This window comes from Triticum dicoccoides, chromosome 1A (assembly GCF_002162155.2).
Source record: "Triticum dicoccoides isolate Atlit2015 ecotype Zavitan chromosome 1A, WEW_v2.0, whole genome shotgun sequence".
NCBI classification, from domain to species: Eukaryota; Viridiplantae; Streptophyta; class Magnoliopsida; order Poales; family Poaceae; genus Triticum; species Triticum dicoccoides.
The window spans coordinates 581,541,854-581,613,942 of NC_041380.1; the positions used below are offsets into that span (position 1 = coordinate 581,541,854).

Genomic DNA, 72,089 nt, shown 5'->3' on the forward strand with positions numbered 1-72,089 from the left:
CTTTTGGTAAATTCGCCTGTTCGAACAACTATCAGGGTTAAAAATTAATTTTAATAAAAGTGAGCTGTTTTGCTTTGGACGCGCCAGAGAAGAACAAGAAACCTACAAGCAGCTATTTGGCTGTGAAATTGGCACACTACCCTTCACGTACCTAGGGATTCCGATTCATCACCGTAAGCTCACAAATAAAGAATGAAAATGTATCGAGGATCGGTTTGAAAAGAGGCTAAGTTGCTGGAAGGCCAAACTTTTGTCTTATGGAGAAAGATTGGTGCTTATTAATTCTGTACTCACAAGTATGCCCATGTTCCTCCTCTCTTTCTTTGAAGTCCCGGTTGGGGTACGGAAAAGATTGGACTTTTATCGATCTAGATTCTTCTGGCAAATTGATGAGAACAAAAATAAGTATCGTTTGGCAAAGTGGGATGTAATTTGTAGACCAAAGGACCAGGGAGGATTGGGAATTGAAAACTTAGAGGTGAAAAATAGGTGCTTACTAAGCAAATGGCTGTACCGATTATGCACAGAAAGTGATGGAGTTTGGGCTCAGTTATTGCGTAACAAATATCTCTATGCCAAAACACTAGCCCAGGTTACGGCAAAAGCGACTGATTCACCATTCTAGAAAGGGATTATGAGGACGAAAGTGGCGTTCTTTAACAGGGTTAAATTTATCATCGGGAATGGACGGGATACTCGATTTTGGGAGGATACTTGGTTAGGAGATTCGCCCCTGGCCTTACAGTATCCTTCCCTTTACAACATTGCGCAACGGAAAGAGGTTTCCGTTGCTACAGTGCTGGATACTATCCCGCTTAACATACAGTTAAGACGGTCTGTTATTGGCGACCGTTGGACTAGGTGGATACATCTTGTGTAGGTTAATGGAGGTTAACCTTTCGGATGTACCAGACACTTTGCAATGGAAGCTTTCCAGCTCAGGGGTCTTCTCGGTTAAATCCATGTACATGGATTTGATTAATACCGGGACCATCCCAAGGACGGTTCATATTTGGAAAGTTAAGGTGGCCTTGAAGATAAAAGTCTTTATGTGGTTTGTGCATAAGGGTGTCATTCTTACTAAAGATAATTTTTTTAAGCGTAAGTGGGAAGGAAGTAAAAGATGCTACTTTTGTGATCAGGATGAAACAATATGACGTCTATTTATCAAATGTCCACTTGCTAAACTGCTTTGGAGAACTATCCATGTTACATTCAACATCACTCCACCTCGCACGATATCACATTTGTTTGATAACGGGTTGACTGGAGTGGAGCCAAAGTCCGCGACACATATCCGAGTGGGAGCATGCGCATTACTTTGGTCTCTATGGAATTCTCGCAATGACGTTACATTTAACAGACAAACCATTACCAACTTTTTGCAGGTCATCTTCAGAGCGTCTACTTGGATCCGTACGTGGTCATTACTCAGTCGTGCGGACCATAGAGAGCATATGGATATTGGGTGCAGCCGATGGGAGATGGTTGCACGGGATACTTACAACCGGTTTGGATGACAGTCCAATAATAGGATAGACGTTTAGTCTCCTAGTCTTTCTGGCGCCGGTTGTGATGTTCATTTTTGGCCGCTTGTGGCTTTTCCTGGCTTAGTACGACCTTTGTTTATTTTTAAGACCTCCATTTGGAACATTTGAGATACTTTTTAATAAATGGCTGTGTGTATTAAGAGATGCAGAGGCTGGGGGTATACCTCCTTTTCGAAAAAAACAACTTTTGGTAAATATTTTGGAATTTGTCAAGTGGACTCATCATGGGTAAAATGGGGGTCGAGAGATGCTCTAAATTTCGTCTCCTTTAGTCTTATTTCACGATAATTCTGCACCAATGAAATATACAATGTCGATCGACTTTTTATTTCCATCCAACTAATTTTGTCCCTAGAAATAGGTTGCTGCGTCGGAAAAAGTTTGTGGAATAATATGTTTTTCATAGAAGAATACTCTGTTGGTAAAAGCGACCGTGACACACTTTGTACCATTCCTACATTGTCCGTGCATGAAGTAGAAATACACTAGCGCAGAAAAGGAAACACGCAAACACCATGCCCACGTCCCAAATATATCGAGCTGGTGCCACACCACTGACCCAGCCCGCCAATCCACCGATCCGAGGTCACCGCCACGTCATCGATCCCTGGCATCTATCCCCCAGACCGCGATCTTAACCGCACACTCCATCTACATCGAATGGTAGGAAAGCATCTGCTCCCACTTCTTGTCCCCCTTTTAATAACCTCCCCCTTTCGGCAAAACACAACACCAATCACCACCGCTCCTCGACCTTCATTCGCTCCCAGCTCAAACCAAGGAGAGATTGTCAACCATGTCTGGGCTGGCAAGGGCGGCCCCAAGCGCCAATGAAAGGTGCTATTTGACAAGATCCAGGGCATCACTAAGCCGACGATCCAGAGGATTGCTGAGAGGGGTGGCCTGAAGCATATCTCCGTCCTCATCTACTTGGAGAACCACGGCGTGCTCAAGATCTTCCTCGAGAAAGTCATATGGACGCCATCAACTACATTGATCACCCCGCCGCAAGACCGTCACCGCAGTGGAAGTCGTCTACACCCTTAAGCTCCAGGGCCACACCCTCTACGGCTTCGGCGACTAGGATTCCGATGTGTATGTGCCTTGCCGCGCCATTCCTCTGTTGGTCGTTTATTCGGCAGTAGGTTCTTTTTCACCTATTCTGTCGTAGTTTCATGTGAGTCGGTTGTTGTTTCCCATGTTTCCATGCCCCCTTTCTCCCAGGATTTGGCCAGAAGTAGTCGTGCTAGATCCAAAGGAGACTAACATACAGGGAATTGTTGTTGAGCATTGGCTGTCTCACAGCGACAGAAGAAAGATGCCTATCGGTCTATACTTAACAGTAATGAAGCTAGAACAACCATCCATTTCCATGAGAAAATTGCCAAGAGTATACCAACAAGCAAAGAATGTGGAATGTTATTATAAGAATAAATTACATCAATCGAAGTAATCTGCAGATGTAAGATTATGCTCACCAGAAAGTACAAAATACAAATAAAGTGCAAAAGGAGAAGAATTGTGATAATTTTTCCATGTGATAAAACTAACCACAAAAATCAATGGAAACATGAACAATACTCTGAAACATTGGTGATGAATTAGAATATCGTGTACACTAGTGACCCATTGTGTAGGCTACACATTATATATGTTTTGCACACTTCCTCATCTGTAATATCTGATTTGTGTGTATTTAATCACCATTTGTTTGCATTTTTCTGGAAAAGAATGAATCCCACACAAATTTTGGTAAAAAAATTGGAATTTTTCAAGTGGTTTCATCATGGGCAAACAAATGGGGGTTGAGAGATGCTCTAAGTTTCATCTCCTTTAGTCTTGATTTCATGATAATTTTTATTTCCATCCAACTTATTTTGTCCCTAGAAATAGGTTATTGACTCAGAAAAAAAAGTTTGAGGAATAATCTGTTTTTCAAAGAAGTATACTCTTTTGGTAAAAGTGACCTGACACACTTGTACCATTCCTACATTGTCCGTGCATGAAGGAGCAATATACAAGGGCAGAAAAGGAAACACACAAACACCATGCCCATGACCAAAAAATATCGAGCTGATGCCACACCTCTGACCCAGCCTGCTAATCCACCAGTCCGAGGTCGCCGCACGTCATCGATCTATGGCATCTCTCCCTCGGATTGTGATCTTAACAGCACAGTCCATGTGCATTGAATGGTACGAAAGCGGCTCCTCCCACTTCTTGTCCCACTTGCAATCACCTTCCCCCTTTCGGCAAAACACAACACCAATCACCACCGCTCCTCGACCTCCATTCGCTTATAGCTCAAACAAGGGAGGGATTGTCACCATATCTGGGCGTGGCAAGGGAGGCAAGGGGATTGGCAAGGGCGGTATAAAGCGCCACTAGAAGGTGCCGCGCGACAACACCCAGGGCATCACTCGGCGATCTAGAGGTTCGCTCAGAGCGGCGGCTTGAAGCATATATATATCTACGTTCTCATCTACTTGGAGAACCACGGCGTGCTCACGATCTTCCTCGAGAAAGTCAGACGCGAAACCATCACCTACACCGATCATGCCCGCTCCAAGACCGACACCGCCATGGAAGTCCTCTACACCCTTAAGCATCGGGGCCGCACCCTCTACGACTTCGCTGACTAGGGTTCTTATGTGTTTGTGCGCCTGTGCACATCACTCTGGTTGTTGAGAAACCTTAGATGAAACTAGAAGCACACATGCGCCTTGGCGCGCCATTCCTCTGTTGGCCGTTTATTCGGCAGTAGGTTCTTCACCTATTCTGTCGTAGTTTTATGTGAGCTGGTTGTTGTTTCCCCTGTTTCCATGCCCCTTTATCCTGAGATTTTGGCAGAAGTAGTCATGCTGGATCTAAAGGAGACTAACATAAATGGGAATTGCGGTTGAGCATTGGCTGTCTCATGGCGTCAGAAGAAATATGCCTATTGGTCGATGCTTAATAGCAATGAAGCTTGAACAACTATCCATTTCTGTGAGAAAATTTCAAGGAGTATACCAATAAGCAAAGAAATTGGAATGTTATTATCAGAATAAATTACATCAATTCAAGTTATGTGTAGAGGTAAGATTATGCCCACCAGAAAGTACAAAATACAAATAAAGTGCAAAAGGAGAAGAGCTGTGATCATTTTTCCGTGTGATAAAACTAACCACAAAAAGCAATGGAAACACGAACAATACTCTAAAACATTGGTGAGCAATTCGAGTGTCGTGTACACTAGTGATCCATTGTGTAGGCTACACATTATAGATGTTTTGATCACTTACTCATATGTAATATCTGATTTGGCTGTATTTAATCACCATTGGTTTGCATTTTTCATGGAAAAAATGAATTCATCAGAAATTTTGATAAAAAATTGGAATTTGTCAAGTGGTTTCATCATTGGCAAACAAATGGGGTTGAGTTATACTCTAAGTTTCATCTCCTTTAGTTTTGATTTCAAGATAATTCTGCACCAAATGAAATATACAATGTCGGCGACTTTTTATTTCCATCCAACTTATTATGTCCCTAGAAATAGGTTGCTGCGTCGGAATTTTTTTTGTTGAATAATCTATTTTTCATAGAAGTATACTCCTTTGGTAAAAGCAACCGTGACACACTTGTACCATTCCTACATTATTCGGGCATGAAGGAGCAATACACAAGCGCAGAAAAGAAGACACACAAACACCGTGCCTGCAAGCAAAATATATCGAGCTGGAGCTACACCTCTGACCCAGCCCGCCAATCCACCGGTCCGAGGTCGTCGCCATGTCGTCGATCTGTGGCATCTCTCCCTTGGATCATGATCTTAACATCACACTCCATCCGCATCCAATGGTAGAAGCACGCTTCCTCCCGCCTCTTGACCTACTTACAATCACCTTCCACTCTCTGGAGAACGCAAAACCAATCACCACCGCTCCTCGACCTCCATTCGGTCGCAGCTCAAATGAAGGAGAGATTGTCAGCCATGTCTGAGCGCGGCAACGGAGGCACGGGGCTTGGCAAGGGAGGCGCCAAGCACCATTGGAAGGTGCTGCGCGACAACTTCACGTGCATCACTCGGCGATCCAAAGGTTTGCTTGGAGCGTCGGCCTGAAGCATATCTCCATCCTCATCTACTTGGAGAACCTCAGCATGCTAATTCAATAATTTGAAAAATATTCATAATTTCAAATATGTTCACGAGTTCTAAAAAATGTTCATGATTTCAAAAATTGTTCATGATCTCACGAAATTAAGAGTGGCCACTATGTGGTCATGACCATTGGAGATTATGATTTTTTTTCCGTTGCAACGCACGGCCCTTTTTGCTTGTAAAATAATTAAATATGTCCGGGAACTACTACAAATATTAGTCCGTATTAACAAGTAAAACATTTTTGTGTACTTTTAAATTGTTCATAATTTTCAAAAGGATAATTTACTTCAAAATTCATGCAATCGCCATGTTTCGCCGAAAACCCAATTCCCGTACGTCACATGCACGCGCATCTCCTAACACGGGCGGTGTTAGAGCTCTTCATGACTTGGTGGTCACCAATTGGTAACGAAAATCCACCTTCATTCCTCATTTAATTTCTTGGCATGTACTCCCTCCGTTCACAAATAAATATAAGATGCATTGTATATTTTAATATAGATTACATATGGACTGAAATGAAATAAGTGCACCAACACAATAGAGCGTGTCTATACACATCTGATTCAAAGAATTAAAACATCTTTATATTTATGAACGGACCCTGCCTCTGCATCAGGCGATGCACACAACCACTCATTAAACAGAGAAAAAGTGTCAAAGTACAAAAAAGTACATCATGGTAATGCAGAATATATCAAAACCCAGAAGCCTGTGCTCATAGACACGATGGAAATCCACCAATGAAGAAGAAACAAAATAAAAATTAGGCGAGGTACTCCGTACGCTGTTACCAAGTCTTGGTTAAGAAAAGGTCCTGCATGACGCCGATCGCTCTCATGACACCCACAAACTTGTCGCGCGTGGCCCGTTCGTCCTCGGTCCTCTCGGGGATTGGCTTCGGGCAGTCGTCCCCGCATGTCGGCTTGAACTCCGAGCTGAAGGACAGCACCCCCGCCTCGTCGCCAGGCTTAACCGCCTCCACTGGGATCCCCTCAAATGCCTTGGCCACCCTATGAAGGTCTTCGATGCAGTTTGCGAGGCATTTGGCGGGGTGCGGGTCCGTGGTGAGCCTGGCATTGGCGAAGCCGTTGGCCATCTTGGCGAGCTTTGCCGCGACTTGCAGGGACATTAGGGGGACACTGTTCACCTCCGGTGAGCCGGCGGCCATGTTGGCGAGCAGGACGTGTTTGCAAGAGTCTGGCTGTATTGTCTTGGCGCATGTAGCTTGGATGGCCTCGATGGTGGGGGCCGACTGAACAGCCGGGGCGATGGCGAGGCCGAAAGCACCGAGCAGTGCCAGGGCTAGTGCCGGAGCCGGCATGGAAGGCATTGCGATGGGCATGGTGTGAGATGTTTGATGAGCGAGCTAGTCAGGTCTCGGGTGCTTCCTTATATAACCTGCATGCGTGTGTGCATGAGTCTAGTCTTTATTTATTTTTAGTAGAGAAGCAGGGAACTAGAGAGAGAGAGAGAGAGAGAGAGAGAGAGAGCTAATTAACTGGTGGTCACGAATCAACTTGGTCTTCCTATCCACACATGTTTCACTGGTTTGCCCTGGGTTCCGCCGTACCTCTAGTATTTTTCAGGGGATGGACAATCACAAGGGGCAAAGAAACACATATTTACTCTTGTAGTCATGTCATGTGTGTGCCGACCGTATGAAAATTTTCTGAAACGATCAAACTCAGCGTGCAGTCGCCAGATATCAATTTTTTTTTGAAACAGAGACAAAATATTTGCCTAATCAGTTAATTAAGCATAAAAAATTGCCCAGTTAATCAATAAAAAATCATGGAAAAACCGACACAAACCCATCACATGTGAACTACCCATAAAACATGCAACTCCATAAACGCATGATCAGTCCAACAATCAAACCCAACACGCAATGACCACCAACCCTCACATCAGTGGCGGAGCTACAACAGCAAACCTGGGTGGGCCATTACAAAGAAAGCTAACTATTTTTGCTAGCATGGCCCAATTTACCCATCAATCTTCATTAAACTTGCTAGAGGATGTGCAGACTATAGCCTACTTTGCTAACACATAGATCCGCCAGTGCTCCACACTGCTAGTACATCGCAAAGAAAACATGCAAGAAGATGCGGCACGATCAGCCATATATCAAATTTGTTGGGCAAGCTCCCAGTGTGATGTACGTTGGGAAAACATGCAAGAGGATGCGGCCAAATGGACTGGTAAACCATCCCGTGCCCGTGGCCTACACTTTTTAAACCTGCGGTCTCTTTCGACTTGTCTAACTAAAGCTGGTCCAGTCACGAGCCTTAGCCCTAACCATAGCCACAAGTACATCTCATCCATTTAAGGCCTCTGGCTGCACCAATGGCATCCAAGCTGCAGATTTCTTTTCACCACCGTCTCTCTTGTCAGCTGTCAGCAAACACCAATCAATTAATTTCTCTATATTCTTGTTCCCTCAAGGCTCAAGCTCTTTAAATAGCTCCCTACAATCTCCTCTTAAACCATCTCCACACACTCAGGCCACACTATTGGAGAACACACAGGGACAACACACCATAAGTGCAGCGCAATGGCGGCCACCACCATGTCTCTTTCCTCTTGGTCCTTCACCGGCAAGGCCGTCAAGAACTTGCCCTCGTCGGCTTTCATTGGTGAGGCACGTGTGAACATGCGCAAGACCGCCGCGAAAGCCAAACAAGTTTCATCTAGAAGCCCGTGGTACGGCTCTGACCGTGTGCTCTACCTCGGCCCGCTTTCCGGCGAGCCCCCCAACTACTTGACTGGTGAGTTCCCCGGTGACTATGGGTGGGACACTGCCGGTCTCTCGGCTGACCCTGAGACCTTCGCCAAGAACCGGGAGCTTGAGGTGATCCACTGCCGATGGGCCATGCTCGGTGCGCTTGGTTGTGTCTTTCCTGAGTTGCTTGCCCGCAATGGTGTGAAGTTTGGCGAGGCCGTCTGGTTCAAGGCTGGCTCTCAGATCTTCAGCGAGGGTGGCCTCGACTACCTTGGCAACCCCAGCCTCGTCCACGCTCAGAGCATCCTCGCCATCTGGGCTTGTCAAGTTGTGCTCATGGGTGCCGTTGAGGGGTACCGCATTGCTGGTGGTCCGCTCGGCGAGATAGTCGACCCACTCTACCCTGGTGGCAGCTTTGACCCGCTTGGCCTGGCCGACGACCCCGAGGCATTTGCGGAGCTCAAGGTTAAGGAGATCAAGAATGGCCGCCTCGCCATGTTCTCCATGTTTGGCTTCTTTGTGCAGGCCATTGTCACCGGCAAGGGCCCATTGGAGAACCTTGCCGACCACATTGCTGACCCTGTCAACAACAACGCGTGGGCATTCGCCACCAACTTCGCGCCGGGGAAGTAAGACATGAATGATGGTTGGGAGTTGTATGTGAGTGTCAGTTGAATTGTAACACCAACATGTAAAATATGAGAATTGTGTGCAAAGACATTGTTTGATTGGTCCACTCCGGAAGTGCCCCTGCTCCCCGTCTTGTTTTCATAAATCACTAAGCACTCATTGGTAGTTATTCCTAACAGAATATCCATAACTTGTGATGACACATACAATTAGCGTTGGGGAGCCCCTCTACTTGCCTGCTTGCTGACATTGTCGAGTGTCAAGTGGATTGTTTGTGGTGATGTGATTGCTCTTCTCCTCTGGTGGTGTCTTCTTCGGGTGTGGTTCCATGCTGCCGGAGTTTTCCTTCTGCGATTACGGTGGTTGGTGAGCACAGTGAAGCGATCTGGGTGTAGACACGGCTCCTTGTCGTCCTTCGGCTTCGCCAGCGGTGCCGCTATTGTGTTGTAGACTCGGATGTGTGTGACTCTTTATCCAGATGTGGACTTGGTCGCTCATTGCTCTTCGGCTACACCAATAGCCTTGAGGCATCATAGATGGTCTCGTTTTTTTTTTTTTGCACCGGTGGATGGTCTCGGTTGAGTTGGACCTCTTTGTCTGCAGTGGTGGTGTTCTCATGCAGCCTTCCGTTCGCGAGGAAGATGGAAGATGAGGGCATTCCGGTCCTTTTCTTTTCTTTTTCCCTTCTATTGTGTCAGGTGTAATCTATTTCCTCTCATCGCTGTACTCCTCTGTGATTTCCCGGCTTTGCCGGTGCCTTCTTAATGAATGAAAAGTAGCGCTGGTACGTTTCATAAAAAAAAACAATTAGCTATATGGATCCAATTCACCTGCAAAAAAAAGAAGTTATACGGATCCAATTAGCCCAGTTTAAACCTCTAATTTTGCGTCTAACGATCATTCAACACGCTCTCTGTCAGCCTCAGAATCAACCCCAAGCTTTCCATTCTAATCCTCATACACCCTTTCATTTCTGCTTGGCCCAACTCTTCTCATACATCCTTCTGAAAAAAATAAAAAAAATCTCCCATACATTGACTAAAAAGTTACTTTATCTATAGCTTCCAATTTGTTTGATTTGATTTCCTCGGCTATGATTCTCTCTCGTATTATTTCATACCGGTAACTGTAGGCAGGGAAGAAATCCAAAGAGTCCCATTTTTTTTCTCAAATATTGATAACATTGATTTGGCACATCAACTTGAACCACAAACCTTCAAATCCAAAATTATATCATGAATGGGAGGAATGCTTGTTAGTTGGACTATATGGAATGAGATGAACGCGAGGATTTTCTGCAACAAGTTCAAGCCACCCAACCTCCTATTTATCAACATAAAGAGCGAGGCTCAACTTTGGGTCACCGCCGGGGCAAAAAATGTGGGTCTTTTGATGCCGGGAGAGTAATGATCATGATGTAATATTTTTTAATTTCTTTACAATGTGCTGCAAACTCTTGTCCGTTTTCTTCTTAATTAATGGATGAGGCAAAGCTTTTGCCTCCGTTTAAAAAAAATTATATCATGAATGCTGACTGAACTGGACCTCTGGCTACTGTTCATATAAAATTCACCATTTTCATTCCTCGTACATAGATCTGGAAAAAAGTTTATATTTTGTGATAGTTGCAATGTGGTACGATTTCCCTGACGATTCTAATATGTGTTCAGTTCGTGGAGTGATGCAGTCTGAAAGGCCACCTCAATATTTTCCATGTAGCCAGAGTAGCGGACACCAATCAGTTTTCTACTGTGAATTATAGAGGTGCACAGCAACATATTCCGAGCTAACACAGGTAAGAACAAAAGGCTTAGGCCAAGAACAGAGGAATAACTTTTACAGGATACTAAGCACATATGCCGTACGTTGCAATGGGAGAGAGATTTTATGTGTCCATATAAACGTTCATCAACGCGGCACGCCAGAATCCGAAAGGTGCCACCCAACGGCGACATAGAAACGCACGCCAAGGTCAAAATGTATATCAGCAAAAACTACACAATTAATGATTTTGCTTTTCTCTTAATTATTTAGATTATCAGGTAAATGACGACCTCAGAAGCGCCTTCGCTTTCTTGATTGTCTGTGTTTTTGACAGTGATTGTTTTATTACGTATTCATATGAACCGAATTAATAGCACCTAGAGAGAATTTATTTTGTATTAACTTTAATGGACGTGCAAGCATATATGTTTTCATCGTGTGTGTCCTAATCTATGTATATATGTTAGTCTAGCATTGTCTAATTCTTAGGGCATCTCCAACGCTAACCTGTATATACGTGCGGCAAATGTCCGTTTTCCTATCCAGACAGAGATCCGGACACAGATACGGAAGCATGTAATCCAACGCTAGTCGCAAACGTAAGCTCTGTTTCTCATACATTTAATCAAACACCTGTTGTGCAGCGTGCGGCGGAGGCCGGCAAGCTCGGGCCCAGTCACACACGCGCGGCCATGGAGGCAAGCGAGCTCGGGCGCACGACCACGACGACAAGGGTGGCAGGTGCGGCCACGATGTAGGCAGGCGAGCTCGGGCGCATGACCATGACGGCAGGGGCGTTGGGCGTGGCCGCAACGGAGGCAGGCGAGCTTGGGAAGCGGCGACACACGTGCGGCCATGAACAGGGGCATCGGGCGCGGCCACGAGCCCGCCGCGACGACAGGCACATCCTCATGGGCGCGCGGGCACGGGCACCCGGCCACGGGCGACGACCGGGGCGGCTCGCGAGCTCGGGCACACGGCCATGGGCGACGCGACAGCCACCGGCGACGACCGGCGCGACTCGTGAGCTGGGGCGCGCGGTCATGGGGACGTGGATACGTGGTGATTTGTCGTTGGTCAGCGGATGTACAAAGCTCCCCTATTTTTGTTTCAAAAATACCAGAATTCGTACATTCGGAACGCTCCGCGGATGGTCCCCGTTGGATGGCAAAACTGGTCCGGACACCACGGCCCGGGCTTATACGGGAGAAACGCGGGTCCGTTTTGGAGATGCCCTTATCCATCTATGTATGATGTTTGTTGCCTTTTTAGTTTTTCCATTATGAGTTTTTTTCCGAGCATATAGTAAAATTAAACCTTTTTTAGGTGAGTCAAATTGAACCTTAAAAAACAAAAGATAGTTCAAAGAACAGACATGCACATATATGTGGACGTCCTCGTGATGGACTCGGACATTTCATAGGTCAACATGCCGCCGAGTTAGTATGTATGTATGTGTGAGCCTTCCTCCTCAGTGATGTTTTTCGATTGATGATGCATATATGCTGCAGGTCTCGTCTTTTTTTCTGCTTTGGCTTGTTTGATTCATGCAATTTGAGAACGTATTTAAGTTGCTAAGATATGATCTAAAAGACCAGGGTGGGACTATTGATTAAAAAAGGAGTACAAAATTTTATCACATGGAGCCCATAACAGAAACTTAAATTCTGGCCCATGTGACCTACGAAGCTCCAGACCATGTACGACACGGACGACGGCATACGAAACTTCACGGTTGATGTGAACGGAAATTAGGAAGGTAAGAAGCAATATCCCTTTTAGTACCACCTTGAATATGTTTTAAATTTAAATTGAAAGCGTAAAATCATGAGAAAAAGTGTATTATGACGGTGAATCCGACAAAGTCAATCCGTGCTTTATTATTAGGGAAAGATATAGAAATGAAGGTTTCTATCTACTACACTCCTACTCCCTACAATCCTAAATGCAGGCAATTTTGGACATTGGCATGCATGGTCCTTAATGTGACACTTTGACAATCAGATGTTTTAGTCGTGGTTCTTCGTGTGGAGTATTATAGTAGTCATGATAGTTTAGTTGTATCAATTTCATGTTAATTCTGTTAGAACCGTAGTCAATGTGAAAATATATGACTTGCTTAAATTCTGAAGTTACTTACTTTTGGGTTATAAGAGTGTTAGAATCCAGCTAGTAGATTCTAGCCACAACTCATGAATTACAGGTGGATCTCAAGGAAGAAGAAGGGATCAGGGAGCAGAGGAGGAAGAACTACTACAGAGAAGTCGCCAGCCAAGCCGAGGCCGAAGCCTTTCCATCCAAGCCCCCCTCCGTGGGCAGCACTGCTTGTATTTGCAGCACTTGCCTCGTGTAGTTGTGGAGCAGGCCAGGGTCCACAAGTGGCGGCCCATGGACCTGCCCAGCCATGGAAGATAGGGTCGCTGATAATCCATCCCCCATAAAATGCGGCTTGCCCTCAAGCCAAAACCACGCCAACCTATGCTAAAAAAAAACCACGCCAACCTGCCGGGATCCCATGGTACTTGCAATACCTTCAACGAAGTCGATGTAATCATCATCGTGGGCTGACGGGTACCCAGTCGACAAGGGCGTGGAGGTACCGATCTTGGTTAGCACGGACTTGGTCAGAGTAGAACGCGTTGTCGTAGTAGTGATCACAACAGTATGTTGGCGCCTTAGAAGACTGCCCTCCTTCAGTTTCAGCTTGTTTGGAAAAAACCAGAAGAAGTGTTGCTTGCCAGGATCGAATGACAATTGCAAATTCTGCACTCCACTAGTTCGAGTTGTGGAAACTGCGAGAACGTCTTACCCTACCGAGGGCGACAGTTTCGTGTTAAAATAGCCACGAGCTGATCCCTGGGATATGCGTACATGATGGTTGAGATTGCAGGCTTGAGATACAAGAAAGAGAGGTTCGGTTACAAGGATAAGATCAACTCAAACAACTCAAACAACCTATCTATATCTAGCGCAAAGAACCCCATGCAGGACTTGTGCTCCAAGCTGACGCATATAATGTTTAACACCCTCCCTTAATCACAACTGGGACATGTTGAGATTACGCTTGAATTCTTCAAAAGTCTTTGTGGGCAATGCTTTTGTAAACCCATCTGCAACTTGATCTTTAGAGTGGATGAACCAAATATCCAGTTGCTTGTTAGCAACTCTTTCTCTGGCAAAGTGAAAATCAATTTCAACGTGCTTTGTTCTAGCATGAAAAACTGGGTTAGCTGACAAATATGTAGCATCAAGATTGTCACACCACAGACATGGAGCTTGAGTGCATTTAATACCAAGTTCCTTTAGTAAGGACTGAACCCAAATGATTTCTGCAGTTGCATTTGCACACCACGAAATAGTAGCTTGTTTCTTTGCACACCACGAAATAAGATTTTGTCCATAGAACACTGCAAAATCACCTGTTGAGCGTCTGTCATCTAAGCATCCTGCCCAATCAGAATCAGTGAATGCACTAACAAGTTTAGAGGATGACTTGCTAAAAGTGAGACCAGTGTTCAAAGTATTTTTGACATATCTGACAATTCGTTTAGCAGCAGTCCAATGAGCTGTGGTGGGTGTATGAAGAAACTGACATACTTTATTAACAGCAAAGATAGTATCATGTCTTGTAAGGGTCAAGTACTGAAGGTCACCTACCAAACTTCTATAGTTGGTGCTATCCTCTTGATTCAAGGGATCCCCTTTAGCGAGAGGCAGTTTGTCAGAACTGGACAATGGAGTTGGTGATGGTTTACATCCCTACAATCTAGCTCACTTCACAAGATCAGTTGCATAGTTTTCATGAGTAAGATGAAGATCATCACCAAGTTTCTTTACCTCAATACCCAAGAAGTAGTGTAGATCTCCTAGATCTTTGAGAGCAAACTCAACACTCAGATCTTTCAACAATCCCGCCACTGCCTCATTAGATGAACTGATTACAATAATATCATCAACATAGATGAGTAAGAACATGGATGTATTCAACTTGTTGCAAATAAATAATGAGGTGTCAGCCTTGGAGGGAGTAAACCCAAGTGCTTGCAGTTTGTGACTGAGATGTGAGTACCAAGCTCTGGGGGCCTGTTTTAACCCATATATTGCTTTATCAAGTTTGCAGACATGAGAGGGTAACCTTTTGTCCTCAAACCCAAGAGGTTGCTTCATGTAAACATCCTCTTCCAGAACGCCATGGAGGAACTCATTCTGTACATCTAGCTGGCGGAGACTCCATCCCCTGGACATAGCAATAGACAAAACAAGACGAATCATGGCAGCTTTTACTATTGGACTAAATGTATCCTCATAGTCTAGGCCATAACGTTGCTTGAATCCTTTTGCAACGAGTCTGGCTTTGTAATGATCTATAGTTCCATCAGATTTTTGTTTTATCCTGAAGACCCACTTGCAATCAATTAAATTTTTACCTTGCTTTGGGGGAACTAGATGCCATGTTTTGTTTTTTTGAAGAGCCATGAATTCTTCATCCATGGCCTTTTTCCATGTTGCATTCCCTAGTGCTTCTTGGAGTGTAGCAGGTTCACCTGTAGAGCATGCCGAGCCAAAATTTGTGATGGTTTTATAATTGATAGGTTTGATTACACATTGTTGAAGTCGTGTTCGTCACGGCATAGGTGACACAGCAGCAACATCTGGCGCATAGGATCCAGATTCTCCCCCTACAGCGCTAGATCCCGAGGTGGATTGAGCCACGGGAGATGTCGGCGCGCTGGGGTTCTCTGCGGTGGAGAGGGGGCGCAAGGGTGAAGAAGTCGGTGCAGAAGATCAAGGATCGGGTCCTGCCGATGTGACATCATGCCGCAATGATGAGCCAGGGGCCCCAGACCCCGCAGCCGGGTCAGAGCCGGTCGGGCGCCGCGCCTGAGGCCGAGTGTAGCACCTGCTCGCGTCGGTTGGCCACCGAGTCAGAGGTGGACACGTGCCAGACGAGGACTCGCCAAGCGCATGCGGCCCCGTTGGGCGGATCACGGGCGACCGCGCGTCCGCACCTGAGGGGCTGGAGCTGTCGCTGTCACGACCCGCAGGTTCTGACGCGCTGAGACGCACCGGCAGCTCGAATCCCCCAGCAGATTCGCTGCCAGGGTGCTGCATCATCGATCCTGAGGGGGATTTGCTCCCCAAGAGTGGACACATAAAATGTGCCTCATGTTATGCACTGTTTGGCGCATTTTCTTCAGCGTTTTCTTCAGAATTTTCACCTGAATCACCAGAGAGCTCATGCACACGGTTATGAGGGTTAGTCAACAGTGGCTCATTGCAATTATTTACCCCACAATCACCATTGGTAAGATGCAAGGGTAGAAGAAGGATTTCTTGACGAAGAAGTGCTCCGGCATTTGGGTGGAGATCACGAAAAGGAAAATGAGTTTCATCGAAGACTACGTCATGAGATATGCAGACTTGACCGGTGAAAACATCAAGACATTTTACTCCTTTGTGTTGAGCACTATACCCAATGAAAACACATTGTTTTGACCTGAACATGAGCTTACGGTTGTTGTAGGGTCGTAAGTTGGGCCAACACGCGCAACCAAAGGCACGAAGGGAGTTGTACTTCGGTTTGGTGTGAAAGAGTTTTTCAAGGGGAGTTTCATAGTTAAGAACTCGACTAGGTAACATGTTTATGAGATGCACGACAGTAAGAAAGGGCTCATCCCAGAATTTAAGAGGCATAGATGCATGTGCAAGAAGGGCAAGCCCAACTTCAACAATGTGACGGTGCTTGCGTTCAACCGACCCATTTTGTTGGTGGGCGTGTGGGCAAGAGACTTGGTGAGACACGAGAAGTTTTTGTAAGGAGTTTAATTTTTCGTACTACCCTCCCCAGTATGATTGAACTGCAATTATTTTACTATCAAACTTGCGTTCAACTAGTGCTTGGAAGTTTTGAAAAACTTGAAACACATCGGATCTTTTCTTAAGAAGATAGATCCACAAATATTTGCTATATTCATCAATGAAACTGATGTAGTAAGTATGCCTACCAACAGAGGAAGGGGCCGGACCGCACACATCAGAAAAGATAAGTTGCAATGGTTTGGTAGAAATACCTGTAGAAATTGGATAAGGTAATTGATGGCTTTTAGCCTTTTGACATGAATCACAAATTGTTTCATTGTCACGGTCTTCATATGAGAGCTTATTTTTTTCTAAGTCATTTCTCAACTAAAGAAAAAGATGCATGCCCTAAACGATCATGCCACCGGGATGATGAAAGCTTGATAGCACCACAAGCTTGTTTATTTTGCCTCCTAAGTTCAGGAATCAACGGATAGAGCCCTCGAACACATCTACCTCGATACAGGATTTTCCTCGTGACCTGATCCTTGATGAAAAAGAAGAACATGTGAAATTCAATAAAGACATGATTATCAAGGGCTGTACGATGAACAGAAAGTAGATTCATGGAGGCTTTAGGGACATGCAAGATTTTTCGAAGATGAATTTTTCGGTGAGGGGTTTTAATAATCGAATGACCAACGTGACGGATCCCCATACCTTCTCCGTTTGCAGCATGAATTTGGTCGGACCCGCGGTACTTCTCCCTCATGGTGGTTGCTACACAAATGTTGCATCGTGCCATGTCCTCCTCTCCTCGAGCTTCTCCCAGACCAGCCTTAGTGGTCAGATAACCGAGAAGCTCAACCGCAAAAACTATGTGCTCTGGCGGACGCAGATCACGCCACAGCTCCGAGGTGCGGGGTTCTTCAGCTATGTCGATGGAACCACGAAGGAGCCCGCATAGACTGTCACCACCAAGGCAGCAGACGGGAAGGAAGAGACATCGCCGAACCCCCTACATCCCATCTGGGTCAGGGAGGATCAGCAAGTATCGGGCTATCTGCTGAATAACTTGTCGAAGGAATTGCTTGTGCAGGTCACCTCCATTGTCCATGCGCATGATCTCTGGATAGCGCTGGCCAGCATGTTCTCCTTGACATCTCTGTCCCGCATCAACAACATACGCATAGCCCTAGCTAATGCGCAGAAGGGACAACAATCTGTGGCGATGTACTTCACGCAGATGCGTTCGCTGGCGGACGAGCTCACAGCGGCAGGAAAGACGCTGGACGACGACCAGCTGATCTCGCACATCCTTGCTGGCCTCGACATTGAGTATCAGCCGCTGGTATCGGCGCTCGCACCATCCCCGTCATGCTCGATGAGCTTTTTGCTCAGATGAGCAACTTTGACCAGAGGATGGCGCTCTACTAGGGCAACGGCACCGGCTTCAAGTCTTCTGCAAACGGCGTGTCACATGGTCGCGGTGGTGGTGGATCCTCTCGCTACCGTGACCACAAAGCATTTTCCATGAGTACACAACAAATTGCTTCCAGATGATGTCCTATAAGGGCTGCGTGATGCCAGCTGACGAAAGTGAGCTCCAGAACACTCAAGTACAATGGTAATATGAGGAACAATCGCCTAGACTTGTTGGCACTAACTGAGTATTCTAAATCTATTGGTCAAGCTATTTCCAATTGGAATTTTTCAGAATAGTGTAAAGGTGCAGCAAGTAAGTTCTCACAGGTGTACTTTATGTCTTCCAACAAGTAATTCAAACTGGCATCCACAGGTGATGCATCAAGTATCTTCAGTCTCAACTGCATGTGTATCAACCACTGTTCCAAATTTTGAATTGCAGGTACCTCACAAAATAGAGACCTCATCTCAATCGGAGCTTTGAGTGATGACCATGGCTCCTCTGAATAGGAGATAGTAAACTGAATATACATCAACAAGTCCTTGAAATTCGTGCAAATGATGCACTCCCAATTAAGTGCATGGTGTTCCTCTGTTAATGTAAGAACCTCCTGGAGCTTGCTTTGTTCTGAATCAAGGAATGGAGCCTCTCAAGGAGTCCAAGGATGCACATAATTTGCAACTAGAGATCGGGCAAGTTGTTTGCCACTAGTAGAATATTGTATGTGAAAAGACCATGCAATTTTCCACTGGATGGCCTCAAAACAACACTGCATATCCCGTCCATTCTTCAACAACATAGAACTCACACATGGCATTGGATAATTCCAAGAGTTCATACCTTCTGAAAATAAGTCCGCAGTCTGAATTTTTGTGAAATCAGGTCATATTATCAAAACACTCGTTGTACATTGATTAATCCAAGTTTTCAGTTCGAAAGGCACCATCTCGTAATTTCGTCAGTTACTACTCCAGTGCAAGAAGACTTATCATTGGCTGACTCCCAAAACCAGCAAGACATTTTCTTTCCAAGCCAAATAAGTGACCATGCAATCTTCCAGTGGATAAGCTCAAAACCACACCGAATACTATGTACACTGTAGCAGGAGAGAAACCACGTTTGCAAGAAAACGCCATCCAACAATTCCAGCTCAAGAGAACTCCCAACATAAAATATATTGTACCTCTTCAGCACTAGTCGGTCAATCCCTGGTACTGAATCTCTCTAGAATTGTAGTCCAGTGCAATAACTGCCATGTGGTTTGGCTGGTAATATGTGACAACAAAGCATTCCAACTAGTCGAAGTATCGAAGAACCTCTACTTGACTGCAATGCTTCTCCAAAATCTGAACAAGCACATGATGTTTCCACAGAGCTATCATCCAGAACAAGAGACACGGAGGAGAACCACAAAGCAATAATCCACAGTTATAGTTCGGAATCACATGATGGAGCGTCCCCAATAGTGCAAAATATGAATTCTTGCTGTAAATATCATAGAGGAATTGACCAAGCAATTTCCCACCGAAACGACTTACCATCATTTTGGTTGTCCAAGTACGGCACTGCACTTCTGGTACCCCCAATTATTAATGAGAAACCTTCTTCACGAATATCCCGTAGCATGTAACATAATCCAGCCAACAAATATCCAATTGATGGACAAAACTGAAACATTGGTACTCCATATTCAGATTGCACAACCAAGTGAATATGCTGGAACACAAGACTATGTATACTTGAAAGTGGTGGCCAAGATTGCAACTGAATTGTGTCCTTTGGCAAAAGCAACATGTCGGTCACATGTATTTCAACTTCAGAGAACCATCCATTGTCACTAAGCTGCTACATAAGTGGCCAAAAACTGCAGGATACTCTCAAGTGCATAACAGAGTTAAAAAAATCACGGAGAACAAGCCCAATAAGGAGTATCAGTAGATTTTCAACAATTATAATGGAGTGGTCCTGCTCACAAGGATCTGCAGAAGAAACTAAGCCTTCCATTAATTCGGCATTTGATTCTTCCATTGAAGCACAACCATATGCCCAGGCTCATATTTCCAATACTTCCAGGACTCATCAGCAGAAAGTAACTCAAAACTAAAGTTTCCAAACTCCACATGCAAATAATGGTAACCAGATGAACTAGATGTACTCAAGGTAATTCTGGTAGCATGATAATTGAGATTTCCATATGGCTGGCTCAGGAATAGCTTCTCAAATATACCTTGAGGTGGTAGTGGCCAAGGTGGTTCCCAATGAACTGGAGAGCACTGGTTTGTCGACGACACATGGGACGGTACGCTGTCATCACTTTCAGAACACGCAATCAAACCGGTTGTGAGCGAACCATGGAAGGATTGACCATGAGCTTGCCCACAGAGGTCGCGATCTCAGAGAAGACATCAAGGGCCATCAGGAACTGGTCCACCATGAGCAAGGGCACCTCAGCGACCTGGACATGCCAAGTGTCGGCGTCGAGACCCGTAGTCGAACAGGTGTTGTGCGCCACTGAGGAGCAGCCACCAGTAGTGAGCCTAGGAACGATGTCGGCGGTGGTCATCGATGAAGGTACTGCCGTAGACGAAGTGAGCGCTGGCTCCTCAGACGTGTCGCCGCTTGGGCACCCCGTCGAACAGGTAGTGGGCGGAGCACCATGCTCGACCTGGGATACGATATGAAGTTCGCCGCTGGTGGCGGGCGCCTTGTCGGCATCTTGCCGCTCGGGTGCGTCCAGAGAGTCAGCCCACTCTGCGTATGGGGTATCATCGAAGAAGTACGCCGGGGCCACCTCATCGTCATCCGCCATGGTGATGGTGGTGTAGATCGGTGGTACGATCGAGGTCGATGGAGAGGATGCATCACCTCCACAGCATACATCCCTCCCACGACTCGCTCAAAGGTGCACAACATGTCGCCATCGCCGGACCGACAGAATAGCTGGCGATGTACCTCGACGGTCACTTGCTGTAGGATGTTGCTGATTCGGACGTGAAGAACACCCTCGGGGTAGACGAGTTTGTGGCTTGGCATTGTGTTGAACAGTTTGAAGGAGGTAGTTGAGAAGAAATTTGGGGCTAGAATCTGTAGCTCTGAATACCAAATGTTAGGCTCCAGGTAGTAGATTCACTCAATCATCTTAGAAGTATAATTGGGTTTAAATTAAAGATAAGGGGATAGAGATAGAATATGCTTAAACCACGTGTAACTTGTACTTCAAACCTCCATCCCTCATGTACTTTTAAATATATACCCCATATAAGGGTCATATCAACAATAACACAATATTAGTCATCCTACAATTTTCATATGGTATCAGAGCGGTTAGTCTCACGACGCAGATCCTAGGACTTTCCACCACTTCCGCAGCGCGCCGCCTCCGAGGAGATTAATCTCCTCTCCCCGGGGGCGTGGCACCCGATCATGTCAAAGATGAGATCGGTTCCATAGATTAGATCGATCCATAGGTTAGATTACACAAATTTTGAATTTTCAGTAGATTAGTTTCCTTTAGCCACAAATAAACCCATAGCCAGATCAAATCCGGTGGAAAGAAAGACATGCAGATCAGAACATCGACGGTAGCTTCGCCCAAGTGCGTGTAAGTGCAACCGGCAGGCGCCATCCATGCATGCAAGTAGCGGCTCCGCCTTTCCATGCGCCTCCCAGCCGTGCGTATGATTGCATCAACACGAGTTGGGTCATATGGACTCGATCGACTCCAGCCTCTACCGAGCGACTTCCTCAATGTGCATCAAAACCAAGTTGGTGTACACTAGTCGAAGATCTCAAATGGCAGCCACGAGCGATTCTGCATCCAGATCTCAAAGACGGATGCATCCATGGGGACCTGACCTGCAGGTCAACGGATCACACAACATGTCCCGATCACTAGAGGGCATACGTACACAGATCTCCCGACGGTCGACATCAACTCGTATCTTCGTCTACCCGTCTACGGCAGACTCAACGCGCGACCACGTGTTCCAGCAGACGAGATGCAAGCCCAATGGCTGCACCACCCGGCCGCAGCTAGTGCACGCCTCGACCCCAAGAAACAGGGACTTCATGCAGCAGATGGATGTATACTACGAGAAAGCACGGGCCATGCGCACGACAGGCCATGCGCATGATATGTACATGCAAGTCCCAGGGCCATCCTGTATGTGCATGCATACTGTACGGGCGTGGCACGTATCACTAAAGAGCTCGGATGTGGCCTGGGAACGTCAGGTGTGCAGAAGACTATCAGCAGCTAGGTAGTATGGATCAAGATGGAAGATAGTACGAAGCCAATCAATAACAGTCTTCACACAGTGAAGTCAATCAGATCATGCAAGCAGGCAATAACTTCATGAAGACAAACAGTAAGTACAGAGAGTTAAGAGATAGAACCGGTTGCCTGGTGAGGACAGATATTTGTTGGACCAGTTCCAGTTGCTGTGACAACTGTACGTCTGGTTAGGGAGGCTGAGATTCAACTCAGAAGACCACGTCTTCACCTTATTCCCCTTGAGCTAAGGGCACACAGTCCTCGCCCAATCACTCTGGTAAGTCTTCATGGTAGACTTCCAAACCTTCACAGACTTCGTTCACCAGCGATCCACAATGACTCTTGGATGCTCAGAACGCGACGCCTAACCGGCCTGAGGATTCACAGTCCTCAAGTGTAACAAGTCTTCAGATCATGCAGACAGAAAGACTTCAGTGATGCCTAACACTCTTGGACTCTGGGTGTTTAGGGCTTTGTCCTCGCAAGGATTTATCTCTCAAAGGCTTCAGAGGTGGGTTGCTCTCAAACGACAAAAGCCGTGCACTAACTCTGAGCAGCCACCAATTTATGGTGTAGGGGGTGGGCTATTTATAGTCAGGAGGCAACCTGACCTGATTTGTCTGAAATGACCCTGGGTCACTAAGGAACTGACACGTGTCCAACAGTCAGATTTCAAACACACGCATCAGCTTGACTTGGGCTACAAGTAAAGTTGACTTATCCAACTCTGGATAAGATTTGCTCTCATTGTCTTCGCTCGAAGACATAGGATTTGGTTGAGCATCACTTCAGTCACTCTGACTTTGTTCAGTTGGACCCCACTTAATAGTACGGTGGTTCCTATGACTCAACAAAGAAGAAAAGGAAACTATGAAACAACTATGCCTTCGCACTCCATAGTCTTCATACAATGTCTTCTCATGTCATAGTCTTCAATGTGAATCTCTTCATAGACCACCATTGTCTTCAATACCTTCACACATTTTTAGGGGTCATCTCGGGTAGGTAAACCGAATCAATGAGGGACTACTACCTATGTTATCCTGCAATTCTCACAAACACATTAGTCCCTCAACCAAGTTTGTCGTCAATACTCCAAAACCAACTAGGGGTGGCACTAGATGCACTCGCAATCTCCCCCTTTTGGTGATTGATGAAAAAATGGTTGAAGTTTTCAACGGGGATAAAAGTATGTGAAATTGTAGGGGTAAAGGCATTGTCTTCATAAGTAGCAAAAAGGCTCCCCCTGAAGATGTGCATATAAGTAGTTTGCTCTTGAATGCAAATGCACATGGCAGGTTTTAATTGTGGAGATCCTCTTCACTTTATGAAGACAATTCATTATGCAAATAAAGATATAACAAAGATAATGACATGCATAATGAGAAATGGACATCTGCGAAATTATTTCATGCGGAATTTATCATCGCATCACAAAGTGGCAGGCAAAGTGGCAGAGGAACATCAAGTTCTAAGTGTTACAACCCAAAGAAGCAAATGTATAAAAAACGAGAGTTGTAACCACTTAGCAAAAAAAGGTAGCAACCACCCATATGGACCCGCTTGAAGACTATCAACTCATATGCTTCTCCCCCTTTTGTCAGTAAGGACCAAAAAGGTTTGAAGACATAGAGCGTCCACTCGTTCCCATCAGGAGTAGATGAAGGAGCAGGGTCGATGTTGATGTGCGGTGGTGCAGAGGGGCCCGGTGCAGTGTCGAGACGTGGTGAAGCCATGGATGGTGAAGTGGCATTGTCTTCTTCTTCGACGACTCTCGCAACAACAGTTGTAGTCGAAGATGAATACTCCGAATCTTCAATGGGTGGAGTTCGACGCCAGCTTGCATTACGAGGAGGAGTGGAGTCAAATTTGAAACCCTCAGTGAAACCATCTTCACGAAGATCGTCTTCAGAGCAGAGAAGTGTGAGACTCTTCCAGGACCTCCTACAGGCTTCATGAGCAACAAATGTGTTCTTGGTGGCCAAGTTTACGATGTGGTTGACGTCCACCAAGATGCTCTGCATCTGACACTTTAGCCAGTTGTGATGCCTATCTTGTTTCTAATGCAAGGCCACGAGAAGCTCTCGGTCATTGAGCACACGAGATCGCTTCCGAGGCCTTTGAGTAATGATGCTTTCAGTGGCTTCAGTAGCTACATGACGAGGTGTATGTGTATTGCCAGTCAGAGGATAGACACGAGTAGCAGCAAGAACTCCTTCAATTTGTTGCGTGAAGCTTTCATGATCAACGTTATGAAGATAAAGGGGCTCCTTGGCAGGCTCAAGGTAGACGGCTTCGATAGACATATCAACCTCAGACAAGAAGATAAGATGGTTGCGTGCAGAGGGCTGATAGTTGACAAAAGAGTGAAGCCTGATTAAGCGCATCACCCATGGAGCATAAAACTTCAGGCCAAAGAGATCAATTCCTGATGCAACAAGTTGTTTGATGAAGAAATCTGGAGCATTGAAGATGATGCCATTCAGAATATAGAACACCAATGTCTTCATCGTGCCTTCAAGCTTGGCTGCAGGGGAATGTCCTTTGACGGGCCATAGAGTTCGCCTAACAATTTGATAAATTGTCCATGGCAGATACTCAAGGTTGTCGACAAAGAATTCCTTAGGATATTCAGCGTCTTGTGGCAGTGGCTTCATCATGCTAAGCATCTGACTCATGTTTGGCTCAGGCTTCTGAAAGATGCTCTCCAAAGCATTCCTATGTAGTTGACAACTAGGTTCATAGTATTCACCTAGAGTGTCCAGGGGAGTAAGCTCGATGATATCTTGAGCTTTGGCTTCATGGTTCACATCACCTGTCATCCACTCAAGGACCCAAGTCTTCGGATCCCTGTTGTAGCCACGAATGTGAAGAGTAGCATAGAACTGCAGCAGAAGCTCTTTGTTCTAATGCTCTTTATCAGTGACAAACTGCAGAAGGCCAACATCTCTGAAACAGTGTAAGGCTTCTTCCAAATAGGGCGGTCCAGCAATGGCTTCACAATCCAGACGCATGTGAGGAAAGACCCGCTCTTGATTGTATAAGACACAAGAGTAATAACAGAAAGCTCCAGAAGCGATCAGATGAGATCTTGGGCTTCGAGTATGGGTTCTTGGCACTGTCGAAGAATGTGTTGTGTGCCCTGAAGCTGTTGACACTGAACGAGCCTGGTGATGATGCAGCACCGGGAAACCTTGGCAGTCTAGGCTTTGGCTTCTGGACCTGAGGCCTATGCTCCACATGGTATTCATATTGTGGTCCGGAAGCAGTGGGAGGAACCATGATTTGCCATTTCACAATGACCAGCTGTCCATGATCGAAGGCCTGTTCAATTGTGTCAGGCCTAGGAGACGGAACAATGGCTTCAGCATCCACATGGGCTTCAGGTTACACACTAGCTTCGGGTGCAACATTAGCTTCAGGCGCAACATTGTCTTCAGCCATGACAACGTCATTGGCTTCAATAGTGTTGGTTGTGGCTGCCTTAATGTTTCAAACTCCTCTTCAGTAGCAGGAGGGTCGGGCACTGACACGTTCTCCTCAAGAACAGCTTCTTGAGTGTCAGGGGGTGTGGCAACTCTCTCTTCTTCTTGTCTTAGTTCTTGATTTTCTTCGGCTGATGCAGTCGGAATGTCTTCAGCAGCTTTGGCTTGAGACTCAGAGACATTCATAGTAGGACTGGCTTTAGGAAATACTTCACGTGCGACTGAGCTTTGTTGCACTTCTCCTTCTAGAATGCTCGACATGGTGACCGGAGGCCTAGGGCCTTTGCGAAGCCTGCGGAATGCGGGCGACGCCTGTGGTGATGGAGTGGTCTGCACCATGTAGTCGTCATCAAGTACCAGAGTGGTGACTTGAGGGGTTGGAGTTCTGGGGGTTTCATCTTGAATGGGGGTGTCTTGTTGTGGGAGATCAGACCACGATGCATCCTGTGCAATTGGCGTCAAAGGAAGACCAATGCTGATGAGTTCACTGTTCGAAAGAACATGCGATGATACCGGTTGGCGCTCGATCTGAGGAAGGACTTCATCATCTTCTACATTGTCCTCACGACCAATGTCTTCAGTTGTGATGGGGTCAACAGCTGGTACTTCTTTGTCTTTAGGAGCCTCTGTGGTAGCAGGCTCGTGAACTATAAGTTGACGCTCTTGGTTGGAGGAGGCAGGTGATGTCTACTACACAACCTTCTTCTTGTAGATGTTGTTGGGCCTCCAAGTGCAGAGGTTTGTAGGACAGTAGCAAATTTACCTCAAGTGGATGACCTAAGGTTTATCAATCCGTAGGAGGCATAGGATGAAGATGGTCTCTCTCAAGCAACCCTGCAACCAAATAACAAAGAGTCTCTTGTGTCCCCAACACACCCAATACAATGGTAAATTGTATAGGTGCACTAGTTCGGCGAAGAGATGGTGATACAAGTGCAATATGGATAGTAGATAATAGTTCTTGTAATCTGGAAATATAAAAACAGCAACGTAACAAATGATAAAAGTGAGCATAAAACGTATTGCAATGATAGGAAACAAGGCCTAGGGTTCATACTTTCACTAGTGTAAGTTCCCTCAACAATGATAACATAATTGGATCACATAACTATCCCTCAACATGCAACAAAGAGTCACTCCAAAGTCACTAATAGCAGAGAACAAACGAAGAGATTATGGTAGGGTACGAAACCACCTCAAAGTTATTCTTTCCAATCAATCCGTTGGGCTATTCCTATAAGTGTCACAAACAGCCCTAGAGTTCGTACTAGAATAACACCTTAAGGCACAAATCAACCAAAACCCTAATGTCACCTAGATACTCCAATGTCACCTCAAGTATCCGTGGGTATGATTATACGATATGCATGACACAATCTCAGATTCATCTATTCAACCAACACATAGAACCTCAAAGAGTGCCCCAAAGTTTCTACCGGAGAATAACGACGAAAACGTGTGCCAACCCCTATGCATAGGTTCATGGGCGGGACCCAGAAGTTTATCACCAAAACATACATCAAGTGAATCACGTGATATCCCATTGTCACCATAGATACGCACGGCAAGACATACATCAAGTGTTCTCAAATCTTTAAAGACTCAATCCGATAAGATAACTTCAAAGGGGAAACTCAATCCATTACAAGAGAGTGGAGGGGGGAAGAAACATCATAGGATCCAAATATAATACCAAAGCTCGCGATACATCAAGATCGTATCACCTCAAGAACACGAGAGAGAGAGATCAAACACATAGGTACTGGTACATACCCTCAGCCCCGAGGGAGAACTACTCCCTCCTCGTCATGGAGAGCATCGGGATGATGAAGATGGCCACCAGAGAAGGATTCCCCATCCGGGAGGGTGCCGGAACGGGTCTAGATTGGCTTTTGGTGGCTACAGAGGCTTCTGGCGGCGGAACTCCCGAACTATTGTGCTCCCCGATTGTTTTAGGGTATATGGATATATATAGGCGGAAGAAGTACGTCAGGGGAGCCACGAGGGGCCCACGAGGGTGGAGGGCGCGCCTAGGGGGGTGGGCGCGCCCCTCTGCCTCGTGGCTTCCTTGTTGCTTCCCTTACGTGGACTCCAAGTCTCCCGGGTTGCTTCTGGTCCAAAAATAAGTTCCGTGAAGTTTCACGTCAATTGGACTCCGTTTGATTTTCCTTTTCTGCGATACTCTAAAACAAGGAAAAACAGAAAACTGGCACTGGGCTCTGGGTTAATTGGTTAGTCCCAAAAATAATATAGAAGTGTATAATAAAGCCCAGAAACATCCGAAACACATAATATAATAGCATGGAACAATAAAAAATTATAGATACGTTGGAGACGTATCAGCAGGACATGCAACGGAGATGGGCTCAACAACCAGTGGCTTTGTGGCAGTAGCATGCTCTTTTCGCGAAGACTTTGTCTTCGGCTTCTTGGTTGATGGAGCACCATCAGAGGCATCCTTGTGGTTTCGCTTCCTGGCATCAGATTCAGCTGCCCTTGTTTTCTTCAGCTCTGAAGCTGCGGAGGGGACCTTAGGCTTCAAGCCTGTCATGCTGGCAGGGAAGACAATGCTAGGTGCATCCTGCCTTTGTGCTTCAGTGTATGCCATAGCAGACTTCTTCTTCCGTTTGGCAGCCATCCTTGGATCGATGCCAGGACGCCCCAGTGCCTTGCGCTTCTCAGCCTCATTGTGCGCTTGAACACATTTCTCTGCGAAGTATTTCATCCGCTCTCTTGAGCCTTTGGCTTCCTCGCGTTTCTGGTGAAACTACTCCTTGAGGTTGTGAAACATCTGCTTGAAGTTTTGAACATCAGCTATGCTGAGCTTTGCCATGTGCTTCTTGAACTGAGCCTTCTCAAAATCAATTTTGTTCTTCAGCTCGACGATCTTCTGAGCCAAGGCCAGCTCATTTGCAATGGCTCCATGGAAGGTGACGCTAATGTCCACTGGCAGCTGAAGATCATCGATGTTGATGCTCTGGTCGTTGAACCACTCATCAATGAAGCTGTTCTGAATTTCTACATCAAAGAGGGGCAAATTGTTGAAGATCTCTACCTCTTGCTTACTCTTTATCAGAAGATCAAGAGCATCATCACCAAAGTCTTCATCGCTTGACAGATCAATGGTTTCATCTTCGTTCCTCAGAATGGCAGCTGGAGTCAGTTCGTGCCCAGAAATCTTCATGGGCTTCTTCTTGGGCTTCTCCTTCTTCTTGGAGACGCGAGATCTTCCGACTGCACACTCGGTTCAGGAGGTGCAGTGGCCAATGGCTTCGCATGCAAAACTTGCGGTGCGGCAGAGGGCTTCGAAGCCTTCGAGTTCTTTGGCTTCTGCGACTTAGGTAGAGCTGGCGCTTCATCAGAATTTGCCTCGTCAGTTGTGTGATCCACCGTAGCCCCCTGTACAGCAATATGTGTGATGAGGCCTTCAAGGTTGTAGAAGGGTCCAATTTCATTGGGATTGGTATCACGTGTGCCATCAGCCCGTGGAGCAGATGGACCTGGGTTGAAGTCGAGGCCAAATTGCTTCTTGTTCTTCTTGGCAGACTCTTTGGCAAACTGAAAGTTGCACTTGAAGAGATTGTCTTCGCAACACCATAGCAAACTAGATGGGTCGGCATCTTCAGGCTATGGTCCTCAGACCATGCAAGGATAGAAGCCTTGGGCAATGGCTTCAGGCTTGGACTTGGGCTGCAGACCTCTGTATATGATATCTCCCCATGGTCACTTAATGGCATTCTTCTCAGCATACTCAGTGGTAACAAATCTGTATTTGAACCATTCCTCTGACGAATATCTTTGAATCCATTGAATTCGGGTCTTGCGCTCACCATAGGTTTCTTCCGGATCTGACTTGTACATTTCAAAGAGATCCGGTGGCAGATCCTTGGCTGTATCCCCACGGCGCTGCCCGCCGCCCTTTCTAGCTGATTTTTCAGTGGCCATAGTATAAAAGTTGAAAGGCTTCAACACTGTGAATGGCTTCTGATGACCCACAAGTATAGGGGATCTATCGTAGTCCTTTCGATAAGTAAGAGTGTCGAACCCAACGAGGAGCAGAAGGAAATGATAAGCGGTTTTCAGCAAGGTATTCTCTGCAAGCACTGGAATTATAGGTAATAGGTAGTTTTGTGATAAGATGATTTGTAACGAGCAACAAGTAAGAAAAGTAAATAAAGTGTAGCAAGGTGGCCCAATCCTTTTTTTAGCAAAGGATGAGCCTGGACAAACTCTTATATAGAAGAAAGCACTCCCGAGGACACATGGGAATTATCTTCAAGCTAGTTTTCATCATGTTCATATGATTCGCGTTCGGTACTTTGATAATTTGATATGTGGGTGGACCGGTGCTTCGGTGCTGTCCTTACTTGGACAAGCATCCCACTTATGATTAACTCCTATTGCAAGCATCCGCAACTACAAAAGAAGTATTAAGGTAAACCTAACCATAGCATGAAACATATGGATCCAAATCAGCCCCTAACGAAGCAACGCATAAACTAGGGTTTAAGCTTCTGTCATTCTAGCAACCTAGCATCTACTTATTACTTCCCAATGCCTTCCTCTAGGCCCAAATAATGGTGAAGTTTCATGTAGTCGGCGTTCACATAACACCACTAGAGGAGAGACAACATACATCTCATCAAAATATCGAACGAATACCAAATTCACATGACTACTAATAGCAAGACTTCTCCCGTGTCCTCAGGAACAAACATAACTACTCACAAAGCATATTCATGTTCATAATCAGAGGGGTATTAATATGCATAATGGATCTGAACATATAATCTTCCACCAAGTAAACCAACCAGCATCAAGTACAAGGAGTAATCTACACTACTAGCAACCTACAGGTACCAATCCCAGAGTTAGAGACAAGAATTGGATACAAGAGATGAACTAGGGTTTGAGAGGAGATGGTGCTGGTGAAGATGTTGATGGAGATTGGACCCCTCCCGATGAGAGGAGCTTTGGTGATGACGATGGCGATGAATTCCCCCTGCTGGAGGGAAGTGTCCCCGGCAGAACAGCTCCGCCAGAGCCCTAGATTGGTTCTGCCAAGGTTTCGCCTCGTGGCGGCGGAGTCTCGTCCCGAAAGCTTGCTTATGATTTTTCTTCAGACGAAAGAATTCATATAGCAGAAGATGGGCACCGGAGGGCCAACAGGGGGCCCACGAGGCAGGGAGCACGCCTAGGGGGCAGGTCGCGCCCCGCCCTCGTGGCTAGGGTGTGGGCCCCCTCTGGTATTTTCTTCGCTCAGTATTTTTTATTATTTCCAAAAATAACTTCCGTGGAGTTTTAGGACTTTTGGAGTTGTGCAGAATAGGTCTATAATATTTGCTCCTTTTCCAGCCCAAAATTCTAGTTGCCGGCATTCTCCCTCCTTATGTAAACCTTGTAAGAGAGAATAGGCATAAGTATTGTGACATAATGTGTAATAATAGCCAGCAATAAATATCAATATAAAAGCATGATGCAAAATGGACGTATCAACTCCCCCAAGCTTAGACCTCGCTTGTCCTCAAGCAGAACCCGATAACGATAAATATGTCCACATGTTTAGAGGTAGAGGTGTCGATAAAATAAAATACGGACATGAGGGCATCATGATCTTTTTTTTAAAATAGCAACATATATGGATAATGTCATATGATCTCTTATGCTCAAGTAATAATCTATTCACAATGCAAAGTATGAATCAGAAACTTTATTGAGATCTAACAAACTATAATCTCAGTCATTGAAGCAATTGCAATTTATCATAACATCGGAAAGAGTCTATGTCAGAGCTTTTCAGCAAGCCCACATACTCAACTATCATGTAGTCTTTCACAATTTCTAACACTCACGCAATACTTGTGGTTACGGAGTTTTAATCGGACACAAAGAAAGATATGGGCTTATAGTTTCGCCTCCCAACCTTTTACCTCTAGGGTAATGTCAAAAATAATAGCTCATGCTAACTTACATCCAATTATATATATATATATATATATATATATATATATATATATATATATATATATATATATATATATTCCAACACACTGAGCTTGCCAAAGGATAAAATGTAAAAAGGAAAGGTGAAGATCACCATGACTTTTGCAGAAGGTAGGAGATAAAAGTAAAAGATAGGCCCTTCGTAGAGGGAAGCAGAGGTTGTCATGCACTTTCAGGGTTGGATGCACAAAATCTTAATGCGAAAGAGCGTCACCTTATATTGCCACTTGTGATATAGACCTTTATTATGCAGTCCATCGCTTTTATTTCTTCCACATCACAAGATCGTATAAAGCTTATTTCCTCCACACCAATCAATCATACATATTTAGAGAGCATTTTTTATTGCTTGCACCGATGACAACTTACTTGAAGGATCTTACTCAATCCATAGATAGATATGGTGGACTCTCATGGCAAAACTGGGTTTAAGGGTATTTGGAAGCACAAGTAGTATCTCTACTTGGTGCAAAGAATTTGGCTATCATGAGGGGAAAAGCAAGCTCAACATGTTAGATGATCCATGACACTATACTTTATTTCAGATATAAGAAAAAATAACCCGTTATGTTGTCTTCCTTGTCCAACATCAACTCTTTAGTATGTCATATTTTAATGAGTGCTCACAATCATAAAAGATGTCCAAGATAGTATATTTATATGTGAAACCTCTCTTTCTTTATTACTTCCTCCTAATTTCAAAGATGACCAAAACTTTGTTTGTCAACTCTCAACAACTTTTAATCATCATACTCTTTCTATGTGAAGTCATTACTCTTCATAAGATCAATATGATATCTTTTTATTCTTTCTTTTTCTTTTATTCACTCAAGATCATAGCAAGATAATCAAGCCCTTGACTCAACACTAATCTTTATTATATAGCTCACGGACTTGATTACATAGAGGGATCATAAAGCAAAACTCAAAACTAGATCATACCAAAAACTTTATTCTACTAGATCAAGATATTACTACAAGGATCGAACTAAGTAAAACGATAAAGATAAAAGTGATGGTGATACGATACCGGGGCACTCCCCCAAGCTTGGAAGTTGCCAAGGGGGTGCCCATCCCATATGACTATGTCTCCTTTGTTGGTGAAGAAGATGGTGGTGATGATGAAGTAGGCTTGTCGTCCATCTTCCAAGGCAGAGGCTTCTACCTCTTGAGCACTACATTGGATTTCCTTGAAGAGGAAAGGATGATGCAGGAAAGTAGCATAAGTTTTTCCCTCAGTTTTTGAGAACCAAGGTATCAATCCAGTAGGAGGCTGCGCGCGCGTCCCTAGTACCTGCACAAAACAAATAACTCCTCACAACCAACGTGATAAGGGGTTGTCAATCCCTTCACGGTCACATACGAGAGTGAGATCTGATAGATATGATAAGATAATATTTTTGGTATTTTTATGATAAAGATGCAATGTAAAATAAAAGCAAAGTAAAAAGCAAAGGAAATAACTAAGTATTGGGAGATTAATATGATGAAGATAGACCCGGGGCCATAGGTTTCACTAGTGGCTTCTCTGAAGAGCATAAGTATTTTACGGCGGGTGAACAAATTACTGTTGAGAAATTGAAAGAATTGAGCATAGTTATGAGAATATCTAGGTATGATCATGTATATAGGCATCATGTCCGAGACAAGTAGACCGACTCCTGCCTGCATCTACTACTATTACTCCACTCATCGACCGCTATCCAGCATGCATCTAGAGTATTAGGTTCATGAAAACAGAGTAACGCCTTAAGTAAGATGACATGATGTAGAGGGATAAATTCATGCAATATGATAAAAAACCCATCTTGTTATCCTCGATGGCAACAATACAATACGTGCCTTGCTGCCCCTACTGTCACTTGGAAAGGACACCGCAAGATTGAACCCAAAGCTAAGCACTTCTCCCATTGCAAGAAAGATCAATCTAGTAGGCCAAACCAAACTGATAATTCGAAGAGACTTGCAAAGATAACCAATCATACATAAAAGAATTCATAGAAGATTCAAATATTGTTCATAGATAATCTTGATCATAAACCCACAATTCATCGGTCTCAACAAACACACCACAAAAAGAAGATTACATCGAATAGATCTCCACAAGAGAGGAGGAGAACATTGTATTGAGATCCAAAAAGAGATAAGAAGCCATCTAGCTAATAACTATGGACCTGAAGGTCTGAGGTAAACTACTCACACTTCATTGGAGAGGCTATGGTGTTGATGTAGAAGCCATCCGTGATGGATGCTCCCTCCGGCGGAGCTCTGGAACAGGCCCCAAGATGGTATCTCGTGGATACAGGAAGTTATGGCAGTGGAATTAGGGTTTTGGCTCTGTATCTGATCGTTTAGGGCACGTAGGTATATATAGGAGGAAGGAGTATGTCGGTGGAGCAACAGGGGGCCCACGAGGGTGGAGGCCATGCCTGGGGGGCGGGGTAGGCGCGCCCCCTACCTCATGGCCTCCTCCTTTGTTTCTTGACGTAGGGTCCAAGTCTCCTGGATCTTGTTCGGTGAGAAAATCACGTTCCCGAAGGTTTCATTCCGTTTGGACTCCGTTTGATATTCCTTTTCTTCGAAACCCTAAAATAGAAAAAAAACAACAATTCTGGGCTGGGCCTCCGGTTAATAGGTTAGTCCTAAAAATAATATAGAAGTGGATAATTAAGCCCAATAATGTCCGAAATAGTAGATAATATAGCATGGAGCAATCAAAAATTATAGATACATTGGAGACGTATCAAGCATCCCCAAGCTTAATTCCTGCTCGTCCTCGAGTAGGTAAATGATAAAAACAGAATTTTTGATGTGGAATGCTACTTGGCATAATTTCAATGTAATTCTTCTTAATTGTGGCATGAATATTCAAATCTGAAAGATTCAAGATAAAAGTTCATATTGACATAAAAATAATAATACTTCAAGCATACTAACTAAGCAATTATGTCTTCTCAAAATAACATGGCTAAAGAAAGTTCATCCCTACAAAATCATATAGTTTAGTCATGCTCCATTTTCGTCACACAAGAATGCTCTCATCATGCACAACCCCGATGACAAGCCAAGCAATTGTTTCATACTTTAGTAATCTCAAACTATAAACTTTCACGGAATATATGAGCGCGGGCCATGGACATAGCACTATGGGTGGAATAGAATATGATGATGGGGGTTATGTGGAGAAGACAAAAAAGGAGAAAGTCTCACATCAACGAGGCTAATCAATGGGCTATGGAGATGCCCATCAATTGATGTTAATGTAAGGAGTAGGGATTGCCATGCAACAGATGCACTAGAGCTATAAATGTATGAAAGCTCAACAAAAGAAACTAAGTGGGTGTGCATGCAACTTGCTTGCTCACGAAGACCTAGGGCACTTGAGGAGGCCCATTGTTGGTATATACAAGCCAAGTTCTATAATGAAAATTCCCACTAGTATATGAAAGTGACAATACAAAAGACTCTCTATCATGAAGATTATGGTGCTACTTTGAAGCACAAGTGTGGCAAAGGATAGTAGCATTGTCCCTTCTCTCTTTTTCTCTCATTTTTTGGGCCTTCTCTTTTTTATGGCCCTTTTTTATATTCCTCACTTGGGACAATGCTCTAGAAAATGATGATCATCACACTTCTATTTATTTACAACTCAATGATTACAACTCGATACTAGAACAAAAGATGACTCTATATGAATGCCTCCGGCGGTGTACCGGGATATGCAATGAATCAAGAGTGACATGTATGAAAGAATTATGAACGGTGGTTTTGCCACAAATACTATGTCAACTACATGATGATGCTAAGAAATATGACGATGATGAATGTGTCATGATAAACGGAATGGTGGAAAGTTGCATGGCAATATATCTCGGAATGGCTATGGAAATGCCATAATAGGTAGGTATGGTGGCTGTTTTGAGGAAGATATAAGGAGGTTTATGTGTGAAAGAGCGTATCATATCACGGGGTTTGGATGGACCGGCGAAGTTTACACCAACTCTCAATGTGAGAAAGGGCAATGCACGATACCGAAGAGGCTAGCAATGATGGAAGGGTGAGAGTGCGTATAATCCATGGACTCAACATTAGTCATAAAGAACTCACATACTTATTACAAAAATCTACAAGTCATCAAAAACCAAGCACTACGCTCATGCTCCTAGGGGGATAGATTGGTAGGAAAAGACCATCGCTCGTCCCCGACCGCCACTCATAAGGAAGACAATCAAAGAACACCTCATGTTTCAAATTTGTTACATAACGTTTACCATACGTGCATTCTATGGGACTTGCAAACTTCAACACAAGCATTTCTCAAATTCAAAACTACTCAACTAGCATGACTTTTATATTATTACCTCCATATCTCAAAACAATCATCAAGCATCAAACTTCTCTTAGTATTCAAAACACTCATAAGATTTTTTTACTAATCTTGAATACCAAGCATATTAGGATTATTTAAGCAAATTACCATGCTATTTAAGGCTCTCAAAATAATCTAAGTGAAGCATGAGAGATCAATAGTTTCTATAAAACAAATCCACCACCATGCTCTAAAAGATATAATTGAAGTACTAGAGAAAAACTATATAACTCAAAAGATATAATCGAAGCACATAGAGTATTCTAACAAATTCCAAATCATGTATGGGTATCTCAAAAGGTGTGTACAGCAAGGATGATTGTGGTAAACTAAAAAGCAAAGACTCAAATCATACAGGATGCTCCAAGAAAAACACATATCATGTGGTGAATAAAAATATAGCTCCAAGTAAAGTTATCGATAGAAGTAGACGAAAGAGGGGATGCCTTCCGGGGCATCCCCAAGCTTTGGATTTTAGGTGTACTTAGATTATTTTTGGGGTGCCATGGGCATCCCCAAGATTAGGCTCTTGCACTCCTTGTTCCATAATCCATCAAATCTTTACCCAAAACTTGAAAACTTCACAACACAAAACTTAAAGTAGAAAATCTCGTGAGCTCCGTTAGCGAAAGAAAACAAAAGACCACTTCAAGGTACTATAATGAACTCATTCTTTATTTATATTGGTGTTAAACCTACTTTATTCCAACTTCTCTATGATTTATAAACTATTTTACTAGCCATAGATTCATCAAAATAAGCAAACAACACACGAAATATAGAATCTGTCAAAAACAGAACAGTCTGTTGTAATATGTAGCTAGCGCAATATCTGGAACTCCAAAAATTCTAAAATAAATTTATGGACGTGAGGAATTTATATATTAATCATCTTCAAAAAGAATTAACTAAATATCACTTTCCAAATCAAAATGGCAGCAGTTCTCGTGAGCGCTAAAGTTTCTGTATTTTACAGCAGGATATCAAGACTTTCCCCAAGTCTTCCCAACGGTTCTACTTGGCACAAACACTAATTAAACACAAAAAACACAACCAAATCAGAGGCTAGGTATATTATTTATTAATAAACAGGATCAAAAAGAAAGTAATAAAAATAAAATTGGGTTGCCTCCCGACAAGCGCTATCGTTTAACGCCCCTAGCTAGGCATAAAAAGCAAGGATAGATCTAGGTGTTGCCATCTTTGGTAGGCAATCCATAAGTGGCTCTCATAATAGATTCATAAGCTAATTTAATTTTTTTCTAGGAAAGTGTTCCATGCCTTTCCTTAATGGAAATTGGAATCTAATATTCCTTTCTTCATATCAATAATTGCACCAATCGTTCTAAGGAAAGGTCTACCAAGAATAATAGGACATGAAGGATTGCAATCTATATCAAGAACGATAAAATCTACGGGCACATAATTCCTATTTTCAACAATAATAACATCATTAATTCTTCCCATAGGTTTCTTAATAGTGGAATCCGCAAGGTGCAAGTTTAAAGAGCAATCATCATAATCACAGAAACCTAACAAATCACACAAAGTCTTTGGAATCGTGGAAACACTAGCACCCAAATCACACAAAGCATAGCATTCATGATCTTTAATTTTAATTTTAATAGTTGGTTCCCACTCATCATAAAGTTTTCTAGGGATAGAAACTTCCAACTCAAGTTTTTCTTCATAAGATTGCATCAAGGCATCATTGATATGTTTAGTAAACGCTTTATTTTGACTATAAGCATGAGGAGAATTTAGCACGGATTGCAACAAGGAAATGAAATCAATCAAAAAGAAATTTTAATAATTAAATTCCTTGAAATCCATAATAGTGGGTTTAGCAACATCTAGGGTTTTAATTTCTTCAATTCCACTTTCATCAAATTTAGCATCAAGATCTAAAAACTCCGAATTTTTGGAACGCCTTCTAGGTAAAGGTGGATCATATTAAGTCCCATCATTATCAAGATTAATATTGCAAAACAAAGATTTAATAGGGGACACATCAATAACTTTTAGATCTTCATCTTTATTTTCATAGGAACTAGAAGAACACGCTCTTATAAAGGCATCTTTCTTAGCACACATCCTAGCGGTTCTTTCTTTGCACTCATCAATGGAAATTCTCATGGCTTTGAGAGACTCATTGATATCATGCTTAGGAGGAATAGATCTAAGCTTTAAAGAATCAACATCAAGAGAAATTTTATCAATGTTCCAAGCCAAATCATCAATCTTAAGCAATTTCTCTTCAATCAAAGCATTGAAATTCTTTTGCGATGTAATGAATTCTTTAATATTAGATTCAAAATCAGAGGGCATATTATTATAATTTCCGTAAGAATTGTTGTAGGAATTACAATAATTATTAGAGGGATTACTAGGATAAGGCCTAGGATTAAAGTTTCCTCTATAGGCGTTGTTACCAAAATTATTCCTACCAACAAAATTTACATCCATAGATATATTATTATTCTCAATCAAACTAGACAAGGGCATATCATTAGGATCAGAAGAAACACTCTTACTAGCAAATAATTTTATAAGTTCATCCATCTTTCCACTCAAAACATTAATTTCTTCTATCGCATGCACTTCCTTATTAGTAGATCTTTCAATATGCCATTGAGAATAATTAACCATAATATTATCTAGGAGTTTAGTAGCTTCTCGTAAAGTGATTCCATAAAAGTGCCTCCCGCGGCCGAATCTAAAAGATTTCTAGAAGCAAAATTCAATCTGGCATAAAAAATTTGTATAATCATCCACAAATTCAAACCATGAGTAGGGCAAGTATGTATCATTAATTTCATCCTCTCCCAAGCTTGTGCAACATGTTCATGATCACGTTGCTTAAAATTCATAATATCGTTTCTAAGGGAGATGATCTTAGCGGGAGGAAAATACTTAGAGATAAAAGCATCTTTGCACTTGTTCCAAGAATCAATACTATTTTTAGGCAAAGATGAAAACCAAGCTTTAGCATGATCTTTAAGCGAAAAAGGAAATAGCTTCAATTTAACAATATCGTTGTCCACATATTTCTTATTTTGCATATCACACAAATCAACGAAGCTATTTAGATGGGTAGCGGCATCTTCACTAGGAAGGCCGGAAAACAGATCTTTCATGACAAGATTCAGCAAAGCGGCGTTAATTTCATAAGATTCAACATCGGTAAGAGGAGCAATCAGAGTGCTAATAAAATCATTGTTGTTGATATTAGTAAAGTCACACAATTTAGTGTTATCTTGAGCCATCGTGACAAGCAAGCAATCCAACACACAAGCAAACAAAAAGCAAGTGGGCAAAAAGAGGCAAAAAGAGAAAGAGAGGGAGGATAGAGAGAGGGGGGGGGGGGAATAAAACAGCAAGGGTTAAGTGGGGAAGAGGAAAACGAGAGGCAAATGGCAAATAATGTAATGCGGGAGATAAGGGTATGTAATGGGTACTTGGTATGTTGACTTTTGTGTAGACTCCCCGGCAACGGCGCCAGAAATGGCTCGTTGTCGGGAGTCAAATCTTGACTTTCCCAAACCTCCCTGGCAATGGTGCCAGCAATCTTCTTGCTACCTCTTGAGCACTGTGTTGGATTTCCTTGAAGAGGAAAGGATGATGCAGCAAAGTAGCGTAAGTATTTCCCTCATTTTTTGAGAATCAAGGTATCAATCCAGTAGGAGGATGCGCGCGCGTCCCTAGTACCTGCACAAAACAAATAACTCCTCGCAACCAACGCGATAAGGGGTTGTCAATCCCTTCACGGTCACTTACGAGAGTGAGATCTGATAGATACGATAAGATAATATTTTTGGTATTTTTATGATAAAGATGCAAAGTAAAATAAAAGCAAAGTAAAAAAGCAAAGGAGATAACTAAGTATTGGGAGATTAATATGATGATGATAGACCCGGGGGCCATAGGTTTCAGTAGTGGCTTCTCTCAAGAGCATAAGTATTTTACGGTGGGTGAACGAATTACTGTTGAGAAATTGACAGAATTGAGCATAGTTATGAGAACATCTAGGTATGATCATGTATATATGCATCACGTCCGAGACAAGTAGACCGACTCCTGCCTGCATCTACTACTATTACTCCACTCATCGACCGCTATCCAGCATGCATCTAGAGTATTAGGTTCATGAAAACAGAGTAACGCCTTAAGTAAGATGACATGATGTAGAGGGATAAATTCATGCAATATGATAAAAACCCCATCTTGTTATCCTCGATGGCAACAATACAATACGTGCCTTGCTGCCCCTACTGTTACCGGGAAAGGACACCGCAAGATTGAACCCAAAGCAAAGCACTTCTCCCATTGCAAGAAAGATCAATCTAGTAGGCCAAACCAAACTGATAATTCGAAGAGACTTGCAAAGATTACCAATCATACATAAAAGAATTCAGAGAAGATTCAAGTATTGTTCATAGATAATCTTGATCATAAACCCACAATTCATCGGTCTCAACAAACACACCGCAAAAAGAAGATTACATCGAATAGATCTCCACAAGAGAGGGGGAGAACATTGTATTGAGATGCAAAAAGAGAGAAGAAGCCATCTAGCTAATAACTATGGACCTGAAGGTCTGAGGTAAACTACTCACACTTCATCGGAGAGGATATGGTGTTGATGTAGAAGCCCTCCGTCATGAATTCCCCCTCAGATGGAGCTCCGAAACAGGCCCCAAGATGGGATCTCGTGGATACAGGAAGTTACGACGGTGGAATTATTGTTTTGGCTCCATATCTGATCGTTTGGGGGTACGTAGGTATATATAGGAGGAAGGAGTACGTCGGTGGAGCAATAGGGGGCCCACGAGGGTGGAGGGCGCGCCTGGGGGGGGGGGGTAGGCACGCCCCCTACCTCGTGGCCTCCTCCTTTGTTTCTTGACGTAGGGTCCAAGTCTCCTGGATCTTGTTCGATGAGAAAATCACGTTCCCGAAGGTTTCATTTCGTTTGGACTCCGTTTGATATTCCTTTTCTTCGAAACCCTAAAGTAGGCAAAAAATAGCAATTCTGGGCTGGGCCTCTGGTTAATAGGTTAGTCCCAAAAATAATATAAAATTGGATAATAAAGCCCAATAATGTCCAAAACAGTAGATAATATAGCATGGAGCAATCAAAAATTATAGATACGTTGGAGACGTATCATAGGCTCACCATCATAGAAGGATGAACGAGTCTCCGGGATCCTCAAATCTGCAGCCAAACTCATCCTCTTGAATCTATATTCATACTCACAGTTTTGGTTTTGCAGGTCATAGATTTGGGCTTGGAGGTGCTCGATCTTCTCGTGAAGCTTAAAGATGGTCTCCCCAATGTTCTTGGCATCCAACTTGTGGTTGTTGGTGAACTCCGCGATCATCATATGGTTGGCGTTGAGTCCACGTTCCACCATCCCCTGGCACTTGAAAACTTGTTGCTCCATTGCTTCGAGCCTTGTCTCCACGTTTTCGGTCCTCCTTGGTCCCTCAACATCGTGGATGTGCATCACGCATCTCAAAGGTTTGAGGGTGTTTCAGCACCTCTGCGAGGTAGGGGTTGATACCTTCTCGCAGAACTTGTCCTTGGGGGCGCTTGGGGACGTCATGATGATCTAGATCTGTCAGGAAAATAGCTCGAAATTAATACAAAGGATATTTGCGTGATACAGGAGTCAAAACCTTCGGGAGGTTATATAATGAATTTTTACTGAACAAAATACGTATCGTGCAAGAAAACAGAGTCCAGAGAGCACACGAGGTGCCCACGAGGTAGGGGGCGCGCCCAGGGGGGTAGGGCGCGCCCTCCACCCTCGTGGAGCCCTCATGTCCTTCTCGGATTGCTTCTTATTTTTCTATTTTTCTAGATATTCCAAAACAGAGAAAAATTGCCATTAGAATTGTTTTGGAGTCGGTTTACTTACCGTACCACGAACCTCTTCCTTTTCGGAGTTTGAAACATTCTGGAAAGTGTCCCTTATGTATTCCTTCGGGGTTACGGTTTCAATAACATTGGTTTCAACATTTATAGGATTACCTGAGATATAATGTTTGATTCTTTGCCCGTTCACCACCTTCGCATTTGTGCCTTCAAAGTTGTTGATTTTTATAGCGCTGGAACGATAGACCTCCTCGATAACGTAAGGACCTTCCCAATTAGAGAGAAGTTTTCCTGTAAAAAAATCTTAAGCAAGAGTTGTATAAAAATACATAATCACCTACATTAAACTCACGCTTTTGTATCCTTTTGTCGTGCCATCTTTTAACTTTTTCTTTAAACAACTTGGCATTCTCATAGGCTTGGGTTCTCCATTCATCAAGTGAGCTAATGTCAAATTACCTCTTCTCACAGGCAAGTTTGAAATCATAGTTGAGCTCTTTAATAGCCCAATATGCCTTATGTTCTAGTTCGAGAGGTACGTGACATGCTTTTCGACAAACCATTTTATACGGAGACATACCCATAGGATTTTTATATGCAGTTCTATAGGCCCATAATGCATCATCAAGTTTCTTGGACGAATTCTTTCTAGATCTATTAACAGTCTTTTGCAAAATTAATTTGAGTTCTCTATTACCCGATTCTACTTGACCACTAGACTGTGGGTGATAAGGAGATGCAATTCTATGACTAACATCATACTTAGCAAGCATTTTACGGAAAGCACCATGAATAAAATGTGAACCACCATCAGTCATTAAATATCTAGGGACTCCAAACCTTTGAAAAATAAATTCTTTAAGCATCTTAATAGAGGTGTTATGATCAACACTACTAGTTGGAATAGCTTCTACCCACTTAGTAACATAATCAACAACAACTAAAATATGTGTATATCCATTAGAGGCAGGAAACGGTCCCATATAATCAAAGCCCCAAACATCAAATGGTTCAATAACAAGTGAATAATTCATAGGCATTTCTTGACGTCTACTAATATTACCAATTTCTTTGACATTCATCACAAGATAAGACAAACTTACGGGCATCCTTGAAGAGAGTAGGCCAATAAAAACCGGATTGCAATACCTTATGTGCAGTTCTATCTCCAGCGTGGTGTCCTCCATAAGCTTCGGAGTGACACTTGTGTAGGATCTGTTCCTGTTCATGCTCAGGTACACAACGCCTAATAACACCATCTACTCCTTGTTTATAAAGATGTGGGTCATCCCAAAAGTAATGTCTTAAATCATAGAAAAACCTTTTCTTTTGCTGGTATGTGAAACTAGGTGGTATAAATTTAGCAACAATGTAATTAGCATAATCAACATACCATGGAGCAGTATGAGAAGCATTTATGACATTTAATTGTTCATCAGGAAAGCTATCATCAATAGGTAGTGGGTCATCAAGAACATTTTCTAACCTAGACAAGTTATCTGCAACGGGGTTCTCAGCTCCCTTTCTATCAATAATATGCAAATCAAATTCTTGTAGCAAGAGAACCCATCTAATAAGTCTAGGTTTAGCATATTTCTTTTCCATAAGATATTTAATAGCAACATGATCAGTGTGAATAGTTACTTTAGAATCAACAATATAAGGTCTGAACTTATCACAAGCAAATACAACTGCTAAAAATTCTTTTACAGTAGTGGCATAATTTCTTTGGGCATTGTCTAGAGTTTTGCTAGCATATTGAATAACATTTAATTTCTTATCAACTCTTTGCCCTAGAACAGCACATACAGCATAACCGCTAGCATCACACATAATTTCAAAAGGTAATTTCCAATCAGGTGGCTGAATGATAGGTGTAGAGGTTAATGCTTTCTTAAGTATTCCAAATGCTTCTACACAATAATCATCAAAGACGAATGGTATATCTTTTTGTAATAAATTAGTCAGAGACCGAGAAATTTTTGAGAAGTCCTTAATGAACCTCCTATAAAAGTTGGCATGGCCAAGGAAACATCTTATACCTTTGATGTCCTTGGGACACGGCATCTTTTCAATAGCATCAACTCTAGCTTTATCAACTTCAATGCCCCTTTCAGAAATTTTATGCCCCAAGACAATACCTTCATTAACCATAAAGTGGCACTTCTCCCAATTCAAGGCAAGGTAAGTTTCTTCACATCTCTGCAAAACTCGATCAAGGTTGCTTAAGAAATCATCAAAAGAGGATCCATAGACGAAGAAATCGTCCATGAAAACCTCACAAATCTTTTCGCAAAAATCAGAGAATATAGCCACCATGCATCTTTGAAAGGTAGCAGGTGCATTACATAAACCAAAAGACATATGTCTATAAGCAAAAGTACCGAAAGGGCAAGTAAAAGTGGTCTTTGATTGATCATCAGCTGACACAGGTATTTGAGAGAAACTAGAATAACCATCTAGAAAGCAAAAATGTGTATGTTTGGATAATCTTTCCAGCATTTGATCAATGAAAGGTGAGGGGTAATGATCTTTTTTAGTAGCCTTATTTAATTTGCGGAAATCAATTCCATCCTATAACCTGTAATAATTCTTTGCGGAATCAATTCATCTTTATCATTAGGAACGACAGTAATACCTCCCTTCTTAGGAACACAATGGATATGACTTACCCACTGACTATCAGCAATGGGATAAATTATACATGCCTCAAGGAGCTTTAGTATTTCTTTTCTTACCACTTCTTTCATCTTAGGATTCAGCCGTCATTGGTGACCAATAACTGGTTTGGCATCTTCCTCCAAATTTATTTTGTGTTGACATAGAGTGGGACTAATGCCCTTAAGATCATCAAGAGTATATCCAATAGAAACACGGTGCTTCTTCAGAGGTTTCAATAATTTTTCTTCCTCCTTCTCTGAAAGGTTAGCACTAATAATGACAGGATATATCTTCTTTTCATCAAGATAAGCATATTTAAGAGTATCAGACAGTGGTTTAAGCTCAAACACGGGATCACCCTTGGGTGGAGGAGGACCCCCTAAGATTTCAACAGGCAGGTTGTGTTTCAGAATAGGTCCCTGTTTAAAGAACACTTCATCTATTTCCCTTCTTTCATTCATAAACGTATCATTTTTATGGTCTAGCAAATATTGTTCTAAAGGATCACTAGGAGGTACGACAATAGAAGCAAGACCAATAATTTCATCTTTACTAGGCAGTTCCTCTTCACGGTGTTGTCTACGAAATTTAGAGAAGATGAACTTATGAGACATATCACCTAACCCAATAGTAACAACATCCTTTTCGCAGTTTATCCTAGCATTAACAGTGTTTAAGAAGGGTCTACCAAATATAATGGGACAAAAGCTATCTTGTGGGGAACCAAGAACAAGAAAATCAACAGGATATTTAGTTTTCCCACACAAGACTTCAACATCTCTAACAATCCCAATTGGTGAAATAGTATCTCTATTGGCAAGTTTAATTGTGACGTCAATATCTTCTAACTCAGCAGGTGCAATATCATGCATAATTTCTTTGTATAAGTCAATAGGTATTGCACTAGCACTAGCACTCGTATCACACAAGCCATGATAACAATGATCTCCTATTTTAACAGAAATAATAGGCATGCCTACCACAGGTCTACGTTTATATTTGGGACAAGGTTTAGCAATTCTAGCAGTTTCATCACAGAAATAAATAACATGCCCATCAATATTATCAGCCAAGAGATCCTTAACAATAGCAATATTAGGTTCAACTTTAACTTGCTTAGGAGGTGTATAGGTTCTAATATTGCTTTTACGAACCACAGTTGAAGCTTTAGCATGATCTTTTATCCTAATAAGAAAAGGTGGTTTCTCAACATAAGCAGTAGGAACAATAGGATCATTATAAGTGATAGTCTTTTCTTCAACTTTAATAGGTGCAGCTACTTTTACTTCAATGGGAGGATTATATTTAAACCACTTCTCCTTAGGGAGATCAACATGAGCAGCAAAAGATTCACAGAAAGAAGCTACTATCTCAGAGTCAAGTCCATATTTAGTTCTAAATTTACGAAAAACATCGGTATCCATAAAATTTTCAACACAATCAAACTTAGGTGTCATACCTGACTCCTTACCTTCGTCGAGATCCCAATCTTCAGAGTTGCGTTTAATTCTTTCCAATAAATCCCATTTGAATTCAATAGTCTTCATCATAAAAGAGCCAACACAAGAAGTATCGAGCATGGTGCGATTGTTATCAGAAAGCCGAGCATAATTTTTTTGGATAATCATTTCTCTTGAGAGCTCATGATTGGGGCATGAATATAACATTGAATTAAGCCTCCCCCAAGCTTTAGCGATGCTTTCTCCTTCGCGAGGCCAAAAATTATATATATAATTGCGATCACGATGAACAAGATGCATAGGATAAAACTTCTGATGAAATTCCAGTTTCAATTGTTTGTAGTTCCATGATCCCATATCATCACATAGCCTATACCATGTCAATGCATCTACCTTCAAATATAAAGGGAAGACCTTCATCTTGATAACATCATCGGGCATACCTGCAAGCTTAAATAATCCACAAACTTCATCCACATATATTAGGTGCTCATTAGGATGTAACGTTCCATCTCGTGCAAAAGGATTAGCTAGCAGTTTTTCTATCATACCTTAAGGAATTTCAAAGTAGAAATTTTCATTTTCAGTAGGTTCAGTACGTTGAGTAGGTTGAAAATGAACAAACGGAATTTCAAGGTAGTTCTGTGATAAGATAATTTGTAAATGTCTACTTTGAGGGGCTTGTTCGGGGTATCTTCATCAAAATATCGAACGAATACCAAATTCACATGACTACTAATAGCAAGACTCCTCCCATATCCTCAGGAACAAACGTAACTACTCACAAAGCATATTCAGAGGGGTATTAATATGGATAATGGATCTGAACATATAATCTTCCACCAAGTAAACCAACTAGCATTAACTACAAGGAGTAATCAACACTACTAGCAACCTACACGTACCAATTCCACACTTAGAGAAAAGAATTGGATGCAAGAGATGAACTAGGGTTTGAGAGTAGATGGTGCTGGTGAAGACGTTGATGGATATTGGCCCCCTCTCGATGAGAGGAGCGTTGGTGATGACAATGGCGATGATTTCCCCCTCCCGGAGGGATGTGTCCCTGGCAGAACAGCTTCGCCAGAGCCCTAGATTGGTTCCGCCAAGGTTTCGCCTAGTGGCATCGGAGTCTCGTCCCGAAAGCTTGCTTATGATTTTTCTTTGAATGAAAGACTTCATATAGCAGAAGATGGGCACCGAAGGGCCAACAGGGGGCCCATGAGGCAGGGGGCGCGCCCAGGGGGGTAGGGCGCGCCCCCACCCTTGTGGCCAGGGTGTGGGCCCCCTCTGGTATTTTCTTCGCTCAGTATTTTTTATTATTTCCAAAAATAACTTCCTTGGAGTTTCAAGACTTTTGGAGTTATGCAGAATAGGTCTTTAATATTTGCTCCTTTTCCAGCCCAGAATTCCAGCTGCCGGCATTCTCCCTCCTTATGTAAACCTTGTAAAATAAGAGAGAATAGGCATAAGTATTGTGACATAATGTGTAATAATAGCCCATAATGCAATAAAATCGATATAAAAGCATGATGCAAAATGGACGTATCAGCTTCCGTCTGCTGGTCAAACAGGAACTGGCTTCAGGAGAATTGATGTGTCACTGTAAGAATTCTGCAAATGAATGCAAACTATGAAAACCAAGGGATTCTCCCATGGACATGTACCTGTGACAGCATTAGAGGTGTGAGGGAAGGGAAAGAGGTCATATGCATTCTTAGAAGATTTTGAAGATAAATCAGTTTGAAGACATTGACCTCATAGTGCGAAGACATCCACTTATTTGTTGAGAGCTGGTTCCAGATTTGTACGAATTCAAGAATAAGTACAAGTGAGGAATCTAACTAGTAGTGAAGCATAAGTGAATATACTTGGCATGATATGAGATGCAAACAAGATAGATCGAGATTTGCAAGCTTAGAAACCACTTCTGGTTGAAGTGGATGGATCTGATGAATCAAAAGGGGCAGTAAAAGTGAGATTTAGTTACCACACGAAGAACTTCTAGACGAAGTTGGGAGGGGAGGCCGAGCAGTTCAATCTCCCGTGCCCTAACTTGGCGACAGAAGACACCTACGGCGGCGGCGGAGAGGACGAGGTCCGCGGCCGGCGTGAAGACGGCGTCGAAGATGTCGTGGCAGCTAAGCGCTTCGTCTCCAGCGTTGTCGTGAGCTAGTGGAGGCGCTAGGGTTTTGGTGTGAGGAGAGAAGGTGGAAGAAGGGATAATGACCGCGGTGAGGTGTGTATTTATAGGGACAGGGACGGCACAACGTTATTTGATACGTCTCCAACGTATCTATAATTTTTGATTGTTCCATGCTATTATATATTCTGTTTTGGATGTTTAATGGGCTTATTTATACACTTTTATATTATTTTTGGGACTAACCTATTAACCGGAGGCCTAGCCCAAATTGCTGTTTTTTGCCTATTTCAGTGTTTCGCAGAAAAAGAATATCAAACGGAGTCCAAACGGAATGAAACCTTCGGGAGCGTGATTTTTGGAACAAACGTGATCCAGAGGACTTGGAGTGGACGTCCAGCAATCAACATGGAGGCCACGAGGCAGGGGGGCGCGCCTACCCCCCTGGGCATGCCCTCCACCCTCGTAGGCCCCTCGTGGCTCCACCGACGTACTCATTCCTCCTATATATACCTACGTACCCTGAAAACATCAGAGGGCACCACAAAAACCTAATTCCACCGCCGCAACCTTCTGTACCCGTGAGATCCCATCTTGGGGCCTTTTCCGGCGCTTCGCCAGAGGGGGCATTGATCATGGAGGGCTCCTACATCAACACCATAGCCTCTCCGATGATGTGTGAGTAGTTTACCTCAGACCTTCGGGTCCATAGTTATTAGCTAGATGGCTTCTTCTCTCTCTTTGGATCTCAATACAAAGTTCTCCTCGATTCTCTTGGAGATCTATTCGATGTAATCTTCTTTTGCGGTGTGTTTGTCGAGATCCGATGAATTGTGGGTTTATGATCAAGATTATCTATGAACAATATTGTAATATTCTCTGAATTCTTTTTTGTATGATTGGTTATCTTTGCAAGTCTCTTCGAATTTTCAGTTTGGTTTGGCCTACTAGATTGATCTTTCTTGCAATGGGAGAAGTGCTTAGCTTTGGGTTCAATCTTGCGGTGCTCGATCCTAGTGACAGTAGGGGAAATGACACGTATTGTATTGTTGCCATGGAGGATAAAAAGATGGGGTTTATATCATATTGCATGAGTTTATCCCTCTATCATGTCATCCTGCTTAAAATAGATTCATGAAGTTGCCATGAAGTTGTTCCATGTTCGCACGCACGCCAGGATTGTCGGGTGGTCGTTCCGACTTCTCCGGGTTTCAGGAAAAAAGGATATAGCATTAAAATAGATTCAATTTTGTCTCTCTGTCTTCTGCTGACAAGGACTCAGAGAAGACAATCGACAGATTCAATAGAATGCATATGATTTGGAAAGATAGGGTCTGAGGTAGAAGCATAGAGGGGGTTAGGGTCCGATCACATTCACTTAGATCAAAAAGATTCCAACATGAGGACATAGCTATAAGTGAATGCTGTAGAGGACAAAACACAAATGTATATATATCAGTATGAGACCAAATCAATCACTGTGAAGATAATCATGAGATCAAATCAGAATAGAAGACAAACCAAATGTGAAGACCATGCAAATGTGACGCCAATAAAAACACTTCAAATAAGAGTTTCGTGGTGGCGTTACCCACCGTATATGAAGTATTAGACCCAGACACGGCGCACAATTATCATGGCACTCCGAAGTCAATTTCCGCATTAATGTATTCACACATAGAGTGTATGTCTTCATTTTTTGAAGATATACGTTACTTCGTGTGTTGCACATCTAAGTCATCACATGCATAAGCGTTAGGATGTGTGTCCAATTACAGGACATTCGAGGATTCTAAGATACTTAGCTCACACCATAACTTGCAAAACCTTTTCTCATCCAAGGGCTTTGTGAAGATATTTGCCAATTGCTCTTCAGTGTTGACGTGAATGATATCAATATCTTCCTTCATGACATGATCTCTGAGAAAGTGATGACGGATCTGAATGTGCTTTTGTCTTCGAATGCTGAACTTGGTAGTTGGCAATCTTGATGGCACTCTCATTGTCGCAGTAGAGTGGCACATGCTTCAGATGGATGCCATAGTCCTTGAGAGTTTGCTTCATCCATAGAAGCTGAGCGCAGCAAGATCTGGCAGCAATGTATTCAGATTCAGCAGTGGAGAGAGAGACACAGTTCTGCTTCTTTGAAGACCAACAGACAAGAGATCATCCAAGAAAGTGACATGTGCCTGATGTAGACTTGATCAACCTTGTCACCAGCATAATCAGCATCTGAGAATCCAACTAGATCAAACTCTGAGCCCTTTGGATACAATAGTCCTAGTGTTGGGGTGTAAGCCAAATATCGAAGAATTCGCTTCACAGCTAAGTGATTCGACTCCTTTGGTGCCGCTTGGAATCGGGCACACATGCAAACGCTAAGCATGATATCTGGCCTAGATGCACACAAATAGAGTAAAGAACCAATCATGGAGCGGTATACCTTTTGATCGAACTCTTTACCATTGTCGTCGGGGCCCAGATGACCTTTGGTTGGCATTGGCGTCGTGTATCCCTTGCAGTCTTGCATTCCAAAATTCTTGAGGCAATCTTTGAGGTATTTCTCTTGATATATGAAGATGCCATTACTTTGCTGACAGATTTGAAGACCAAGGAAGAACTTCAGCTCACCCATCATTGACATCTGATATTACTCTTGCATCATGTGTACAAACTCATCATTGTATCTTTTGTCAGTGCATCCGAAGATAATGTCATCCACATAGATCTGGCACACAAACAGTTCACCATCGTATGTCTTCGTGAAGAGAGTGGGATCCAGGGAACCAGGTTTGAAGCCTTTGCTCTTCAGGAAGTCTTTGAGTGTGTCATACCAAGCACGAGGGGCTTGTTTGAGGCCATATAATGCCTTGTCGAGCTTGTAAACCATATCAGGATGTTTTGGATCTTCAAAGCCAGGTGGTTGTGCAACATACACTCCTTCTTCAATCTTGCCATTGAGAAAGGCACTCTGTCGGTGTCAAAACCGGCGGATCTCGGGTAGGGGGTCCCGAACTATGCATCTAAGGCAGATGGTAACAGGAGGCAGGGGACACGATGTTTTACCCAGGTTCGGGCCCTCTTGATGGAGGTAAAATCCTACGTCCTTCTTGATTTATTCTTGATGATATGGGTATTACAAGAGTTGATCTACCACGAGATCGGAGAGGCTAAACCCTAAAAGCTAGCCTATGGTATGATTGTATGTATATGTTATCTATCGACTAGCCTGGCCTCGGTTTATATAATGCACCAGAGGCCTAGGATAACAAGAGTCCTAGCCGAATACGCCAGTGGGGAGGAGTCCTCTTCCCAAGTCTTGTGGAATCTTCCATGTATGCGGCAGCTGTCCGAACTGGCCCATGAGTATACGGCCATGGGGGTCCTCGGCCCAATCTAACAGATCGGGAGACGACGTGGTGAGTACCCCCTAGTCCAGGACACCGTCATTAGCGCCCTGAACCGGTCTTCAAGTTAGGGACGCTCCTCAATTCTTCCGAACTGTTCTTCATCTTCGGTTGTCGGTCTTGAAAACTGGTTCAACAAATCTTCACATCTTCGATCTTGAGGATTGCCGAAATGCATTCGACGGGTTTACACGTCGGGTATCCGAGGAGCCCCTTTAAGTTTCCGGCCTTTATCAATGCCTTGTTATTTTTATGCCACACCTCGGGTTTGAAGTTGTTCCCGGGAGGTAGTGTCCTCTTGCATTCGAGCTCCAACGCCGGACTGCATTCGAGGTATCTTTTGCAGCCGAGCACCAACGTCGGACCGCTTTCCAAGCTTCAACGCCGAAATGTATCTGAGCTCCAACGCCGGACTGTATCCGGGCTCCAACGCCGGAATATATCTGAGGTGTCATATCACCTTGGTTCAAAAAATTTGAAGGAGTTTTACCGAGCTTAATGCTGGAAATGCCCTCTATGGAGCCAGCCACTATCGGCCGAGCTTCATGCCGGACTGCCTCCAAGGTGGTGCACCACCCTGACTGTGGGCCGATTTTTTGTCAATATTTTTGATTAGTGCAATTTATTCTCTGCTGAGATATATAGCCAGTAGCCCTCAAGGTGTGTATCGGTTTAAAACCCGAGATGCACTTGAAGGATGACGTAAGACCGCTGCTCCCAGTAGCCGCTGAGACTCAGGTTGATTTACAAAATCAGCGTGAGGATCAAGTCCTAGCTCAGCAGAATACTTCGGGACACAAAAAGCAGCATGCTCAGTCCTCGAGACTCAGGTTGGGTGCGGCCGACCAACCTGAGGATCAAAATCTCCTCGGAAACTGTATTGCACTTCAAATTTTCTGCATTGAACAGGCAATGCAGTAGCCCCCGAGACACTGGTTGGGTGGCAAGCCAGATCAGGGGATCGATGTGCCCCTTTAATATGTTTAAATAATAAGCCTGAAGCCTAGTAGCCCCCGAGCCTTAATGCGGGCACGGGTGGCCGAATTAAGGATCGATATCCATAGTAAAATCACAAATTGTGTGTAATGACTCTATGTATCCAAGTACTTTACATCATTAATGCTCGGATCCGCATTGTACAAAACTTTGTTGACCGACCATCGGCTTCCACCTCCTCAGCTAGTAGCCGAAGAGTGTTTGTCCTACTTTATAAAGCCTTTATGAGGGCAAAGATTTACGACAAACAAGGCAATCTAGCCATACGGTTTTATAAACAAAGGTACGCAGAGAGATATGTTATATTACTATTTAACATAAGAAATGTCTTCCAAAGAAAATAGTCCCGTTATCGGTTCCTTTCTTTGGGTTATCATGCTAAGCATGATCATGAAACCTCAACTCTAATGTAAGAGCAAAATATTGAGGATTTAGTTTGGGAGGCCAGTTACTAGCCCCCGGTAGTGTTCGGTGACAGTCGAGGTCAAGCCGTAAACACTTCGGCCAATGTTATGAATGGCCCATCATTTAACACAGTCATCGGATCGCTGACCAGTTTATGCTTATTGTGATAGTCAATTTTCGGTTTTCTCCACTAAGGTGCTTAACCATGTGAGCTGGAAGCACAATCACAGTGGTTCTACCTTTGCACGCCTAGCCGAACAAAGCGGAACGTAGGAAGCAAGTGCAGGAGCGGGGTAACCCAACTATTGACCGAAGACACAATTCGAAACCGATGCATATATAGCAATATCCGAGAATGTTTTTTGCCGAATCTCTAAAGGTGTCCGGTGTTGCACTGCGAGACTTGTGCTGAAAACACAAAAATAGTTTAAAAGTGCCATAAGCTTGGAAAACCAAAAAACGTTAGTAAAAACTTGACATCCGAACAAGATCAAGTGTTCGGTGCCAATCCGAAAATTGGTCTTACTTTTGTGCTTCTTTCGTGCATTACTATGACACATCCAATCTCAAGACTTCAAGCGGGTCAGCCTAAGAGAAAATGGGTTATCTGGCTATAGACCACACACTCGCGTCGAAAAAGGAGCGGTAGAAAAAGACTTTGCAACGACCAAGAAGAAAACAAATTTACTATAAAATAGCTCATATAAATTTAAGAGCCCCCAAGTGACTTGGGTAAAAGAATTTTATGTATAATGATCGTATGTACCAAAGTACTAATATCATATCTTTGTTCGCCCGAACTTTAAACGTGTCTTAACCGACCGTCGGCTTCTCCCTCTTCGGTCAAGGACCGAAAAGTGTTATGTATTCCACCTGTCGAGAATATCAACAGTGTTTTTGATAACCAGGCAACCGGGCCATAAGGCTGTAACAGACAAAGCGCGCTCAGGGAACTTATGCTATATTACAGACGAAGTGTAAGAAGCATCTTCGAAGAAAATAGTACCCCCACCGATACCTTTCTTCGGTGGTCATTATTACTATGAGACTTGTGCAATAGATTTTTTGTACTCATGAGTTCCGTTGTGTGCCGACCATGATTGAAAACAATAAGAGCGCTAGCTTTCGGCTTCACCCAGTCTGAGGTCAGAGCTCGGAGGACCCGGTCGTGACAATCGCAGAGGTGCTCCCTTTACTCCCTAGCCGAACAATCGGGAACGTAGGGGTAAGCACAGGAGCCAGGCAACCCAGCTTGCAAATCGCTTAAGTCAATATGGTGCATATTGTGGCATAATACACGAACAAGGAACGAAGCCGTACAAGTATAACCATATGCAAGAGGAAAGGCTTCTTGAAGGAAGCCCCCAAGTGAACTGGGTATTTGAATTTGTGCGTCACAAACAGAGTTTGGACAAGGAAATTTTTTACAAGCAACTTTTTTCCAAAAAAGTATAATGCTTGGTCGAACCGAACACAAGTTAAAAAATTTAAAACTTTGAGCATGAAGGCAACGTAGCTAGTTAATGTGTTCGGTATTGATGACGTGGTCCGAGCTTGATGCGGGACAAGGTTCCATCCCCCAAGCCGGTCCCGAGGTGGCGGAGCAAAGAGCTCGGCACTCCAAAGTGGTGACATAGCACGGTCAATGCAGGCCGGAAGAGTGATGCCGAAGTCCCCGGCAAGGGGTAATGAAGTGTTGACGAAGCCCCCCGTCCAGCCAAGGTGACACCAAAGGATATAGTCCGGCTGGATCATTTTCCCGTGCACAAAAAATAGTGCAAACCGGAGATAATAGTAATAATAAAAAAATTGTTGCATAATAAATAATTTATGAAAAGTGAGTAATAGAATAAATATGGCCTAGCGCTAAAGTCAATGTCGATGCAGGGCGTCGGCGTGATGCGGTAAAGACGTGGCAAAGGCTGAATTCACAGGTTGGTCCGAGTTCCGGATGCGGCCACCATCATGCGACCGTCGTTAATGCGGCCACCATTTGATAGACCTGTGTACATATGATGGACAAGCCAGAGTAATAATTCCTTGGAAAAAATGAACCCAAACATCTAAAAAATACTGAGATTAATAGCACCTGGTTTATTTGTTGTAGCAATCCGAAGGAAGGTGATTGCCAAAATTGGGACTCGATCTGCACACCCATTGCCTGATGGGCGATAAAACGACGACATGGCAATGCTGGCAAAGGTTGGCTCGCCGAGGCAAAGCCCTCGGTGCAGCTAACGTGACGGAGCTGGTCGGCTAGTGACGCCGAAGTGTTCGGAGTAGGTAGATGAAGAGATGGCGAAGCCCCCGGTCCAGCCGATATGTCGAAGCCTCGATGTCAGCCAATGAGTCGAAGTAGGTCAGCATGATGGACACCAGCTTGAAGAAGCAATAGTGCGGCTCTGCCGATGCAGGTCGTGACGTGGCCGATGCCGGCTTGATGAAGCGACCGTGCGGCGATGCCGGTATGCCCGCTCCGTGTAATCCATGGGGCGGTGATGTTGGTGATGATTTATCCTTCACGATGCCGGACTCTTATTCGGCTTGCCGAGATGATGATCCGAAGAAGTTGAGCTTGGCTCAACAAAGTGACGACGTGTCTAGCGCAGGTCGGCAGCCGTGGAGCAATATTGCCGGACTGGTTTGACACCAGCATGATGTTGAAGATAATGTTCAAAAGATCTTGAAGTTAGTGGGATGTGTTCGGGAACAAAACACAATACCCCATACAAAACTTCCTTCGAAAGGATGTCAGAAATCCCGTTCATAAAAAAGACGAACTCGGGTCGGATTCGTTTTCGCGCAGAAAACAGATCCGAAAAGTGATGCACTAATCGGAAGGTTCCCTGAGTTTGGACGGTCGGATCGAGCTGAAATTTTGAGAGGTGGTAGATATAGGAATTCCGCAGCCGATCAACGGTTGGATCTTCCAAAGGACGGCAGAGCTAGAAGCTGGACACCATGCCCTAAACTCGTGCAGATTCCCGTCCAGATTTGACAGGGCTCCGGTATATCGTGGATTGCCAGAGATTCCTCCATCGGAACTCGACGAAATTTCCCAGGGTTGCTATAGACTCAATTCCGCACAATTTCACTGAAGCAATCGTTAAAAAGACACTTGATAAGGAGGTGGCGGCGGACACAAGTTTGCTGTCTAGAAAAACAGCACGGTCGCCCGAGGGCAATGTTGACGTTGAGCCCACGGGCTCCCTGGATGATTCCTCCATGATCTTGATAGAGATCGGAGTTGATGTTTATAAAGGCCCTCATCCAAACATGACGATCATAGGTAGGGCGCAGTCCTTGGTCGAACCAAGGTGATCAGTCGAGCTGGTGACGAAGATGCCGAAGTCACAGTTGATCTGCACGCGAGCCATCAACCTTTTGCCGAACACACAACAGAACTCCCAATGAAAGCACCAATGTCGGTGTCAAAACCGGCGGATCTCGGGTAGGGGGTCTCGAACTGTGCGTCTAAGGCGGATGGTAACAGGAGGCAAGGGACACGATGTTTTACCCAGGTTCGGGCCCTCTTGATGGAGGTAAAACCATACGTCCTGCTTGATTTATTCTTGATGATATGCGTATTACAAGAGTTGATCTACCACGAGATTGGAGAGGCTAAACCCTAAAAGCTAGCATATGGTATGATTGTATGTATATGTTATCTATCGACTAGCCTAGCCTCGGTTTATATAATGCACCAAAGGCCTAGGATAACAAGAGTCCTAGCCGAATACGTCGGTGGGGAGGAGTCCTTGTCTTGATCACCAAGTCTTGTGGAATCTTCCATGTATGCGGTAGCTGTCTGAATTGGCCCATGAGTATACGTCCATGGGTGTCCTCGGCCCAATCTAACAGATCGGGAGACGACGTGGTGAGTACCCCCTAGTCCAGGACGCCGTCACACTCTTCACATCCATTTGATACAGGAGGATGTTGTGATGGTTGGCATAGGCTAGCAGAATGCGAATGGCTTCAAGCCTAGCCACCGGAGTGAATGTTTCATTGAAGTCAATCCCTTCAACTTGAGTGTATCCTTGAGCAATGAGACGAGCCTTGTTTCTGACAACTTGACCATGCTCATCTTGTTTGTTGCGATAGATCCATTTTGTGCAAATGATATTGTGCTTGCGAGGATCACGACGCTTGACCAGTTCCCATACATTGTTCAGCTCAAACTATTGAAGCTCTTCTTGCATAGCTTGAATCCATTCAGGTTCCATGAAGGCTTCAGCAACTTTCTTGGGTTCAGATATGGAGACAAATGCAAAGTGCCCACAAAAATTTGCTAGTTGTGTTGCTCTTGAACAAGTAAGGGGACCTGGTGCATTGATGCTGCCAATTATCTTCTCAATCTGTAATTCATTTGCAACACGAGGATGAACTAGACGAAGATTTTGCCCTTACTGACCATCGTCTTCCTCTTCAGCATTGGCTTCAGGCTGAGTAGAGTCTTCAAGACGATTTGGTGCAGAAATGATAAGTTCCTCTTCAGCCTGTCCGTCTGAAAGTATGATATCTCCAGTACCCATAAGCTTGATGGATTCACTCAGTGAGACTTCATCTAGCACATTTGGCAGGTGCTCTCTTTGCGAGCCGTTAGTTTCATCGAACCGCACATCCACAGTTTCAACCACTTTATAGTGAAAGAGGTTGACTACTATGTAGGAGTGTGAATCCTTTCCGTAACCAAGCATAAAACCTTCATGTGCTTTTGGTCAAATTTTGAAGTGTTATGCGGATCTTTGATCCAGCACCTAGCACCAAATACTCTGAAGTAGCTTACTTTTGGCTTCTTACCATTCCATAGCTCATATGATGTCTTCTTTAGAAGCTTGTGAAGATAAACACGGTTGATGACATGGCATGCAGTATCAATAGCTTCAGGCCAGAATTCCTTGGAGTCTTGTAATCATCAAGCATCGTCCGAGCCATCTCAATGAGTGTTCTGTTCTTGCGTTCCACGATGCCATTCTGCTGAGGTGTGTATGGAGCTAAGAATTCATGAGTGATGCCCAATGTATCAAGATAAGTGTCGAGGCCGGTGTTCTTGAACTCTGTGCCATTGTCACTTCTGATGTGCTTACTCTTGATGCCATAGTTCGTCATGGCACGAGTGGTGAATCGTCTGAAGACATCCTGCACTTCAGTCTTGTAAAGAATTATATGCACCCAGGTATATCTAGAGTAATCATCAACAATAACGAAGCCATAGAGACAAGCAGTGGTAGTAAGAGTGGAGTAATGAGTAGGGTCGAATAGGTCCATGTGAAGCAGCTCGAAAGGACGTGATGTCATCATGATTGTCTTTGAAGGATGCTTGGCCTAGTCATCTTCCCGGCTTTGTAGGCACCACACAGATGATCCTTTTTGAACTTGACGCCCTCGATGCCTACGACATGCTTCTTCTTCGCGAGAGTGTACATGTTCCTCATGCCAGCATGCCCTAGCCTCCGATGCCAGAGCCAGCACTCTGAAGCTTTTTCTAGAAGACATACGGCCAACTGTGGTCCTGCTGAGAATTCTACCATGTACAGATCACCTTTTCGGTACCCTTCAAAGACTAGACACTTGTCAGATTCCATTAGAACAAGGCAACGATATTTCCAAATATCACAATCATGTTCAAGTCACAAAGCATTGAGACAGACATTAAGTTGAAACCAAGGGATTCAACAAGCATCACTTTATCCATGTGCTGATCCTTTGAGATTGCAACTCTACCTAGACCCAATACTTTGCTTTTACCAGCGTTAGCAAATGTGATGTGACTCTTGTCAGATGGACATAAGGTTGAGTCCATGAGAAGACTTCGATCGCCAGTCATGTGGTTAGGGCATCCACTGTCAATAATCCATTCTGAAGTAGCTGGTGTCATACCCTACAGTACAGTTAGGGGGATAGGCTTCACGAAGGGTATTGTGAAGCATAAACATTTGACGAGCAAGTGGATTATGAAAGCTCAGATCCAGGTTAGGAGTGATAGGATGATTGGCAAGCGACTCAGGAACAAAATAAATAGTAAGAGCATTTGGGCATTTTATCTTGCACCCCACAAGATGTTTTAGGTCCCCAGCAATAGCATCTGACACCTTTGATTTACGGCTGGAGACCCTTCCCTGCAAAAGAGAGTTAAGTTTTCTTAACCACCCACATCTTCAGGGGTGGCTTCGAAGCAATGAGTCTAACTGCAGCATCTGAGAACTTTGGCTTTGGAGCCCTAGCAAATAGTCTTGCATGAGGTGAATAATACTCATAAGAGTAGGCAGAGTAGTTCTTGGTCTTATGAACATGGAGGTTTGATGAAACACGCTCATATTCATAGGCTTGGGTATGGTTTCCCTGCAAAACATTAGTTTTAGGGTGACTCTGGTGAGTCCTCTGTCTGTAAGAAGCCTTTGGACCATGTGAGGCCTTTGGTCTGGGGTTTGTCTTCTTCCCAGGTGGTGTCATGATGACATTCACCAGAAGATTTTCAAGACAACTCTTGGGCACCCAGATCTTCTTCAAAGGTGGTCCATTCCTGCAGTTAGTACCAATATACCTGGCAAACACTTCACCATTCTGATTCTAAAATAGTTTATAGTTTGCATCAAAGGATTCATCAATGATAATTGGGTTAGCACAAGTGAAGCTTGATAAGGTAGATGGATCCACTGAGGGTCCCTTTGCAGGAACCCATGTGGTTTTGGGGTACTGTTCAGGCTTCCAGTAAGAACCATCAACATTCATTTTCCTTTCAAACCCAACACCCTCTTTCCTAGGGTTTCGGTCCAGAATCTGTTCTTGAGGACATCACATAGTGTCTGATGCCCTTTGAGACTTTTGTACATTCCTGTCTCAAGCAATGTCTTCAACCTGGCATTCTCATCAGCAATAGTAGTGGTATCCTCAGGAGAGGGGTTAGTTACCACATCAGCAGTTGAACATATTGAAACAGTAGTAGCAGTAGAACATCCAGCAACAGAAGTAGCGTTATCACGCTCAAGGCATTTTAGACATGGTGGTTCAAATCCTTCCTGAGCGGAACTGATCTGTTGAGCGCGAAGTGAGTCGTTCTCCTTTTGAAGATCTTCATGAGCCGATCTCAACTTCTCAAGCTCTTGCTTCCTTTGAAGATAATCATAGGAGAACTTTTCATGAGTAGTTGAGAGCGTTTCATGATGACTTTCAAGTTCTTCGTACTTAACATGAAGATTTTTAATGTCTTCAATTAAGGACTGGGTTCGAGTCATTTCCGCATCCAACAGGTCATCGCTTTTTTCTAACAGTTTTTAAATATGTTCGATAGCAGTTTGTTGCTGTGTTTAGATTCACATTTAGAGTCATCTTCACTTGATGTTTGATAGTGAGCATCGCGTGAGTTTACCTTTGCACCACGTGCCATGAAGCAGTAGGTGGGTGCAGAGTCATCCTTGATACGTCCATTTTGCATCATGCTTTTATATCAATATTTATTGCATTATAGGATGTTATTACACATTATGCCACAATACTTATGCCTATTCTCTCTTATTTTAGAAGGTCTACATAAAGAGGGAGAATGCCGACAGCTGGGATTCTGGGCTGGAAAAGGAGCAAATATTAGAGACCTATTCTGCACAGCTCCAAAAGTCCTGAAACTTCACGGAAGACATTTTCAGAATATATAAAAAATATTGAGCGCAAGTTCACCAGGGGGCCACACCCTGCCCACGAGGGTGGGGGCCGCGCCCTACCTCCCTGGGCGCGCCCCCTACCTCATGGCCCCCCTGGTGGCCCTCCGATGGCCATCTTTTGCTATATGAAGTCTTTAGATGAGGAAAAAAATCATAAGCCATCTTTCCGGACGAGACTCCGCCGCCACGAGGCGGAACCTTGGCGGAACCAATCTAGGGCTCTAGCGGAGCTGTTCTGCCGGGGAAACTTCCCTCCGGGAGGGGGAAATCATCGCCATCGTCATCACCAACGCTCCTCTCATCGGGAGAGGGCAATCTCCATCAACATTTTCACCAGCACCATCTCCTCTCAAAACCCTAGTTCATCTCTTGTATCCAATTCTTTTCTCCAAGTCTGGAATTGGTACCTATGGGTTGCTAGTAGTGTTAGTTACTCCTTGTAGTTGATGCTAGTTGGTTTATTTGGTGGAAGATCATATGTTCAGATCCTATATGCATATTAATACCCCTCTGATTATGAACATGAATATGCTTTGTGAGTAGTTACGTTTGTTCCTGAGGACATGGGAGAAGTCTTGCTATTAGTAGTCATGTGAATTTGGTATTCGTTCGATATTTTGATGAGATGTATGTTGTCTCTCCTGTAGTGGTGTTATGTGAACGTCGACTACATGACACTTCACCATTATTTGGGCCTAGAGGAAGGCATTGGGAAGTAATAAGTAGATGATGGGTTGCTAGAGTGACAGAAGCTTAAACCCTAGTTTATGCGTTGCTTCGTAAGGGGCTGATTTGGATCCACATATTTCATGCTATGGTTAGGTTTACCTTAATACCTTTGTTGTAGTTGCGGATGCTTGCAATAGAGGTTAATCATAAGTGGGATGCTTGTCCAAGTAAGCGAAGCACCCAAGCACCGGTCCACCCACATACCAAATTATCAAAGTACCGAACGCAAATCATATGAACGTGATGAAGCCTAGCTTGACGATATTCCCATGTGTCCTTGGGAGCGCTTTACATCATATAAGAGTTTGTCCAGGCTTGTCCTTTGCTACAAAAAGGATTGGGCCACCTTGCTGCATTTTATTTACTTTCATTACTTGTTACTCGTTACAAATTATCCTATGACAAAACTATCTGTTACCTATTATTTCACTGCTTGCAGGGAATACCTTGCTGAAAACCGCTTATCATTTCCTTCTGCTCCTCGTTGGGTTCGACACTCTTACTTATCGAAAGGACTATGATAGATCCCCTATACTTGTGGGTCATCAAGACTCTTTTCTGGTGGAATTTGGTAAGGAAAAATTTATATAGTGTGCTGAAATTTACTGTCACTTGTTACTATGGAAAGTAATCCTGTGAGGGGCTTGTTCGGGGTATCTTCACCTCGACCAGTAGAGCAAAGAGTTGTTCCTCAACCTACTAAACCTACTGAAAATGAAAATGTCTGCTTCGAAATTCCTTCGGGTATGTTAGAAAATCTGCTAGCTAATCCTTTTATAGGAGATGGAACAAAGCATCCTGATGAGCACCTAATATATGTGGATGAAGTTTGTGTATTATTTAAGCTTGCATGTGTGCCCGGAGATGTTATTAAAAAGAAGGTCTTCCCTTTATCTTTGAAGGGAGATGCATCAACATGGTATAGGCTATGTGATGATACGGGGTCATGGAACTACAAATGATTGAAATTGGAATTTCAGTAGAAGTTTTATCCTATGCATCTTGTTCATCATGATCACAATTATATATACAATTTTGGGCCTCGCAAAGGAGAAAGCATCTCTCAAGCTTGGGGAGGCTTAAATCAATGTTATATTCATGCCCCAATCATGAGCTCTCAAGAGAAATGATTATTCAAAATTTATATGCTCAGCTTTCTGATAACAATCGCACTATGCTAGATACTTCTTGTGCTGGCTCTTTTATGACGAAGACTATTGACTTCAAATGGGATTTATTGGAAAGAATTAAACGCAACTCTGAAGATTGGTATCTCGACAAAGGTAAGGAGTCAAGTATGACACCTAAGTTTGAATGTGTTAAATCTTTTATGGATACCGATGTTTTCCATAAATTAGCACTAAATATGGACTTGACTCTGAGATAGTAGCTTCTTTCTGTGAATCTTTTGCTACTCATGTTGATCTCCCCAGGGAGAAGTGGTTTAAATATCATCCTCCCATAGAAGTAAAAGTAGATGCACCTATTAAAGTTGAAGAAGAGACTATCACTTATAATGATCCTATCGTTCCTACTGCTTATGTTGAGAAACCACCTTTTCCTGTTAGGATAAGAGATCATGCTAAAGCTTCAACTATGGTTCGTAAAAGCAATATTAAAACTTATACACCTCCCGAGAAAATTAAAGTTGAACCTGATATTGCTATTGTTAAAGATCTCTTGTCTGATAATATTGATGGGCATGTTATTCATTTCCTTGATGAGACTGCTAGAATTGCTAAACCTTGTGCTAAAGATAAAAACAGACCTGTAGTAGGCATGCCTATTATTTCTGTTAAAATAGGAGATCATTGTTATCATGGCTTACGTGATATGGGTGCTAGTGCTAGTGCAATACCTTACGACTTATACAAAGAAATTATGCATGATATTGCACCTGCTGAGATAGAAGATATTGATGTCACAATTAAACTTGCCAATAGAAATACTATTTCACTAATGGAATTGTTAGAGATGTTGAAGTCTTGTGTGGGAAAACTAAATATCCTGCTATTTTTCTTGTTCTTGGTTCCCCACAAGATAGCTTTTGTCCCATTATATTTGGTAGACCCTTCTTGAACACAGTTAATGCTAAGATAGATTGCAAAAAGGATGTTGTTACTATTGGTTTAGGTGATATGTCTCATGAATTTAATTTCTCTAAATTTTGTAGACAACACCGTGAAGAGGAATTGCCTAGTAAAGATGAAATTATTGGTCTTGCTTCTATTGCCGTGCCTCCTAGTGATCCTTTAGAACAGTATTTGCTAGACCATGAAAATGATATGTTTATGAATGAAAGAAGGGAAATAGATGAAGTATTCTTTAAACAGGAACCCATCCTGAAACACAATTTGCTTGTTGAAATCCTCGGGGATCCTCCTCCACCCAAGGGTGATCCCGTGTTTGAGCTTAAACATTTACTAGATACTCTTAAATATGCTTATCTTGATGAGAAAAAAATATATCGTGTTATTATTAGTGCTAACCTTTCAGAGCATGAAGAAGAAAGATTATTGAAAACTCTAAAGAAGCACCGTGCTGCTATTGAATATACTCTCGATGATCTTAAGGGCATTAGTCCCACTCTATGTCAACACAAAATAAATTTGGAGGAAGATGCCAAACCAGGTGCGATCATCAACGACGGCTGAATCCTAAGATGAAGGAAGTGGTAAGAAAGGAAATACTAAAACGTCTTGAGGCAGGTATATTTTATCCCGTTGCTGATAGTCAGTGGGTAATTCTTGTCCATTGTGTCTCGAAGAAGGGAGGTATTACTGTCGTTCCTAATGATAAAGATGAGTTGATCCCACAAAGAATTATTACAGGTTATAGGATGGTAATTGATTTCCGCAAATTAAATAAAGCTGCTAAAAAGGATCATTACCCCTTACCTTTTATCGATCAAATGCTAGAAAGATTATCCAAACATACATATTTTTGCTTTCTAGATGGTTATTCTGGTTTCTCTCAATTACCTGTGTCAGCCAATGATCAATCAAAGACTACTTTTACTTGCCCTTTCGGTACTTTTGCTTATAGACGTATGACTTTTGGTTTATGTAATGCACCTGCTACCTTTCAAAGATGCATGATGGCTATATTCTCTGACTTTTGTGAAAAGATTTGTGAGGTTTTCATGGATGATTTTTCCGTCTATGGATCCTCTTTTGATGATTGCTTAAGCGACCTAGATCGAGTTTTGCACAAATGTGAAGAAACTAATCTTGTCTTGAATTGGGAAAAGTTCCACTTTATGGTTAATGAAGGTATTGTCTTGGGGCATAAAGTTTCTGAAAGAGGTATTGAAGTTGATAAAGCTAAGGTTGATGCTATTGAAAAGATGCCATGTCCTAAGGACATCAAAGGTATAAGAAGTTTCCTTGGTCATGCCGGTTTTTATAGGAGGTTCATTAAGAACTTCTCAAAAATTTCTCGGCCTCTGACTAATTTATTACAAAAAGATATACCATTTGTTTTTGATGATGATTGTGTAGAAGCATTTGAAATACTTAAAAGCATTGATCTCTGCACCTATTGTTCAGCCACCTGATTGGAATTTGCCTTTTGAAATTATGTGTGATGCTAGTGATTATGTTGTAGGTGCTGTTCTAGGGCAAAGAGTTGAGAAGAAATTAAATGTTATTCAATATGCTAGTAAAACTCTAGACAATGCTCAAAGAAATTATGCTACTACTTAAAAAGAATTCTCAGCAGTTGTATTTGCTTGTGATAAGTTCAGACCTTATATTGTTGATTCTAAAGTAACTATTCACACGGATCATGCTGCTATTAAATATCTCATGGAAAATAAAGATGCTAAACCTAGACTTATTAGATGGGTTCTCTTGCTACAAGAATTTGATTTGCATATTATTGATAGGAAGGGAGCCGAGAACCCCGTTGCAGACAACTTGTCTAGGTTAGAAAATGTGATTGATGACCCACTACCTATTGATGATAGCTTTCGTGATGAACAATTAAATGTCATAAATGCTTCTCATACTGCTCCATGGTATGCTGATTATGCTAATTACATTGTTGCTAAATTTATACCACCTAGTTTCACATACCAGCAAAAGAAAAAGTTCTTCTATGATTTGAGACATTACTTTTGGGATGACCCACATATTTATAAAGAAGGAGTAGATGGTGTTATTAGACGTTGTGTACCCGAGCATGAACAGGAACAGATCCTACGCAAGTGTCACTCCGAGGCTTATGGAGGACACCATGCTGGAGATAGAACTGCACACAAGGTATTGCAATCCGGATTTTATTGGCCTACTCTCTTCAAGGATGCCCATAAGTTTGTCTTATCTTGTGATGAATGTCAAAGAATTGGTAATATTAGTAGATGTCAAGAAATGCCTATGAATTATTCACTTGTTATTGAACCATTTGATGTTTGGGGCTTTGATTATATGGGACCTTTTCCTTCCTCTAATGGATATACACATATTTTAGTTGTTGTTGATTACATTACTAAGTGGGTAGAAGCTATTCCAACTAGTAGTGCTGATCATAACACCTCTATTAAGATGCTTAAAGAAGTTATTTTTCCAAGGTTTGGAGTCCCTAGATATTTAGTGACTGATGGTGGTTCACATTTTATTCATGGTGCTTTCCGTAAAATGCTTGCTAAATATGATGTTAATCATAGAATTGCATCTCCTTATCACCCATAGTCTAGTGGTCAAGTAGAATTGAGTAATAGAGAACTCAAATTAATTTTGCAAAAGACTGTTAATAGATCTAGAAAAAATTGGTCCAAGAAACTTGATGATGCATTATGGGCCTATAGAACTGCATATAAAAATCCTATGGGTATGTCTCCGTATAAAATGGTTTATGGAAAAGCATGTCACTTACCTCTCGAACTAGAACATAAGGCTTATTGGGCTATCAAAGAGCTCAACTACGATTTCAAACTTGCCGGTGAGAAGAGGTTATTTGGCATTAGCTCACTTGATGAATGGAGAACCCAAGCCCACGAAAATGCCAAGTTGTTTAAAGAAAAAGTTAAAAGATGGCATGACAAAAGGATAGAAAAGCGTGAGTTTAATGTAGGTGATTATGTATTTCTATACAACTCTCATTTAAGATTTCTTGCAGGAAAACTTCTCTCTAAATGGGACGGCCCTTATGTTATCGAGGAGGTCTATCGTTCCGGTGCCATAAAAATCAACAATTTCGAAGGCACAAATTCGAAGGTGGTGAACGGTCAAAGAATTAAACATTATATCTCAGGTAATCCTATAAATGTTGAAACCAATGTTATTGAAACCGTAACCCTGGAGGAATACATAAGGGACACTTTTCGGAACGTTTCAGACTACGAAAAGGAATAGGTATGTGGTACGGTAAGTAAACCGACTCCAAAATAGTTCTAATGGAAATTTTCTTCCGTCTTGGAATATTTAGAAAAATAGAAAAATAAGAAGCAGTCCGGGAAGGACACGAGGGCTCCACGAGGGTGGAGGGCGCGCCCTACCCCCTAGGCGCGCCCCCTACCTCATGGGCACCTCGTGTGCTCTCCAGACTCCGTTTTCTTACATGATACCTATTTTGGTAGGTAAAAATTCATTATATAATCTCCCAAAGGTTTTGACCACTGTATCACGCAAAAATCTTCTGTCTTTGTTTCGAGCTGTCTCGCTGCAGATTAGAGCAACATGTCATCCCAGGATTCAGAAGGAGAAAGCTATACGACTGATTACCTTGCAGATCCTAAGGTCTATGGGGATGTAGAGCATTGTGGTTGGGGAAGAAGAAGAGGACTATGAACCCAAGGGAAGGGAGGAGACGAGCTCAGAAGAAGATGAAGTCCCATTACTTCAACTTGGGGACATGCATGTATAGTTCAAAAAGTCAAGCCCACCGGATAGAGTAAAGAAACCTAAGATCGAGTTTATCCCTTTTCGTGTCTTACAGGAAAACAAACAAAAACTATGCAAAAAGATACTGAGCCTGGAGCAGGAGATCGACGACCTAATGGACCAAAATTTTGTCCTCAAGCGCAAATTAAGGAAGAAGCCTACTCCATCAATAAAACCATCACCTTCTTCACCAACAAAGAAGAATTGAGTATCTGGTATGGGCACTCCCCTTGGCAACTGCCAAGCTTGGGGGAGTGCCCCGGTATCGTATCACCATCACCTTTATCTTTATCATTTTGTTAGTTCGATCCTTTTGGTAATATCTTGATATAGTAGAATAAAAGCTTTTAGTATGATCTAGTTGTGTGTTTTGCTTTATGATCCTTCTATGTAATCGAGTCCATGAGCTATATAAAAAAAGATTAGTGTTGAGTCAAGGGCTTGATTATTTTGCCATGAGATTGAGGGAATAAAATAAAAGAGAAAGAATAAAAAGAAACAAAGAGATCATATGGATATTATGGGGAGTAATGACTTCACATAGAAAGAGTATGATGAATAAAAGTTATTGAGAGTTGACAAACATAGTTTTGGTCATCGTTGCAATTAATAGGAAGTAATAAAGAAAGAGAGTCTTCACATATAAATATACTATCTTGGACATCTTTTATGATTGTGAGCACTCATTAAAATATGACATGCTAAAGAGTTAACGTTGGACAAGGAATACAACATAATGGGTTATGTTTTCTTGCATCTGAGATAAATTATATTGTCTTGGATCATCCAACATGATTGAGCTTGCCTTTCCCCCCTCATGCTAGCCAAATTCTTTGCACCAAGTAGAGATACTACTTGTGCTTCCAAACACCCTTAAACCAGTTTTGCCATGAGAGTCCACCATACCTACCTATGGATTGAATAAGATCCTTCAAGTAAGTTGTCATTGGTGCAAGCAATAAAAATTGCTCTCTAAATATGTATGACTTATTAGTGTGGGAGAAAATAAACTTTATACGATTGTGTGATATGGAAGAAATAAAAGCGACAGACTGCATAATAAAGGTCCATATCACAAGTGGCAATATAAAGTGACGTTCTTTCACAATAAGATTTTGTGCATCCAACCATAAAAGCGCATGACAACCTCTGCTTACCTCTGCGAAGGGCCTATCTTTTACTTTTATCTCCTACCTTACATAAGAGTCATGGTGATCTTCACCCTTCCTTTCTACATTTTATCTTTTGGCAAGCACAACATGATGGGAAGATCCTGGTATATATGGCTAATTGGATGTGAGTTTTCTTGAACTATTATTGTTGACATTACCCTTGAGGTAAAACGTTGGGTGGCAAAACTATAAGCCCCTATCTTTCTCTGTGTCCGATTAAAACTCGATACCCATAAGTATTGCGTGAGTGTTAGCAATTGTGAAAGACTATATGATAGTTGAGTATGTGGAATTGCTGAAACATATGACAAGAATTATATAAGTTGTTGTTCTAAGAATGATCATGATGCCCTCATGTTCGTATTTTATTTTTATCGACACCTCTATCACTAAACATGTGGACATATTTTTCGATTTCGGCTTTCGCTTGAGGACAAGCAAGGTCTAAGCTTGGGGGAGTTGATACGTCCATTTTTCATCATGCTGTTATATCGATATTTATTGCATTCTGCGCTGTTATTACACATTATGCCACAATATGTATGCCTATTCTATCTTATTTTACAAGGTCTACATAAAGAGGGAGAATGCCGGCAACTGGGATTCTGGGCTGGAAAAGGAGAAAATATTAGAGACCTATTCCGCTCAGCTCCAAAAGTCCTGAAACTTCACGGAAGATGTTTTCAGAATATATAAAAAATACAGAGCGCAAGAAGTTCACCAGGGGGGCCACACCCTGCCCATGAGGGTGGGGAGCACACCCTACCCCCCTGGGCACGCCCCCTACCTCGTGGGCCCCCTGGTGGCCCTCTGATGGCCATCTACTGCTATATGGAGTCTTTCGATGAGGAAAAAATCATAAGCCATCTTTCCGGATGAGACTCCGCCGCCACGAGGCGGAACCTTGGTGGAACCAATCTAGGGCTCTGGCAGAGCTTTTGTACCGGGGAAACTTCCCTCCGGGAGGGGGAAATCATCGCCATCTTCATCACCAACGCTCCTCTCATCAGGAGAGGGCAATCTCCATCAACATCTTCACCAGCACCATCTCCTCTCAAAACCCTAGTTCATCTCTTGTATCCAATTCTTGTCTCCAATTCTGGGATTGGTACCTGTGGATTTCTAGTAGTGTTAATTACTCCTTGTAGTTGATGCTAGTTGGTTTATTTGGTGGAAGATCATATGTTTAGATCCTATATGCATATTAATACCCCTCTGATTATGAACAGAATATGCTTTGTGAGTAGTTACGTTTGTTCCTGAGGACATGGGAGAAGTCTTGCTATTAGTAGTTGAGGGAGTCCTGGATTAGGGGGTCTCCGGACAGCTGGACCATATCCTTTGGTCGGACTGTTGGACTATGAAGATACAAGATTGAAGACTTCGTACCGTGTCTGGATGGGACTCTACTTGGCGTGGAAGGCAAGCTAGGCAATACGGATATGTATATCTCCTCCCTTGTAACCGACTCTGTGTAACCCTAGCCCCCTCCGGTGTCTATATAAACTGGAGGGTTTAGTCCGTAGGACAACACATACAATCATACCATAGGCTAGCTTCTAGGGTTAGCCTCTACGATCTCGTGGTAGATCAACTCTTGCAATACTCATATCATCAAGAACAATCAAGTAGGAAGTAGGGTATTACCTCCATCAAGAGGGCCCGAACCTGGGTAAACATCTTGTCCCCTGCCTCCTGTTACCATCCGCCTTAGACGCACAGTTCGGGACCCCCTACCCGAGATCCGCCGGTTTTGACACCGACATTGGTGCTTTCATTGAGAGTTCCACTGTGTCGTCACCATAAGGCTTGATGGCTCCTTCGATCATCGGCAGCGATGCGGTCCAAGGTGAGGTTTTCCTTGCCGGACATATCCTTGTATTCGGCGACTCCACACTGCAGGCCAATTCGCTTGGCCATCTGGAGCAGATCAAGAGCTACGCCCCTAGCCATCAGGTCAGATTCGGAAACTTGAACTACACTGCCGACATCCGCGGAGACTTGATCTTCGACGGATTTGAGCCTGTGTCAGGTGTGCCGCACAGTCACGATGAGTACGACATAACTCTATCGTCGGACAGTATTCAGGAGATCGCATCCCCAACAACTTCGGCCGTCAATCCGGCGAAAATCACGCCATACGAGAGCGGAGGGATAGGCCCCACCACGGAGGCCATGCTCTCAGCGGCAATAGAGCTGGGTGCTGACTTTACCCCTTACGAGAGCTGTGTCGCCGAACCACTGGATTCATCTCCGGCCACGGACTCCGAGCCGCTTACATCCGTGCCCGTTGAACCCGAATGGGCGCCGATCATGGAGTTCACCTCCGCAGATATCTTTCAGCACTCGCCTTTCGGCGATCTGCTAAATACATTAAGGTCTCTCTCCCTGTCAGGAGAACCTTGGCCGAACTATGTTCGGCTAGAATGGGATGTGGACGACAAAGAAATTCGCTGCCCACCCACCACCCACTTGGTAGCCACTGTCGACGACTTAACCGACATGCTTAACTTCGATTCCGAAGACATCGACGGCATGAACGAAGATGTAGGAGACAAACAAGAACCAGCGCCCACAGGGTGCCGGACAACCACTTCATCACATGACATATACATGGTGGATACACCCAAAGAGGGCAATGGCGAAGAGACAACGGAGGATGCCCCCTCCAAGCAACCCAAGGTCGACGTCAGCGGCGCCGCTCTAAGTCCCGCCATAGCAAAAACAGCGATAACATCGCAAGAGGAAATAACAGTCCAGTCGACTCTAGAAGAAATGACAAATGCACCGCCCCGGTGGCAGAGCACGATCAAGATGCAAAGGGAGAACATAGTACGGATCCAGCGTCCGAACATGGCGACGCCAAGGATAAACCTCACCAAACCCCGTATGGGGAGGAAAACAGTCCGGACGAAGATGCACACATCATCCCGGAAACACACTTGGAGCAAGAGAACCTCCGCAGAAGGCCTATTTCCACATCGAGGAGCCTGAAGAAGCAGAAGCAAAGGCTTAAGGCCGCATAAGATATGCTCAACAACAGGTGGAACAAAGTGCTCGACAACGAAACAAAGTATGGTGGAAGGTACCACACAAATAGCTATCCAAAGCACAAGCTATTACGTGAATTCGACGATGAGGCCTTAGAGCCCACACAGCCGAAAAATGATACGGCCAACCGGCCGGATCCACCACCTTGTGACCTCGATAGAGCGGCTAACAAAGTCACACATAAGTCAACACACGATCTACGTGAGAGCTTGCGCCAAAAATCCGGTGCGACCAGATCCATCTATGGATCTAGGAAGCGCGCTCTGGCACAAAATCAAAACCGAATACTACAACCATCCGAACACCATGGCATATCCCAATACAGGGGTGCCGCACACCCCCTATGTTTAACCGATGAGGTGCTGGATCACGAATTTCCAGAAGGATTCAAACCAGTGAACATAGAGGCATACGACGGGACCACAGACCCTGGAGTCTGGATCGAGGACTTTATCCTCCATATTCATATGGCTCAC

At 43.3% G+C, this 72,089-nt stretch overlaps 1 protein-coding gene and 1 non-coding gene across 2 annotated transcripts; both read left to right on the plus strand.

Annotated features, from left to right (window-relative positions):
• Window positions 1-8,179: 8,179 nt before the first annotated feature.
• On the plus strand, window positions 8,180-9,158 carry LOC119292386 (chlorophyll a-b binding protein of LHCII type 1-like). The gene has a single exon (XM_037571244.1). It carries the CDS (start codon window positions 8,255-8,257, stop codon window positions 9,053-9,055), a length of 801 nt encoding a protein of 266 aa, XP_037427141.1. The 5' UTR covers window positions 8,180-8,254; the 3' UTR covers window positions 9,056-9,158.
• Window positions 9,159-17,900: 8,742 nt separating this feature from the next.
• On the plus strand, window positions 17,901-18,032 carry LOC119296367. Its single transcript, XR_005145137.1, has one exon. It is a non-coding gene; the product is annotated as a small nucleolar RNA Z247 (small nucleolar RNA).
• The last annotated feature ends 54,057 nt before the right edge of the window (window positions 18,033-72,089 follow it).

Coding starts and splice junctions, on each gene's coding strand:
- LOC119292386 (XM_037571244.1), top strand. CDS start 8,255: ATGGCGGCCACCACCATGTCTCTTTCCTCTTGGTCCTTCACCGGCAAG.